Source organism: Lissotriton helveticus, chromosome 10 (assembly GCF_964261635.1).
Source record: "Lissotriton helveticus chromosome 10, aLisHel1.1, whole genome shotgun sequence".
Taxonomy (NCBI): domain Eukaryota; kingdom Metazoa; phylum Chordata; class Amphibia; order Caudata; family Salamandridae; genus Lissotriton; species Lissotriton helveticus.
The window spans coordinates 1,204,482,575-1,204,554,663 of record NC_136071.1 but is presented as its reverse complement, the minus strand read 5'-3'; the positions used below and the strand labels follow the sequence as shown (position 1 = coordinate 1,204,554,663).

General features: G+C 48.8%; 1 protein-coding gene across 1 annotated transcript; it reads right to left on the bottom strand.

Annotated features, from left to right (window-relative positions):
* Positions 1-13,327: 13,327 nt before the first annotated feature.
* Positions 13,328-52,538, bottom strand: LOC144784956 (FUN14 domain-containing protein 2-like). The gene is made up of 5 exons (XM_078664073.1): positions 52,452-52,538; positions 44,330-44,480; positions 32,520-32,595; positions 32,250-32,384; positions 13,328-15,380 (listed from the first exon to the last, which is right to left on the bottom strand). The coding sequence occupies exons 1-5, from the start codon at positions 52,468-52,470 to the stop codon at positions 15,303-15,305; spliced, it is 459 nt and encodes a 152-aa protein (XP_078520199.1). The 5' UTR covers positions 52,471-52,538; the 3' UTR covers positions 13,328-15,302.
* Between the last annotated feature and the right edge of the window lie 19,551 nt (positions 52,539-72,089).

The window sequence follows — 72,089 nt, the reverse complement described above, 5'->3', positions numbered from 1 at the left end:
CGCGGCGCCACGGACAAGCCCCGCCCCTCCACACTGCAGCGAAATTCACGCCGCAGCGAAGGGGTTAAAAAACAAGCAATGGCAAAGCCAATAGGTCGCTACCATCAGAGGGAACAAACGAGCAGAACCCCCGTCTTGGAACGCTTTATCCAGGGAACGAAGGTTGCCTGACTTACATGATCATCTATCCGGCGTATTTATTCATAGAACCACGCCAAGACTACTTATACAATAAGGAAATAGATGCCGGCACCCCGCGGTTCCTTCCTAATTCGTCTAGAAAAATATCAAATGAATTGAAAATTATAAACAACATTCAGCAGATTTCCGAGAGTCAGGTAACTCCAAAGAAGTTTCCATGAAAACATTTTAATATAATTGGATTTAAACCCTTGAGCTACATACGAAACCAATTGCTCTGAAGGGCATCTGCATAAATTGATCAGCATAATTTGACGCCATTAAAATAAAGCAGCCCCCATAGGGACCAGATATTCCGTGTTTTCACACAGCCACTTTCTTCATGTCTTTATCACATTTTTGTATATATGTAATGTACGAATGACGGTCACCTGACGAAGGCCTTTTGGCCGAAACGCGCGTAGTTCCATTCAACCGTATTGCCTTCATCCAAGTTTCCAACGACTGGTTATATCGTATATCACTTTTTTCTTCATGATATTGTGTTTATGTAGTTTTTTTGTTCACACTAATTGTTTTTGCACTGTTCTATTTGTAACATTTTCGATTTACAGAACTTGAATGTCACTTATAAAATTCACAAACGTTTTTAATTGAAGATATAAAATCAATAAGAAAAAAGAAAAAAATAAGAAAATATACTATAATTGAAATAAAAAGATCCAAGAATTTTTGATATATCACTGTTTCAGTATATATTTATTTTGATGCTGTATAGTATGTAACATTATTTGTTGGTCTAGGGTCTAGATATATTCTCAGAGTTTGCTACACTCCTTCTCTACATAGATTACATTCCCTATGAGTAGCTAACTCAGTACATTGTAGGGGCCCCCCATTTTTCCATTGAAAGCCAATAGGTCTTGCCTTTGTATTTTTTGCATATTTATATATCGCGAACTCGACCCAAAGGTATTGGAGCGCTTTACATGAGCACCGTATTTACATTACACATTCAGGCACGGGGAGATTAAGTGATTTGCCCAGAATCACAGGATGTGGACGCGACCTCGAGGCTCGAACCCTGGTTTCCAGCACCAAAGTCAGCAGTCTAGCCGACGACCACATCTTCTCTTTGTTACCAGACTGTTTGGTTTTGGCATTGCTTGGTCTTGATGCACTCGCCTCTGCCTCTGCCACTGCCTTGCTACCACCCACCCCCCCCTCCCAGGGGTTTAAGTGGGCCGGGTCTCACCGGGTCTGAGCACCTGCAGTTTTTTAAAGGAGGCCTCCAAATGGGTCTCTATCGGGCTCTGATTTGTGCCCTGGCACAGGCGGTCCGTTTATTTCCGGACTGCAGTGACAGCAGGCACATGGATGTACGCTGCTCACACTTCTCATTAGTGTGCGTGTGCTCACACTGCTCACTTCTCACTAGTGGCAAAGTTACGGCATGACATCATGCCAGGTAAGCGTTGTAAAGGAGAGTCATTTTTTCTCTGGATTTCCCTTCTCTTTTTAAAGCTCAGGAGCAGCAACATTGTCTTGGTGTCACCAGGGTTTTAAGTAGAAGCTTTTTTAATATTATGTACAAGCCATAGTTGCTGCTTATTTCTTATGCAACTAACAATCATTGACAAAGCCAATAGCCCTTACCTGTTGTAGGGATGATGTTACTTATTGTATTATATATTTAGATGCAATGACAGAAATAGCTAAATACAAGTCGGGCGGCACACTATGCTAAGAACAGATTTTTAACTTGTGTTTTAGCCATGCCTTATACAGCGGTCACGCCCCAATGAGAGACCCCCAGTTTTTTTATTCCACTTATAGTGTTTTCTTGGTGAAAGGGTGAGGGTGAAGTCTCTCGGAAAAGGATGGATAGGGAGAGGCTATCTGGAAACTGGCCAGACACACCTCCTGTTTCCTGCTACTTTGCATGCACCACTTCTCACATTGTTCTCATTCATGAAGACTACACATAACTTTGGCAACTAAAAAGTACAGTCTCCCTACACACCTTCATGGTGATGGGGGCAGGAGTCTGATCATGACCTAGTTTGGCCAGATGACTGCTCGCCTGCTCTGTGATTTTTTTCCACTTATCTGCCCTGATATTGTGTCATACCCTCCCTTTTGTGAGGACTGCCTTATCCTGTATCTTTCTCGACTATGGAATTAATGTTTTTATTGGTTTATTTGCCTCCGCTCCTTCAACAAATATAAAGCGTACTCTCCCTTTCCGGGGTACTACCTTATCCTGTAATTTTCTTGAATATGATATTATTAATATTGATTTATTGTCTCTGACACCAGGCAGGCATCAGACACATGAGCCGAGGGGGAGGCTCTTTAAGACGGGAAAGCAATGGTTGTGGATGGATGACCCCCTCCAATATCTGACCAGGTGGAATTGAGACGTGCTGTAGTGGAGGCAACAAGGACACCAACAACCCTTCAGGCTAGATCTCTTGATAAGTGGGAGGCCAAGCCGGGCAAAACTCGCGCATCTGCTATCGACCTGGCCATGGTCTCTGAGCTCCAAGTTCTGCTTGACTTATTTTCCACTGAACACTTATCACAACATTATTATTTTGAATCTCTCTAAGCACAGGAGGATCTCACCATGAGGAGGAGGGGGACCTTGGAGGGGGTGGGGTCTCGTGCCAAGAGGCACTTTTGCCCGTACCTTGCACCCAAAAAAATCGCTTTTTACAGTGGCTTTCAGATCGTTAGGTCGAGCTTTCCAGACCTGTTGTATATACTTTAATATATACTTCATTGTGGGCTTAAAGCCGGCCCACTACTTTCCGTTTATTTCTTTCAGTGTCCTTCAAGAATCCTTGCTTGCTAGTGGTCAGTTCTTCCTCTTTGTCCCTCCTTTTTGTTTTTCATTTCCTTCCACTGAGCAGGGACCAAGTACTGAACCTTTATGCTTTGATTGTTTATCTGTTGGTTTGGGGGAACCACTTTTTATTTCTTTCCTGCTCATGTTACACTGTGGGTGCGTGTTCCGCTTCCACCAGCCACCACAGTAGCCTGCCCCTTCCACCCAAATGTTTTCACGAAACCTTTGACAGCAGCGTGAGCAGTTGCGGAGGCAGATGCACGTCGAGGGCACAGGGCAGTGTGGGGAGACATTTCCCAGCAGCAGCAAAACTCCTCACACAGGAAATCAACAGAAAGAAGGCGACATCTGTCATATCATGGGCAAAGTAAAGTTCTGAATAGCGAAACCGTCAGGGAGGAGAGCAGCCTGGCAGCAGCCCCTACGTCTTGAAGGTTCGGATCGTTGGCACCAGCCGGACTGCTGCCGCTACCCCTTTGGCAGCCACCGAAGCCTCAGTCTCTGCTGAAACCTTGGAAGCCCCGGCAGGAGGAGGAGAGATGCAAAGTAGAGGGATCACCTGCAGCGGTGCCGGAGTCGGAGGGCCTGTGCCCCTGTACTCCTCCTGCTCTGCTCTTGAGGTAAGACTCAACCCTCCCTGCTGGTTTCCAGACTTAGGAATGCGTGTGTGTAAATGGTCTTGGTATCTTTCCCTGTGTTTACAGAAATGTCTACAGGTGAAGACAGTTGTGTTTGTTTCTGGCGCTGGTGCATATTGTACTTTCACTGGGTAGCTAGCTGCTTTCCTGATAAGCTTTTAATCACGTGTTTCTGGGGGAAGAAGGGATTCTCCCCGAACTACATTTTTTGCCACACTAACCCCAACTGTGAGGTGTAAACCTAGCTGATCTGAGTTCTTGGGCCAAAATCGATACAGAGCTGGTAATTTAATCTATAAACAGTGTCAAGTATTAATATCAAATAATGGCACAACATTATTGCTGCTTTGTCCGCTGACAGATCTGTGACAGACAAAACAGGATTTCCTGGCAGGATGTATTACAGAAGAAGTTTGCATCGGATGTACTGGAGCAATTTGATTTGAAGCATAATACCAGTAGAACAAAGTCTGATTGCTCCTCGCGTATTCAATGAACTGGGAAAAATAGTGCTAAATCTAGACAAACCTATCAGAAGTTGAACTTGTGGCATGTAAGTAGCAAAAAGATCTCTCCAGCAAATGCACAACACATCGAACTACCTTAACTATACGTCTAAGATTCTGAAATCTCTAAGAATGAGGCCTCATGTCTTCACTTTACACTCAGAGCATGTCCCTACTAAATTATCCTCAAAGAAAAGTGGCATTGTGTACTCTAGCAGCAAAAGGTATGTTTACTGTAAGTTCTTTACGTACCTCACAAGATTATGCAGATTGGGGGGAACAACCAGAATACACTAACATTATACTGCCCCAGGGTTATCGGGGAGAACCACCATCAGTTAAAGGACCACATCTTGACGTCTTCATTACAACCTAGTCTGCCCGTAGGCTTATCCATTTGTTAGCTTCATGGTAGTTCACATTTTCTTCTTTAGATCAAGCTTTTGAGACCGGTTCTATATACTTTAGTATACACTTCTTTGTGGGCTTACAACCCACCCACTGCTTCTCATTTAATTGTTTCAGTGTCCTTTAAAAATCCTTGATTGTTAGTGGTCAATCCTTCCGCTTTGTCCCTCCTTTTTTGTGTTTTGTTTCCTCCCATGGAGCCGGGACCAAGTACTATATCTTTACACTTGGGTAGTTTATCTGTTAGTTTGGGGGGACTATTTTTTCTTTTCTGCTCGTGTTACACTGTGGGTGCGTTTTCAGCTTCGGCACCTGTATTTTACTGTATCTTTATACTCACGCAATTCTTTGTTTTTAGATCTCAGCTCTTGAAGCACTCCCTTTTCTGTAAAGAGGCCTGTAAATTTTGAATTTATCGCATCAATTTCGACCTCACATCCGAATAAGAAGAACAACTCTGTATAGAAGGTTCATGATTAGAAAAGTAATAACATTATGTTGAGAAGTAAACAGTCATCTGATCACTATGCATGGGTTGACATTGCAGACAAAAAATGTATTATAACAAGTAATAGTATAGTTAAACTATAAAGTTACAAAATGTCCGTTGTTTTTAGCTATGCCTACATCCCAAAATGCTCCTTGGCTAAATGACAAGAGCTGTGCTTGCCCTCATTGGAGGATTCATCTACCCCTTTTCACCAGCCTTTTCCTTTGTCATCCTCAATTGGCTTTAATCAGAACAATGAAAAAGGACTCTACAGAAGCTACCTTCTTGGAAGATTGCAACCCCAATTGACCCCTTCACTGTTAGGCCTCCCTGTGCTAAGCCTTTTTTGACTATTTGGGATAGATTGTGCTTAGGCCCCTGTAACTTTTTGACCACATAAGGTATCCACGCCAAATTTGCGTCCTTTTCTTCCAACATTATGGGAATTTTAAAGGTACCCAGGGTTTGCTTATTCCCCTGGAGGAGTCCCAGAAATTAGCCAAAATACAGCAAAATGTTTTTGGGGGGAAAAAAGTGCTGCAGAAGAAAGCGTCTGTTTTTTTTTCCCTGCAAATGGTATCAACAAAGGGTTTGTGGTCCTGAAATCCTCTTCCCAGCTTTTAGGGTCTGACAGACTTTTGTAAGAAAACCAAAATGTTTTACAGTTTTGGCATTTTACTGGAACATAGCCTATTTTTGCTATTGTTTGTGCTTGCACCCACTTACCAGGCCCCAACCTTCCATTTTCTTACATGTAAGGCACCCCTATGGTAGGCCTAAGGTAGCCCCCTGGGCAGGGTGCAGTGTATGTGAAAGGTTGGACATGTACTGGTGTGTCTGACATGTCCGGATAGTGAAATACTGTCAATTTCATTTTTCACTATTGAAAGCTTATCTTGCCCCTTAGGATAGAATGGGAGTTTATTTATAATTTCTTATAAATATTATTTCACAATTAGGACAAGATAGAGAAATAAAGTTGAGGCTCTCTGAACTCAGAATTTAATATCTTTTAGTAAAGATGGTTTTAAATTTTGCGTTTGAAAATGCCACTTTTAGAAAGTAGGCATTTTCTTGTTTAACCATTCTGTGTGCCAATGCCTGTTTGTGTATTGACGGTCTGGTTTTGAAGTGACAGGGGCTGAGGAGGTGCATTCTCTCAGACAGCCACGGGGGAGGAGGGGGATGTGATGTGTGTTCTGCCTTTCCTGAATGAGTCATGGATGGGCTGCACAGACCTGGGCTGCATTCAGAGTAGGGGGAGGAGTTCTCACTAGCACCTGAATAGGCCTGGTCTGCATTTAGAGTGGTGGGAGGAGATTTCCCTTGCATCTTATTAGGGCCTGCCTGCCTTACACAATCCTGTCTCCACCTCCTGCTGGGCAGCTGCGCAGAGTGGACAGAACTGGTTTGGACTGGGCTCAGAGACACTTGCACAAAGAGAACAAAAGAACAAAGACATTTTGGGGTAGAAGTATTAGACCTAAACCCCTGAACTTTAGACTACTTCTGGAATCAATAGGAACCTTTGCCAAGGAGAATAGCGGGAGAAACTGAGAAGTACTGCCCCTTTGATGTGTGCTGTCTGGGGTTGGCCTGTAGTAGCTGCTTCTGCCAAGGAAAGGAGAAGGACTTTGTTTTGTGCTGTGTCCCCCTGCTTGAGGAAGATCTTCAAGGGCTTGAGTAGAGCTTGCCTCCTGTTCTGAAGTCTCAAGGACACAAAGACGTCAGCCCCAGCTACCCTGAACTTTCTTGCTGGGAGTTCTGACCTGCCAAAAGGTGCCCGTGACTGTGTTGGGCCTCTGGAGGTTGTTCCTGCTGTTGGGAGCTAGAAAAGCAACACAACTACAAGAAAATCGACGCATCGTTTTATTGCGGCCTTTTTTTCGCAGCTAAAAGACCAGCTTTTAATTTAATCATAACATTGTACTTACTTTTATTGTGAGCTGGAAGGCCTCTAAATTATTCAGACCACCCATAGCTCCATCTCAAGCCCAGAGTTTTCATGTGCCCCAGACCCACCCAAACCCCGCTGATCTTAGTTCTACTCTACTTCGGTTACACTTCACCTCTGGATATAAAGATGACACCGGTAGTACTGCTGTGCACGTCAAGTGTACAGTTCATAGCACACGATTCTGCTTCAATTATCCACTGAAATTCTCAGGCTGCATGCTTTTTACAGATGCAATCTCATAGAAGGAAACGCACTCCGGTATGGCCGCCGCACTCTTATAAAAAGTGAGGAAACTGATCTGTACATTCCACCGTAAGAGTTAGAGGTGCAGCATTTCCTAATGGACGTATGGGCCCCTGTGGGAGTGAAAAATATAATAGTCCGTTCTTACTTCAGACCTAAGGGGTGCAAGCCCACTCAGGACGTTTCGCTTCTTCCCCATCTCTCGTTATCTATATTTTCTCTTGTTTTCCCACACCGTTTTTGTCCTTCCCTACTCTTCCCTGGAATGCCTCTTTAGCCACCTCAACCTGATATACTGCCCATCCCTGCTTGTGGTATCTTGCTCGTTCTCTCCGCTGCGGTCTGTATATCCCACCATCTATTTGGTGAGGTGTTAGTCTCCTCTGTCTTAGTCTGCCAGATATCCATCTCTCTCTTGCCTTCTCCCCCATCTCTGGAGCCCACCCACTCCTACGTAGGGCGTTTTTCTCTTGGCAGGTAGCCCATCTCTCTCACCTTCTTCCCCTGAAGACTGCCTCTGTACCCTGCTCTCTCTTCCGTGAGGTGCCTTTCTCTTCTTTGCCAGGTGTCCCATCTCTCGCTTCTCCCCCTGTAGACCGTCTCTATATCCCACCCTCTCCTGTTAAAGGTCTTTCTTTACCGTCTCAGCCTGCCAACGGTCTGCAGCCTCTCACACTTTCTTCTCCGCACTGTCTCAGTTCCACGCTCTCTCCTGTCTCAGCCTGCTGTTTCACTTGTCCCCCTGCATCTTGTCTGTCTCCATAACCTCTCAATATCTTCTCTGCGGTGTCTTTCTCTCTAGTCTAAATTTGCCAAGCACCACCCCCGTGCATGGCTCACTCTTGCACAGCGCCACACTGGTCCAGTCTCATATCCCCTCCCTTCCTTGAAGTGCCTTTCTCTCTTACCTCAACTTGCCAGATATCTCTCACTCATCTCTGCAGCTCTTCCCTGCCTTTCTGTACCTATCCCTGTCAGAGGACTCGAATGCATCTGTTGTCCCTGTCTCAGCCTCTCATCTCACTTCACTCCCTGTGGTGTCTCTCCTTCTCCCCTGCATTCTATCACTATCTCTGCATACACCCACTTCCTCTGTCCTTGCTTGCCTGTCCCGCTCACCTCATCCCACTTTAAATAAATATATTTTAAAAACAGAAAGCTCTGTGACACTGCACAAGCGCTGGCGGGTTCATAGCATTTAAAAAAAAAAAAAAAAAACCTTTAGGCATAGTTATTTGCCATTGGGATTCGTGCTTGATTTCACAATAATGAACTACAGACCTGCCAGGCTAAATTACTTTTTATTTACCTCAAAATCAACTATTTCATGCCAGTCCTTTTCTGGGCACCAGTTGTAGCTTCTTTTTCATCAAACACACATTAGCTCATTGTTTGGTATTCATGACCATCCAGTTGCTCGAGCTATCTTCGCTTCGCTCCAGACTGGTTCGTGACAGCATTATATTGCTATTTAATCCCTGGCGGCACCGCACCCAGGAAAACGTGCTGCATGGCTAGACACTTATAAGGTCCCAAAAGTGCGACCGATTGGCTATGCCAATGCTGGTTTCCCTTCCCCCAATGGATATTGGTTCCTCCCCGTGTGATGGGAGCTGATATCGTGCATCACTGTGTGAGTTGGCAGATCTGTGAAAGCAACTGCCTCACCTCACCCATTCCAGTGGACTAAAGAAAGTTTAGCCGGGTAGAAGGACCAACCCCGCCAACTGGTGGTGTGGAATAGCAATGGCAGTACCTGCTTCAGAACTGAGACACATGCAATCCAATGCCTGTAGGCCACTTGATCAAATGGTGCGATCCTAGGCATGTATGTTTATAGCTTTGATAGGCTTAGAAACAGGCAGGCAACATTACTAAGACCATCTGATACCCAAGGCCCGGATTACGAGTTTGGCAGTCCATTGGACCGCCAAACTAGTGGTGTGGTGGCGGCCGGGGACTGCCGCACCAGTGGTCTGACTGCCATATTACAAGTACGTCGGTCGGACCGTTTTGGGACCAACGAAAATGCCAGGGATCTGCAATCCCTGGTGGTGGCACAGCGGTGAGGCTGGAATATGCTTGGTGGGGCCGCTGCGGCCCCGTCAAGCATATTACGAGATTCCTTACTGCCACCAGTCTCATGGCGGTGTTCACACCATGAAACTGCTGAGGGTGAGGAAGCCAAGGGGTCCCTACAGGGCCACCTGTTGCCTCTGGCCATGGAGATGCATGCAGGGGGGCACTGCATGCATGCCCAGTCCAGGCCAGGCCATGCCATGCTGGAACTTGCTTTGGCGTTCCCATTGCTGTGCCTCTTTCAAAGGCAGCGCCGCGGGAACGCTTAAGAACTGCCTGCCAGACAACAAGACAACTCTTAACCAGGCGGGCTGCCGAGTGTGGCGGTGCAGGAGCGGGTGGTGGCGTGCCGCCCCACTCCTGCACTGCCAACCTCATAATCAGGCCCCAAGTGCTTACATTAACTTCCTTCCAGGCGGCTCCTGTTGATCCCACCCGCTCAGAGGGTCACTGCATGAATCATTGAATTTAAAAACCTACTGAACCCATAAGGGAGGACTGGTGCCCCAACCAGGAACTTTCAATGTAGCACTCATCTGAGGGAGTGGTGGTAATTGCCAACGGTTTACTTGTCTTAAATATCCCTTCAAGAGCCGGGCTAGCGGTATTAAAAGACAGGCCCAATAAGGAAGCGGACAGGAAGAGGACAAGGGTGGCCATCTCTAATTATACTTATTTACAAGAACTACTTTGTACCTGAAGATCACCTCAAAGACATCCGGTCGCTGAAGGGTGCGTGTATTTGTGTGAAAGACGGCTGGTCCTTGGAAAAGGAAGGATGTAAGTGGGTGTCGTGCTTAGACACATCAAGCCCTAAAACTGGAATATTTAGGATTGGACGATAACTAGTCACATGATGAGTATCAAACCCTCACTTCCGAGGATTGATAAGTGTTTCAAGTGACACATGAGCTGATCATGGAGCAAAATTCAGTCCAAACACGACCTCCAGGCGAGGTCTGAGGTGGACGATGGGAGCTGTTATTGCCGTTGCCCAAGTGATTGATTTCTTAAGTGACAAATCTCACCAACAAGAAAACCAATGAATGAAAATCTCACACAAGGAGGTCTGCTGGGAAGGGAGGTTCAAGTCGCTGCATAACTAAAGAGCTAGATGAGCAGATCTGAGCATGAAAACTGGCACGGTGGCTACATAACCTACCCATTAATATTCATAAATATAAAAAAATACATAGAGTACCCATCTGTACTTTACTAATATTTACACTGAATTTGTGCTTGAAAACAAATGGTTTATGTTGCATTTCAATACACATTTAATACATTTATCTTTTCAGATGCGATATTTCCGACTTCACTTGTCCTAGATGTCTCACCCAGGTTGCCAACCATCGGCACATGCGTTGGTCTTGCCCCAGCATAGCTCGTTACTGGCACCCAATACATACTTCATTAACCACGGTCATAGAACTTAACATGTTCAATTCTTAGAAAGCTACAGGCTTTAGTATTTTCTACAGAAAAAAAAATCACAATTCGGGTGCATTTCGCCAACCACCCCCTCCTGATGGCCAAGAGTTTACTATGCCTGCACTGGATCCACAATCCCCTTGGCTATCGCCCAATGGTGCAAGGCACTACTTAGATGGGAAGAGGAAGAAAGCTCTGCACTGCATAGGGAGGAGGCTCGTCTTATATGTTGGCGCCTATAGCTGCTGCCTGGGATACTATGCTTGTTCAGTACAAGGAACTGGCTGGAGAGGACACCTCTCCCTCACCGGGCCAAAGGCCACAGATCTCCGGCTAGCGGCCTCACTCCATCATAACATGCTAAGCATTATACCATTATTGCTCGCGCTTCCCCTGGTTTCTTTTTCTAAGTTCTGCAACCCATCCCTGTTTTCATTGGCCCCCCCCTCATGTTTCTAGGACACATAGGGAGACCAGTTTTACACAGCAGCGCGTTGCTGAAGGACTGACATTTTACATCATTGTGAGCCCGTGCAATTTACTACTAGCCTATTGTTTGTGCAGGTACTGAACATGGATTTCTTTCATGCACTGAAATTGAACTGGACCTGTAAATGGCTACCCGTTTTTGTTGTTATCCTGCTGCAATTGTTAATGTCTGGAAAAAAAGGCCAAAAGTTGGTCGATCTTATCCTGCTGTCTAAAGTTGATAAAACCCAATAAAAATGGTTTAATCATCAACAAGATATTCTAGTGCCAAGGGACAACCAAAGAGAGGTGGAGAATGCACTGATGTGGGAAATGCCAAGTTTTATTTTCTATTCAGGACAGAAGACTGGAGATAAGAGCCAAGGAGAGAAATGGCTCTGGTGCTTCTCAGACAGAACGGAGGAGCCTCCAAAATGTGTGCTCCTAAGTTTAGAAAAGAAGTATACAGCACAGGGATAGATGGAACGCTTGAAGCTATCTCAGCGACTGCTAATCACTCGGGCCGCATCCCACTCCATTGTGTGGACCCACTCATATGATAATCAGCCTTGACCCAGCTCCAATGGGAACAGTCCAGCCCGACCTGCCAGGCCAGGCTCTCCACCCTGATCCGGAACACAGACAAGACAGGGCCGGGTTCGCCCTAGTTAGGGCTCATCAGCCGGGTAGCTTGGTTCCAATGGCACAGTGTGCACAGGACCCATGTCTGGGCATGGCCAAGAAGGGGATTACTTTAGCTGAGGAAGGACATTTGGCAGTTCACGTCTTCATCAGGTATTTTAGAGGGAAAAAGCAACCAAGAGATCGGTGTATGAGGTGGTCAATATCCGGAGGGTCTGCTGAATGCTTTTTTCAACAGAGGAATGATATTGGCTTTAATCACTCTGTAGGAAGTGATGCTGATGCAAGGGAGATCAGGCAGGAGTACAATGTCTGGAAGCCTGGTCAGGACACAAGCGGGATCGGGGTCCACGGGAGCCATATTTAACCTAAAGGGCATGAGGAGCAATAGACCATGTAGAGTTGGCTATCTTTGCTCAAAGCCCCAAGGGTGGGTTCAGGATCACCATCGTGCATGAAGGATGTTACAGCGCCTCGAAACCCTCATGGGGGACCTGCTGTGCTTTACAAATGTTTGATTGACTGACTAGTGTCTACGGAAAGCCAAATGTTTGACATTTTTTTCACAGAAAAAAGTCAGAGGGGGAATTGTGCAGTGAAGGTCCAAGCAACAGATGCTATTCATGGGTCAGGCTGCTCTCTAGGATGTGGTATCTAGGAAGGCGGGGGTACAAGCCTGGGATTTCCTCTATCCTTTACTACTGATCACCACATTTTATTCTGCAGCTTTAAAGCTGAAGTCGATTTAGTAATCTGTGATCTTGAAGATCCATGAATAGGTGCTGACATCTCATTGGCTGACCCCGGGACTTGACATTCAAAGCATTTAGCTCTCATTACAGAAGCGCTGACTGAGTGGCGGGAGAGGGGGCTTCAAGCATAGGAAGGTGTTCCATCAGACCACCAGAGGCATGAACCAGCTTAGACTGATGCGAGCGTACAAGGACTAGGATGTCACAGAGGCGGTTCGAGGTTGTGCTCGTGGTTTCGGACCACTCAAGCCCTTCTACCATCAGCTATTGCAAGACCTTCTACAACCCTGAAGGAAGAGCCGACAACACAAACGTGTCCATCAAAGGGGATGACAGAGGACCACCAATCCACCAGACACGCAGAATAGTAAAGTGGATCTTGCGGAATTGTTGCGGGTGGTATCTGGGAGTGCGACAAAGGATTCTGCGGGATGGCGGTCCATGGCAAAAAGAGCTGCTCTACTCAGCCGATGCACAGTAACCAGAATTCAGCTAAGACTATTTATATTCTCTCAGGCCGAACAGTATGTAAGAGCATTTCAAACTATTTTACAATTTTTAAACAATTAAAGGCAATTCAAAATATAAATCTTTCTAAAAAATAATGCAATCAGAGCAAGCTAACCTTTGAGAATTAGTTCACACGCATTGTCTGTATCCGAACAAAGCCTGGTGCAGAGCTAGGATGTCTGAGCACTTCTCTCAATCATAACACATATGGCACAATCAGACCAACAAAGTTTATTAAAATACTCAACACAAGCATTTGCATAAAATAAACAAGTCATTCAGTGGTTCCTGAGGTTTCTTATCCATTATTGAGCTTGGATGGTAGAAACCATACAGGTCACCTTTTGGCACTAGTGTCAGGGTGGGGGGTTACATGTGTCCTGTCCAAGCACTGAGCCCACTTGGGGAGCTCCTTCATTTAAAGGAACAGCTGAGCAGCTGTGCTGAAACTTCAATAAAACTTCAATAAAACTCCCACAAATCTGACCTATGCGTGTCAGCTAGTCCTGGAGTCCTGGATTGTCCCTTACATGAAGATCTGATGCAAGAAGACGCCTTCCTATCATCACAGATTCGCCACAGATACAGGCGAAGCATCCCAGGGTCTCACGCTCCCAGTGCTGAGGCACCTCGAGTGTCACATTTCTAATCCTAGCAGAACCACAGGCGCTCTTTACTTCCCCAGTGCTGGTGGGATTACCCTGGGGTCTCCGAGTACCAGTGCTGGTGGTTACCTCCCACCTCTGGCTGATGAGGCACAGTTTCAGTAAAGGTTACACCTGTAAAGTGCACCTCTGGACTAAAGGCAGTGCTTGGCTCTGTACCAGCTTACTGACAACTGTGCCAAAGAAAAATCTGTCTGGGATCGGTACACAGCCACACGTGCACTGCGACCACATCCCAGGATGGTGGTGTACCGTCACTGGCTGCCTGGTGGACGATGACGCTGGTTTTGAAGGGGATGAGGATAGAAGAAGCCAGCTGAGATCTTTAAAGCAAAGGTTTTATTTTGTCACTTCAGTAACCGCATTAAAGTTTTAGGTGTCGGTGCAGTGGGTTCAGGACCAGTGTAGGAAGGGGTCACTCATCTGGCAGCAGTGAGATCAGTGACTGAGCTATCTGGGTGAGAAAGCACATCGACCATATGAAGAGCTCACAGGTGGAGTGTTAAGGGGCCCTGGACCACAAGTAAGTACCTTCAGGGCTTAGTGTAGGGTGGAAGGAGTGCGCTATAAGGGGTCTGTTGCTGCACCCAGAAACCCTTAGTGGTGCAGTGTACACTACGTGTCTTCACTTACTCGCAGTGGCATCAAAAGAGACATACATGTGCAAACTGCCACCTCCCAAATGTGTACAAGTGCACAGGTACACTTTTGGAGGTGCTGGAAAAATACAACACCCTCCCTTTGTCTGCGAGTCTCAAACCTTCTGTGGTGGCCACAGACAACACGAAGAGTGATTAATGTGCCATACAGTCAACTGGCACCTGGAGTGCTCCGTTACACGGATAGGTAATACAGAAACGCCAAATAAACAAACAGTAAAATAAATAACTAACTGAGCGAGATGCACAGCAATTTCATTGCAGACTAACATTATATGGCAGTGCATAGAACCCAATGCAGAGGTCATGGCGCAAGGCAGACAGGAACCACTACAGCACAAATGTCCAGGAGTCTCCTCAATTCTGATCAACATCCTTGTATAGTCAAGTTTGCAATAGTAACATCTTGGCAGGGGGTAGCAGAACGTGGCAAATGGGGGTCCATGGCAAGCTGCCAATCTCTGGGGTTATTACAGAGTAAGAATCATAAGGGACTGGAGAGGGCCTGGAGCCTGGCCGGAGCTGGGCTTACATGTCCAGAACTCATCACAAATAAGGAGGAAAAAACTAAAGGACACAGAGAGGGTCAGGACGTCCCCTAGGGTTTAAGCCCCAAAGCTAGTGAGGCAAAAGCAAATTCCACTCAAGTAATCCAAACAAATCAGAAGGCCATCATCATTGCTTCCAAGTCAGCATGGGAAGAGATCAGCTAGGGAACCAGGCCAGCTGCAAAGGGGTTTACGAGTAACTGTCCCCAAAGGAAGAGCAGCAACAAGACTGAGAAGCAACGCCAGAGGGTCCTAAAATGTGCAAACGCCATCATCGCTGGGAGACTGAAGAGGTGACCTAGGCGGCCGCCATCCTATGACGCCATCCCAATCAAAAATCCTCCGACGAAGCCACCACTCAGGACAATGTTTTTGTTCACAAACCTCTTTACCTGAAACAGAAAAAACATTTTTAGTAGAAGCACAGAATCATCACCTCACTGCTACATTGGTACACACTGGAGGGGGTCTTGGCATTACCCTGTTAGCACACCTCACATACATCAACCGATGAAGTCTTCAGGACCACAGCGATTCCTCACCATCACCAGGTGATGTGTTACTGTATGTCCAACTTCCACTGAACTGCTCCAGCACACAGCAGCTACCATTCAGCAACCAAAGCTCTCAAACCAGCCCACAAGAGCTACCATTCAGAAACCAAAGCTCTCACACCAGCCCACAAGAGCTACCATTCATAAACCAAAGCTCTCCCACCAGCCCACAAGAGCTACCATTCAGCAACCAAAGCTCTCACACCAGCCCACAAGAGCTACCATTCAGAAACCAAAGCTCTCACACCAGCCCACAAGAGCTACCATTCAGAAACCAAAGCTCTCCCACCAGCCCACAAGAGCTACCATTCAGAAACCAAAGCTCTCCCACCAGCCCACAAGAGCTACCATTCAGAAACCAAAGCTCTCCCACCAGCCCACAAGAGCTACCATTCAGAAACCAAAGCTCTCCCACCAGCCCACAAGAGCTACCATTCAGCAACCAAAGCTCTCCCACCAGCCCACAAGAGCTACCATTCAGAAACCCAAGCTCTCCCACCAGCCCACAACAGCTACCATTCAGCAACCAAAGCTCTCCCACCAGCCCACAAGAGCTACCATTCAGAAACCAAAGCTCTCCCACCAGCCCACAAGAGCTACCATTCAGAAACCAAAGCTCTCCCACCAGCCCACAAGAGCTACCATTCAGAAACCAAAGCTCTCCCACCAGCCCACAAGAGCTACCATTCAGCAACCAAAGCTCTCCCACCAGCCCACAAGAGCTACCATTCAGAAACCCAAGCTCTCCCACCAGCCCACAACAGCTACCATTCAGCAACCAAAGCTCTCCCACCAGCCCACAAGAGCTACCATTCAGAAACCAAAGCTCTCCCACCAGCCCACAAGAGCTACCATTCAGAAACCAAAGCTCTCCCACCAGCCCACAAGAGCTACCATTCAGAAACCAAAGCTCTCCCACCAGCCCACAAGAGCTACCATTCAGCAACCAAAGCTCTCCCACCAGCCCACAAGAGCTACCATTCAGAAACCAAAGCTCTCACACCAGCCCACAACAGCTACCATTCAGAAACCAAAGCTCTCCCACCAGCCCACAAGAGCTACCATTCAGCAACCAAAGCTCTCCCACCAGCCCACAAGAGCTACCATTCAGAAACCAAAGCTCTCACACCAGCCCACAACAGCTACCATTTAATTTAATTTAATTTAATTTAATTGCGGGTTTATATAGCGCTAGGAATCGACTCCCGGAGGAGTATCTCCACGCTTCGACCGCTGGGGAACCCGTCCTGGCTCACTCTGAGAGGTGGTCCCTGATGGGTATCTCTAAGGTGCGACCAAGCATCCCCGGCGGTCTGGGGGGCCGTTGTGAAGATGAGGCAAGCTGATGCCCAGAGTTGCCGAGTGTGGTTTCTGACTAGAGTAGGCACCAAGGCGAGAATTATCGAGTCCGCTGACCCTGGTCCACGACCCTGCCGCGTCGGGAATCGAACCCTGGTCCCGGGCCGTTCTCTGCTTACGGGTCTGCCGCCTCTAACCAGTGAGCCACACTTCTCCACTATTCAGCAACCAAAGCTCACCAGCCCACAAGAGCTACCATTCAGAAACCAAAGCTCCCCCACCAGCCCACAAGAGCTACCATTCAGAAACCCAAGCTCTCACACTAGACCCCACCCAACAGGGGACATTTGTTAACTTTATTGTTTTGCGGTTCCCTGTCGCAGAATGTGTAGGTATGTCTAGTGTGAAAATAACGTGTTAGTATCACCACGCTCTATGGCATTCACTTCTAAAGGCTGAGATGGACTTGTGGGATTTAAATGTGATCAAGAGGTTACATCAGTGATGACAGAAGAGAGGGCATTAACTGCATATGAACTTGCTAGCTTGGTAAGGAGCAGGTTACTTACCAGTAACAATAGGTTTGCAACGCAAGACAGATTCACATGCTTTTCCGCAATCTTGTGTTTGGGCTCAGAAAAGCATTGTGAATAGTGTTTTTCTGGTCTTGAGTAATCTGTGTCCTGCACCAGCTGGCAGCACCACCAGGGAGAAATCATGAAACACCCACTTTTAAGTCTGACGTGAGCACCCTCACACTGTCAACCTTTGAAACCAGAAATGACACAAATGTGACACCACCACCTAGAAATAGTGGGGACAATTGTGTTAGTCTGTTGTAAACTCTGTTGTAATCCAATAATGGCTAAATGCAACTGCAGAGAGGTGTTTAAAACATCACAAGGGCAACAAACTTATCAGCTAAACATGAAGAGTAAGATGGAAGAGGTTTGTTGCTACTTGCAGTGTTCATCATCCTCCTAACAATGAATGCGCACATCCTATGCTTCTCTACTTCCTCATAGAGGTCACTGAGCTCGCAGTGCACATCATCGCCCTAACATGGCATGCGCACATCCTATGCTTCTCTACTTCCTCATCGAGGTCACTGAGCTTGCAGTGCGCATCGTCCTCCTAACATGGCATGCGCACATCCTATGCTTCTCTACTTCCTCATCAAGGTCACTGAGCTCACAGTGCACATCATCGTCCTAACATGGCGTGCGCACATCCTATGCTTCTCTACTTCCTTATCGAGGTCACTGAGCTCGAAGGACACATCATCGCCCTAACATGGCGTGCGCACATCCTATGCTTCTCTACTTCCTTATCGAGGTCACTGAGCTCGCAGTGCACATCATCGCCCTAACATGGCGTGCGCACATCCTATGCTTCTCTACTTCCTTATCGAGGTCACTGAGCTCGAAGGACACATCATCGTCCTAACATGAGGTCACGGAGCTCACAGTGAGTGGACTGTACTAGTAATCTCACATCATCAATAAAAGTTATGGACTGTTCCCCTCATTCCCAAACATCCATTAACAGCTGGTTGGCTTGACTCCTTCCTCTTCTTCTGGGGTAGATCACAGGAGCTGATCCAAGGAGTTGATCCAAGGAGTTGATCCTAGCCTTACTCCCATCTTGGCGGACGGATGAGCAACCTCAAGGTCCTGCTGCCAGCAAGACGCACAACTCAGCTGATGCTGCAGAGCTGCTCTGTAAGTGCAGACAGAGGCAATGTACAGGCAAGTCAGGATGGATCAGGAACGTGGACCAATGAGGCGAAGCCTTGGCCAACAACCTCAGGCGTGAAGGTAGATCATAACTCTAGACAAAGCTTTTAGAAACCCTACAAAACGGCTTTCACGAAGGAGTAGAAGGGCATGCACCAAACGGCTTCGGAATGTACATTAGAAGACAGAGTGGTCTGACTCTGCAAATAGGATCAGTTTCTGGACGGCTCCCAGAGCTGGAAAAACTTGAATGACCACAAAGAGTAGATTGTACAAAAGGTAGGTCACATGTGAAAAGCCGAGAAATAATAAAAGGCAATTTGCAGTCCAGTTGTGCACTATCTTGTGGTCTAACGCAGATGACCGCAGTGAGTTTTCCAAGTGAATTAGTGGAGTTAGCGCACACCTGTTATGAACTCAAGAAACACTGAAATCAAAAATGAAGCTCGTGAGCGTGCAAACCAGACAGGGGTTGTCAACCTCTCAAAGACAACTTGGTAAAAAATATATACTTGGTATATATTTTGTTTCACAGTGAGTTTTCACCAGGAACAAGCCATTTAAAGGACATTCACTATGATACTAGTAGGCCTGAATTAAGTGTTATTCATCATTATCAGAATCAGCTTTTTGCCTGGATCTAATCGAGACACTTTGATAATGTTCTTGATTCTGAACAGAGCAGTCTCAATTACAGGCAATGTATAAAGCTATTATTAGCAAGGGCTATCTACGCAGATGTGCCAGGAGAGTGCGTCTTTGCATCAACAAGAAAAGGAATACTTTGGAACAAGCACAAATCTAAGATACCTATGAGGCACATATTTACCATAGGGTCGGTGATTACAGGCGAGTGATCGTATCCTTTACGGCACTGCATCCCAAACTTTTTAGAACCATGATCCAATCTTTGGAACGAAGAACGTTTGTGACCCACCTCGCTTTAATGGACAGAAGAGGGGGGGGGGGGGGGGGTGGGGGTTATTTACATAAAGTATCGTGTGGTAGCGCACTGTCATGTACAGACAATGCATTTTACGTTGAAATGGGCACTAAATTTCCATAGAGACAGTTTTACTGATAAAACTATATTGCACACAAAAGATAATGTGTGGAAATCGGGTTTCATTGAATATTTATCATGCACACATCACCTAAAAATGTCTTGATTTGTTTTGATTCTATTAACATCTTTGTTTTGATCACACTTCAGAACTACAAAGAAAATGCTTCACCTAACTGCTGAATGTGCACAGTACATTTACAGGTATTTAAATTCTGTTGTGTTACAAAAAAATGACATCCTACACTCTTTCCTTTCACACTCCTCGTACTCCAGCAAGATTGTTGCATCATTTACTTTCCTTTCCCTGACTGCAAAGTGAGGAGTTTGTAAACACCAGTCTCCATGTTTAAAACATAAGCAGCAATTTGTCAGAAAGCCTAGCATGACATTTGACCTCTGTCTTTGAAGCACAGCAAATGTGACAAGATGAATACAGAATTTAAAAGGCATCTTTTTTTTTTTCTTGCTTGGACTTTAGCGACCCACCAAAAATCGTCTCACTTTCGACCCACAGTTTGGGAAACACTGCTTTACAGTCTTTTCACTAATGCAGTCTGAAGAGATAGGTGGGTTGTTTTAGGATTGCGAGAGAATACCCACAACTAAGAACTAGGATTTCACGCAAGTAACTGTTCCTCCTCGGTCAGGGGAATCTCTGATATTCATAAACAGTGGAATAGAATAGCAGTTCAGAAATGCACAACCTCAGGTAAGGTGCGCAAGAGACAAATGCATTTTTTAGGCAAATAGATTGCACAAAAAGTTAATTTACGCAGAGATGGTAAACAAGAGTAGGTGGTTGTTTCCTGAGCTAAGCACCTAAGCTCTAAGGATGCCATACCTACAGGGTATCAGTCTTGGAGTCACATCAAATGCTTTCATTTCTGCCCAAAGTTTGCACAGACTTTGAGGTTGCTGCTTTGCAAATTTCTGGAATTAGCAGCTATATCTTGCATCAAGGCAGCCGTAGACACTTTTCCCCAGATAGAATTTGCTTTGGCTTCTTGGGAAAGATTTCATTTGATTATTTATAGAGCACGACTATCACTCTGAACGGAGCATCCTGGCGCTATGCGGGAAAGGGAAAGGGAGGACAGGTCCCTCACTCATGACAGATGAGCACAAGGTATCTGATGATCCAAAGATCCAAGTCTTGAAGTTTCTGCTTCTATCAGCCATCGGTGTGTTGGCATGAGTTTCCAAGCTCTGCTTCCTCGAGCTGCTAAAGATTTACCTCCTTTGGTTTTGCACCTAAAGGCAGGGGGTTTAAGAAAATTTGCTGATGAGGATCCGAGTATCCCAGCAGTGGTGTAGGGGGTAAACCTATCCAATAGATATTTGGGTCCTGGGTTTCTAAAGGCCCTGAAAGTGATCAGAAGAACCTTAAATAGGATTATCTGATGCATCGGCAGACAGTGCAGGGTTTTGAGGACTGCTGAGGAAGATGATCAGCGGAGCAGTTTTAGCACTAAGCTGGCTGCTGCATGCTGTACCACCGGTAATCTCTTTAGTACTTGTTTGTTTACTCCTGCGAGTAGACTGTTGCAGTAGCCTAGGCTAGACAGAATCAGTGCCACCGCAACTGTCTTCCTTGCAGAGAGCGGAATGTAGTAAAAAAACTTTTAAAGTGTTTTGATTATGTTGAAGCACGTCCCTGCCACCGTCAGGGCCTGAGGTCGGAATGAGTGAGGCATCAAATTTCACTCTGATTCTTAGCTACTTCTACTGTGTTTGGCGGGCTGTGCGTTTTCAAGCCACCATTGGCTTGGCTCAAAGGGATTGTCCTTCGTATCAACAGGATCTCGGGTAGCATTTGAGGTGGTTGAGCTGCATCCAACTGCTGACCTCTGTGAGGTAGAGTTTAAAATCGTGTTCTGTGTTATTCGAGTCATTGATTTAATGGGGCGTTGTGTTGAAAAGAAAGTTCCTGGGGCCACTGCTTGTTTGTGGTTGGCGAGAAAGGATTTTATCCAGGCTAGTGCTGTGTTGGAGATGTCGCTATTTTTTATCCGGGTGAGGATAACGTCATGTGAAATGGTGTCAAATGCGGCTGACAGGTCTAATAGATTCACCACAGCCTTCTTACCTTTATCTAGGGTTAATTTCAATGTGTCCACTGTCTCTAGTAGTGCGGATTCAGTTGAATGTTTGGGGCGGAAGCCGGACTGGCAGGGGTGTAGTATGTCGGCGTTCTGAAAGAAGTCGGTTAGTTGTTTATTAACCAGTCTTTCTGTAATTTTGCCAAGAATAAGTAGTAACAATATCGGTCAGAGGTTTGAAAGTATGGATGGATCATGTCTGTTTTTTTATTTTTTTAGTGGTTTGACTATTGCCAGTTTCCATTCCGCAGGGACTATACCTGCGGCCGGTGAGGAGTTAACTATATTGTTAATTACTGGATTGACAATATCAATGATCTTATGAAGGACAACCGGTGGACATGCATCCAAGGGAGAGCCAGATTTGCAGCCGGTTATTGCTTCTCGTGGCTGCTCAGGTGAGCTTTTTTCAAAAACAGGTAGGAAAGGCCCTGTGTGGGTGGGGGTCAGGGTCGAAGTCTAAAGGATGAGTGTGAGTGATCTTAAAATTTTGTATATTGAGAATGGTTTCCTCAACGAAGACAGAAATCTGATCACATAATGTCTGTGATGGGGGTATTTCCCTACCTGACATTTTAGGGTCGGTGAAGGATTTTACAATTGTGAAAATTGTTTCCTGGCCATGGCGGGCATCTAGTATTTCTTTTTAGAAGTACATTTTTTTGTTAGTTTAATGTGCATGTGATATTTTTGTTCTTATTGATTTGAAGAGGTCTAAGTCTCCTGGGGTGTATGCTTCCTCCATTTCCGTTCGATTTGTTTGCACTGGAGGTGGAGCGCCGCTAGTGTGGGCGTATACCAGGGCATTGGGATTCTAGATTTTAACTTATTTGTTGGCAGTTCTAACGTGGCTGGCTCATTCCTAATCGAAGTCATCCATGTGTGGAAGAGTTGAGCGTCTTCGTGTGTGTCTCCTGATAGAATTGTAGTGGATGCGCTTGCCAGGTGTGGCAGCTTTGTATTTTTTTTTTTTTTTTTTTGCAGAGTTTTATATAGCGCGAACAAGAACCGAACCGAACCAGTTATCAGAGCGCTTTACATAGCACCAGTTACGTTACATGAGGACACACTTTCATTTTAGGCACGGGGAGATTAAGTGATTTGCCCAGAATCACAGGGGGTTTTTGGCGTCGTTACCGAGACTCGAACCAAGTTCCCCAGGTCCGAGGTCGAGCGCCTTAGCCGTTAGGCCAACCCCTCTCCTACCAGTTTGGCCCATTTGCGACTTGGCAGTGTCTCTTAGTGGAAGGAGTCGCTAAGTCATTTGGTAACCGCTAGTTAAGCAGGACACTATCCTTCAGGCTATGATTTGATAACACAGCACCGAGACCACTATGTAATTTACAAACAGTTGTTTTATTAATATATTTTTTTTTACTTCCTTTATTTAGTCCACATATTTTCCTCTTCTCATCTAGGAAAGGGAGAGATCTTTCTGCCGGAGAGATATGCCCCAAGAGGAAAGTTGTGAGTCTAAGTGATACAAAAATCAGATATCACTTTAGATAGGAAAGAAGGAAGAGTTCTTAAGGAGACCTTGTTATAGTAGAAAACCAGACACAGATCCTCTGAACAGAAATTGAAGCTCACTTACCCTTCTGGCCACTACTTAAGCTATATCTGGAAATGTGCTTTAAGATTGCCTTGTGCATGGCTCAAATGGAGAGCCCAACTGAGGCTAAGCTCTCATGGAGGGGAGGGTTTGTGACAGAGAAATGCTCTTTAGAGTTTCAAGGAAATCCTCCACACTAGGATGCTTAATAAAGAGGCAATAAGGGGACTTCTTAACAGCAACAATGACATTCAAATGTTCGTTGTGAGAAGAGAATTGAAGGGCACCTTTTACCAAACAAAGAAGATACAGTAAAACCAATTCCTTGTGTCATGTTCTGGGATCCATCTGCTTCTGAAGACACCAAGCGCACAGAAGCATTCCAGCGAGTTGCTATTATATGAACAACCCAATAAGGCTGTATAGCAAGCCAGCCTTAAAGGAGTAGCCGAGGATGTGCCGACTCTTCTCCTACCACATCCATCCATTAGCTTTACTTTTCAGGAGGAGAGTACAATGGGAGTCAGGAACGTTAATGCGCTTCCTAGAAGCAGATACAACAAGAGAAACAGCCTGATCAGCCTCTTAAGAAGAGTGTTTCTAATCAGGAGGTCTGCACTTCTCCTGTTTATCAATGGGTTTGATGGAGGTCAGAGGTTGTGCTCTATAGACTCCAAGGTCCTGGCACCAGGACTTCCATGGGTGCACCCCATGATTCTAGAAACAAAAACATAAAAATAATGGCATTTTAGGACACTTGTGGAGCCAATATTAGATTTCCTTGCAGTTCTATTAGTTACCTCATGGAAGGAAATGTCATCCACCAGGGAAATGTTATGAGTCGCCTTCTCTGGGTATTTGGCAGAAAGCAGACTCGCGTGTGAAAAAGAGGAGGAACGCCTAAAAGGAGTACGAGACCTGATCTTTGTGAGGACAGATTGCCTCTCCCTTGAAAGAAGAGAAAGAGGATCCTTTTCATCACCGGCTCATCATTCGAAGACTGGCAGAGTTGAAGGGATGTTGAAGGAGAATGTCTCGATTTTGAGCACCTCAAAGTCAATCACCAGCAGCAGAAGAAGGGGGAGACCGTTCCTTTGGAACTAGTAGACCGCAAGGCTGAAAGGATGACTTCTTTCCAGGACTAACTCTCTCACTGTCCCGAGACACCCGTCAAAGAGAGCAGGCATGGTGGCTCTAGAGACAGAGGTCAGGAGAAACACCGCAGGAAAATAAGGACCTTACAAAGTAGATGCTTAATAATGTTGAATGACCCCCCCCCCCCAAAGAAATGAAGATTTTCAGCCAAAATAAGACATAAAATACCACAGTTCATTGAACCTTCTCAGTGAGCAGGAAAAACGAACGGTATCCCCGAACCTTGTGTGAAGGAAGGGCTGGCAGTCCTATAATTCCTTAAAGGGGCAGTTGCAAGTTAGCACCATGTTTGTGCAGCTTTTTAGAAGCTACATTGCCTTTCATCTGTGTTTAAAAAAAGGCTGTAATTCAGCGGTGTTTCAAGGCAAATACATAATATTGTTAATCGGGTTAACTGGAGTTTTCAACACACAAAAAAGCAAATGAACATGATATTTATTTAAGGTACATTTTTGTACCTATAACATTATTTTGAAAAAATGTTGTTCCGGGGATCTTGCACGTGTCCAGACATTGTCTACTGTTTGTGCATTCAGAGAGAATCCCATGACAGAAGGTAGGCACTGCACTTGGGTCCAGATCGGTCTTTGCTCTCAGGCTCCCATTTCTCCATTTTGCACCTGAAGGACTTCTTGAAATTAGACACTAATCTGTTTGTTTGCTCCATTTCTGCTTCAAGTGGGCCAGACTCCAATCATGGAGTGGGGTCTTCGGCCGGATGTGCCGATGTAACTCCTCCCATCTAAGCTTGGAAAGAGAGCTGGTAGGTTTAGTTATTGGAAGAAGGGCTCTGTCTGCGAGCATCAGCAGAACAAATAGATCAGCCTGCCCAAGAAGCGGACAGCAGTAGACAACATACTGTAATAATGGAAATCCTGCAACTTCACTCTGCTGAATGTACTTGTGGAAGACAGAAGTGTGATCAAGATGCACGCAAGTTTTGCAGCGTGAATCTTTCTGGATTCACTATGCTGTGCATTATTCCGCGGTCTTGTGGTTGGGTCCGGATTCGTAGTCTTTTCTTTGTTTTTTGTTTTTTTTTTTCTTTGCCCAGGTGGGCGTCGGCGTCACACCCCCTTTTGGGTGTATTTCCGGTGACGTCGGCATGCTTCCTGCGGAAGCTCCCACTCTTGGGCGCCATCTTCAGATTCTTTTTTTCCGCGGTCGGGTCTGGATCGTTCCCGTTTGGGCTCCAGACATTTTTGGAGAAAGAAGAAAGAAAATACAGAAAAGACGAGGAGAAGTCATCTGAAGACTCCAGGGGACTTCACCGACGAAAGACAAGCAAAGATAAGGCGTTTTCCATCCAGATCTTCGACGACCGTCGACGAACACGCGACCAGAGAGCCCCTGGACGCTCGAGGATGGACAACACGCCGTTCAAGTTCTGCCGGAACTGCCACCACAAGTACGCGCAGAAAGACCAGCACCCCGGTATGCAACCTTTGCCTACCGGTGGACCACGAAAGCGGAGACTGCAACGCCTGTTCCGCCTTCACCCCGAAGACCCTTCGTGTGAGAGAGAGGCAGAGGGTAGCACACGCCACCCTGCAGGGGAAGGCCCCGACCCCGTCGCTCTACGAGCTGGGGATGTCCTCCGAGGAAGAAGACAACGCTGCCGCCGAAGACGACTGCTACACGGTCGTAGAGACCGATTACACGAAGACTTCTGACAAGGTAGGAGACTCTTCGGCCCACAAGAACCCGAGAGACTCTGAGTCTCGAAAAATCGAGGGCAAGACCCCGAAAGCGCCGACGCCAAAAAAGGCGGCGTCCGCGACTACTCCCAGGCCCAGCGGATCCTCAGAGAAGGAGTCCCCGGCGCCGAGAGCTGCTGATCAGCAGAAGACGTCGAAAATCGTCCCCGAAAAGGATCGATCGACGAGGGAGAAAGACCCGAAACTGTTGACGACGACCAGAGACCCGATATCCGGTTCGACGTCGAAAACTTCGACTCCGAGAGGCACGGCGACGAGCCATCCGAAGAGACCGGCGGAACCATCCGACGCGGAACACGCGGCCGAGATGGAAAAGAAAAGAAGGCGCCTCGAGGCAGAGATGGAGAACTTCATGCAGCGGAAAAAAGATTTCGACGCAAGGATGAAGGCCTTCACGATCCCTCACAAGACCAAGCCACCAGTGCTGGAGGCGGTCGAGGAGGAAGAAGAGGAGGTCGCCGAAGTCACCGAGCAAGACCGGGACGTCGAGGTGTTCGACGACCAGGAGGAGTACGAGAATCCCCACGAGAGCTACGGCTATGGGGAGGAAGATGAGGGCAGGACAGACACAGAGTCGGCGCCCTATGACCTTCAGGATGTGGATTACATCGATGTCGAGACCGACAGCCCGGAGGAGGTGGTCGACACCTACCCCTCGAGGCCCTCGCCGCCGGACGACATCGGGGCCTACAACGCGGTGATACAATCTGCCGCAGCAGCTTTCAAGCTCAAGCTCGACGAAGAGAAGCAGAAAGCAGACTTTCTTCTGGAAACATTGCTCCCAACACAAACGAGGAGCCAGTTCCTCCCGATGCTCGAGAGCGTCTTGGCTCAGGGGAAGGAAGCTTTCAGGGAGCCCGCAACATGCAAGGCAGTGACTCCCAGAACTGAGAAGAAGTACAAGCATGCCGCGAAGGACCCGGCCTACATTCAGGGCACGGTCTCCGCAGACTCCATTATCACGGCCACAGCAAGGAGGAGGGCTAACGTACCCACTACCTCGGGCCCGCCACCGGATAAAGAGAGCAAAAGGATGGATCTGGTGGGCAGAAGGATCGAACGGAATGCCGCGACCCACTGGCGCATGGCTAATTCCAACGCCCTGGTGAACAGACACATGTACCAAATCATGGAGGGACTGGGACAGTTGGTGAAGGACTTGCCCCAGGATGCCAAGCAGAAAGCCGAAAAGCTAATTGAAGAGGGGAAGAATGCTGCAAATTCTTGCCTTAAGACGGCTCTGGATGGGGCAGACACGGCCAGCAGGCTCATGATGATGGGCGTCACGGAAAGGAGACACGCCTGGCTCAGGATATCCGGTTTCAAACCGGAGGTGCAACACAGCATCCTGAACACCCCGTTCAACGGCAGTACGCTTTTCGGACAAACAGTTGATGAGCAACTCAGCCAACTTAAGAAGGATAACGAAACAGCAAGATCCATGGGAGCATTGCAGTTCAGAGGGAACAAGAGGGGCACCCCGTCACGGAGGCCCGGCGGAAGAGGCGGAAACCAGCCAGGTACTTCACACCAGGCTTTCCAGCAAACGCACCAGGCAGACTCGCAGGGTCAGCAGGGCCATCAGAAACAGCCCTGGCAGTACCAACAAAGAGGCCAGTCCTTTCGAGGGAGAAATGGACGAGGACAAAATAGAAGAGGGGGCCAGCAGCCCACCTCCAAGTGACTTCGAAAAAATCCGTGTGCCCACCCACAAAAAAGATCCCAGGGGGCAGCACGTACAGATGGGTCAAGACAAACTAGACACCCACGACCACAGGACACCAGTGGGAGGGAGATTAAGATTCCACCTCCAGGAGTGGAGAGGAATCACATCAGACAAATGGATCCTCAACATTATCCAATTCGGATACTGCATAGAGTTGGAGGCGAGACCAACAAGCAGAAAACCAAGAAGAAAGCCGCTAGCAAGCAAGCAGCTGCAGTGCCTTCAGGAAGAAGCAAAAGAACTCCTGCGGAAGCAGGCCATAGAAAGGGTACCATTCAAGGAAAGAAACACAGGAGTATACTCAACATACTTCCTGGTACCAAAAGTAGACGAGACAATGAGGCCCATTCTCGATTTACGGTTCGTGAACCGATTCATAAGAACGCAAAAATTCAAAATGACCTCCCTGCAAGAGGTGCTCCCACAGTTGCAGACCGGGGACTTCATGGTCACGATAGACCTCAAAGACGCATACCTGCACATCCCAATGAACAGGAAGCACAAGCACATGCTCAGGTTCACCGTGGGAGAAAGCCACTACCAGTTCACGACACTGGCCTTCGGTCTAAAATCGGCACCAAGAGTTTTCACAAAGTGCCTCGCAGCAGTCGCGGCGCACCTAAGAAGGCAGGGGATACATGTATACCCTTACCTGGACGACTGGCTGGTGAAAGCAAACTCATACCAGAAATGCAAGCTGCACGCACATACAGTGACCAGCACGCTCATAAACCTGGGGTTCTCCATCCATTGGAAGAAATCATCAATGGAGCCGGAACAAGTGAAGATCTTCCTGGGAGCACAGATCAACACCTTACAGGGCAAGGTGTTCCCCAGCGAGAAGAGGGCGAGGGCGCTGGTGAAGGAAACTCGCCTCTACCGGAAGGGACAAGCTCGGACAGTGAGGACGGCGAGCAAGATCATGGGGATGATGGCATCATGCATCCACCTGGTACCGAATGTACGACTCCACATGAGACCCATTCAAGAATGGCTACAGGAGCAATGGTCACAAGCTACAGGCAGTTGGGAGGATCTAGTGGTTGTAACGCACGCAGTGCAGAAGGAGATGACATGGTGGACCATGGAGAACATAGCAAGGGGAAAGCCTCTAACGCCCCCAACGCCAACAGTGACCATCACCACAGACGCATCCCTGAAGGGATGGGGCGCTCACATGGAGGAGCTCAAGGTGAGGGGACTGTGGACACCGACGGATGCCACAAAGCACATCAATTACTTAGAATTGAAGACAATTTTCCTTGCACTGAAGGCCTTTCAAACAAGACTGTACGAGCACAAGGTATTGATACAAACAGACAACACCACTGCGATGTTCTACATCAACAAGCAGGGGGGCACACAGTCCGCACCGCTTTCAACGCTGGCGCAGGAGATATGGAGATGGGCCATCCCTCTCAAGATAGACCTGCTAGCCATACACCTACCAGGGAAGGACAACATACAAGCCGATTGGCTCAGCAGGCAGACATCGGCATCCCACGAGTGGGAGCTCAATGCTCAGGAGACAAGATACCTGTTCGACAGGTGGGGGACACCATCGGTGGACCTGTTTGCCACACGCCAGAATGCAAAATGCCAAAACTTCGCATCCAGGCAGCCCGAGGAGGGGACACTGGGGAATGCCCTATGGATAGATTGGTCAAGGACATTTGCCTACGCCTTTCCCCCGATACCACTGATGCACAGAGTACTGAGCAAGTGCAGAGCGAGCAACATGACACTGATACTGGTCGCACCGCAGTGGGCGAGACAGACCTGGTACTCGCAGATCATGGAGATGACACAGTGTGCACCCCACAGATTCAGCAGGAGGAAAGATCTACTGTCCATGCAGAACGGAGAGGTACTGCATCCAGAGCCAGAGAGCATGAGCCTAGTAGCGTGGCTCCTGAGGACATAGAGTTCGCACATTTGAGACTACCAGAAAGCACCCTGAGGGTACTTCGGGAGGCACGAAGGCCCAGCACTCGAAAGTGCTACGTTGCGAAATGGAAACGATTCACAATATGGTGCAGACAGGAAAGACTCCACAATAAGATGAAGAGGGACTCCACAGGCTAAGGTACCTGACGCACTTACTGGAGAAGAACCTTAGCTCATCCTCGTTAAGAGTTCACTTGGCAGCGATAGTAGCCTACACAAGGGGAGAAACGTGCAGGAGCTTCTTCACATCACAGGTGGTGAAGAGATTCCTAGAAGGAGCGAAAAGGATCGCACCACCCAAGCGGGTGCCGCCACCTGCATGGAACTTGAACACAGTCCTAACGGAACTCATGAAAGAGCCCTTTGAACCACTTCACAAGGCCTCCCTAAAGATGCTAACTATGAAAACAGCCTTCCTGGTTGCGATAACGTCCTTACGCAGAGTAAGCGAGCTACAAGCGCTGACGCTACAAGAACCATACATACAAATACACAACGATAGAGTTGTGATGAGGACTGACCCACACTTCATGCCGAAGGTAGTATCCAATTTTCACATGAACCAGTCGATACAGATACCGAGCTTTTTCCAAAAACCCACAACCAGCGCAGAGAGAGCTCTGCACACCCTGGACGCCAGAAGGGCAGTCATGCACTACATTGAAAGGACAAAGGGGCACAGGAAAACGAAACAGTTTTTTGTGTCCTTCGCAAACAGCTTCATGGGCAAAGCAGTAACCAAAAGGACCATTGCACGATGGATCGCACAAACAATCCAACTCTGCCACAAACGGGCAGGACAGGAACTGGCTGAGGGGACGCGTGCCCACTCCACCAGGAAGAAGGGCGCTACAATAGCCTTCCTGGCTAACACACCCATAGAGGACATATGCCTGGCGGCAACATGGGCTTCGGTGCACACGTTCACGAAGCACTACTGTGTGGACATACAAATGAACAAGGAAGCTCAAGTGGGACAGAAGGTGCTACAGCACATATTCAACACCCAACGCTCATCTTCCACCCAGCCGCCACAGAGATGAGAAACCGCTACAAAATCTATGCACAGCATAGTGAATCCAGAAAGATTCACGCTGCAAAACGAATAGTTTTCTTACCTGTCGGTGTAGTTTTGCAGCTTGAAGATCTTTCTGGATTCACTAGCGAACCCACCCACCTCCGCCAGAAAGATGAGGCTGGAGAGAGAAGAGGTGGTTAACTAAAGAATAGACTTTGAAAGTACAAAGCGGTAAATACAAACTAAGATGAACATTGCCATTACTTCGGAAACGAAAGAAACACGGAAAAAAAGAACCCGAAGATGGCGCCCAAGAGTGGGAGCTTCCGCAGGAAGCATGCCGACGTCACCGGAAATACACCCAAAAGGGGGTGTGACGCCGACGCCCACCTGGGCAAAGAAAAAAAAAAAAAAAAAAACAAAGAAAAGACTACGAATCCGGACCCAACCACAAGACCGCGGAATAATGCACAGCATAGTGAATCCAGAAAGATCTTCAAGCTGCAAAACTACACCGACAGGTAAGAAAACTATTCGTTCCTGTTCATGACGACTGGTCGAGTACTACTGCTGATAACCGAAATGGTCAATGAGCATAGGTATATCAAGTGCAAAATAATCCATGAAGAGGTGACACTTTTCCCTGTAGCATATACAACCCAAAAAAGGATAAAAGGAACAAGCAGGTACTAGGCGCCTTCCTCCCTTTGGGACAGGCCCCCCTCGTCGAGCCTCTACCTGAAGTGTGCATGGGTGCTCAGGGTTCCAGGATAGTTACAAAGGGTTGCTTTGACATGAGTCTCCCAGAACTCCTTACTCGCCTGTAGCATCACCACCACTGCAGCTGACCAGCTCTCTGGCACACCAGCCACACACACTCGTCTAACAGAAGAGAAGAGGCGCACCACCTCCCTTGCAGACGTGTATCAGAAAAGGAATCAGGGCTCAAAAAGGCTGAAGCCATAAACAGGCTTTACCACAGCATGGGGAGGCAAGGGCCATAGTAGAGGGTGATGGTAGCTTTCTGGTTTGAGTTCTGGAAACAACCTATCACAGTGAACCAGCTCACCACGACTTTATGAACGATCAAAGGATTATCACCTTCAGACTACCATCAAACAAGTACCGCGCCATCACAGAGCATGCGTAGAAGTGAATGTACGTCTGTGAACGAGCTCCTCAACCAGGGCTCCTCTGGCAAAACCCCTGCTTAGACTTCAACCCTCCCTTAGGCAGACCCTCTACTTCCCTCAGTTGTATGAGCACTCTTCCACGCCAACCCAAACACTTCCAGCTGCTGGCGGATTCCTTTCTTACGGACAGTGCCATTTCCATACCCAACGGTCCGACCACACAGTTCCCCCCCACGAGAGCACTAGCCCCGGTCTCACCTCCTGGATCTTGGTTTTCACTTCAGGAGACGGGTTTGTTCCGCCTTTTTGTATCTTCAGTTGTTGCTTGGCCTTGTTCACATCTTTTTCCACTCGTTTCCAGTCCACTTTGATGTAGCCAGTGTGGTTCGCAATCTACAAATGAGCAAAATCGGTATTTAGGACAAAACACAAAGGGCACTAAGCAAAGCAGTGAAAAAAACAAAAGCCACAACATGTTCTAATGTTGAACCAACGCAGAAAAAACACTTGAATGAAAGAATGACAGACCTGCAGAAGGAAAAAGCCACCTCCGACAGCGGTTGCAGCTAACTTCCCCACCTTCTTGAATAAGAAGCCAGCACACCTGCAAGCAGAGCAGGTGGTTAGGAAGCAAACCAACAAACAGTGCAAGGCACCAGGGGTGGCCTATTGGCCAAGCTGCTGACTTTAAAACCTGCAGAACTGGGTTCGAACCCTAGCTCTGGCTTTTTACTGGAAAATACTGATCTGGATGAAACACTATCTGCACATGCTTAATATTTCAAAGATACGTAAAAAGTCACGCAACTGAGAAATGTAATGATGTTAAGCAATTCAAATGAGTGAATAGCCAATTGATATGAACAGCCTTGTATCATCCACCACCCAAATACTATTCACAGCAATGCATTGGAAAACAATTAGGTGCCCAAAATATATAAACACACACACACACACACACACACACACACCACAAAACTTCCCTTCAATAAGAAAAGACCGGGACCGCGTAGATGCGAGCAATTATCTTTTGATTGTGCCAAAAACTCGGGACTGATGCAGGACGCGTTTCGGCTGCAAACAGCCTTTATCAAACTGCATAGCGCCATTTCGTTAGTGATTAAATGCACCTGGTGAGCAAACAAACATAGTAAAAATACTACAATTTTGTTCTCTCAATAATAGAAAATAAATGAATGTCAAACAAATATAATATTACAGTTCCAGAAGGGGATAAAACATTTTGGCACACAGCTCCAGAGTCCTTAAATCTGATGTATATTGGAATGATACACATATATATATATATATATATATATATATATATATATATATATATATATACACACACACACACATTGTATATAGATCGATCTGGCGATGGTTGGTCTCCTGTGAAAGAAGACCCTTATGTTTGACGCTGATTTGACAGTGACTGGTCCTTTGATGGGGCTGTGGCTAACCGAGTAGTGGAGATATATACGTATATATCTTCACTACTCGGTCAGCCACAGCCCAATCTACCACCACAAAAAAGTATCTCCCGTGAGCCAAACACAAACAGGTCACCAGCACCAACCGTGCATGTTCAAAACCTGAACACATTCACCATCAGACCCAAGCCCCTTGCCACTAGGGCATCCAGTTGTAACTGGCAGACTTCAAGACATTTACACTGTCGACTACTGAGCTTGCTTAAAGGCTCTACTTCCAAAAACGGGCTACATGAGGGGGAACGATGGCAGAGTGTCGAAAGGGTAACCAGAATTTGGGACTGGACACCTGTAGGAAGATGGACTCGAAATCATGCCCTACTCCACTCATTTATTTGCATGTCTGTTTTATTACCATCAGGATCTAACAATGCGTCTGCTGTGTCGCTGGTTGACAAAAGGCTATATGTTTTTTAGAACTGTGTCTTTATCCATAGACCCCAAAACTCGCCACTTGTCAATCGCCTAGGACTGGCTGAAGAGATTGCAAAGCAGCAATCAAAGACAATTCCATTCTTTTAGAAGCTCCAATGTGTGGTTTAGAGGCACCCACCAGTCAAGTATTACTTATTGTAAGTGACCTGGGCGTCCACAACATAAAGCTGCTCAGTGCCAAACCTACCCATGAAGCCGACCCCATTCTTGTGCACATCTTCTCAGCCAGCAATAGAATTTTGTTTGAAAAGCATAATCCTTATGCAGGGACCAACCATTTCCCATTCAACATTCGGATTTTAAAAAGTCCAAAAATCAGAATCCTTATCACGCAGCTGGAAATATTTCAGATATGACCCTTACCCAGCCACTGCCACTCTCATGGGGAAGGAAAGCTGGGCAGCCTCTTGAACTCGCTCTAGGGTGTGTTACCACTGGCTCTTGAGGACACGTAGATCATTAAAAAATAGAAACCGGTCACTAAAATTAAAAGAGAAACCACCTTTGGTTCTCCGCTAAACTAAAACATCTCAAGCTCACGCAGGAGCCAAAAGAACATAGCAGAAAGATTAAGTGACCCAAGTAAAAAAAAGCCAGGCATCTTTGTCCATTACATAACAAGTACAAATCAAGGAGGCAAAAGCTTGCTGTTCCTTGGGTCCCAGTCTTTCTAAGGAGGGCTTCCACATAACAGTAGAGCTGTAGTCAGCAACAGCCTCCCAATCCAATATTCTGCCTGCTCAAAGGCTGCGTTACGACACCGCAAGATGTTGTTTACAAGATGGCCTTTATTTGTATCATCATTCCCTATAAAAACTTTCTACCTCCTGCTAAGGTGCCCACCCCAATCGGGTTTAGAAGCTTTCTCCTCATCACAGAAGAGCATCTGTAGCTAGCCCTCAAGGAGAGACTTCTCACAGTCTCCCCTATAGAGCTCATTCCTGCTAACTTCCTGAAACCACTGTTCCCCGTTTTTCAAAATGAGCTTTTGTCACTCTTTAATAGTTCTTCAGCCGAGGTTGTTCTCCTTGAATGTTGGACACTTGTGGTAGTTAAACCACTGTAAAAAAAAGCCTTGTTGAGTCCAACAGACCTGAATAACTTTCGGCCCATCCCACTTTTATCTTTCATGGGGTAAGCTATGGAGAGAAATAACTAGCCCTAAGTCAGCTGCAACCATTTGTAGAAGAGGCCTACGTAATGCTTAACATGTAGCTTAGTTAAAACGCTGAAGGGGTCATGATCTCAACCCTAAATGATATTGCGCGCCCAGTTGATGGCAGAGATATTGGTAGGTTTCAACAACATCGACCAGAATGGATTGCTTACATATTGGTCTGCACTTGGAATCTCAGGTACAGTCCACAGTTGGACCAAATGGTTCCCCTCAGGAAGACCCTACACAGTGGCATTTCTCCATTTCTTCTCGTATGAGAAACGTCCAAGCTGTGTTGTGTGACATGTTGTTCCCTTAGTGTTTAATAACCTATGTAAGCAGCCCCATGCCACACAGCACAGAAAGAAGGGGCACAGCTTTCTGTATAAGCTGATGACACCCACTCTCTCACGGAGGGCTTCTTGGGCCAGCTCTGTAACCCTGTGGCCCTCTGCTCCACTGCATACCAACTGTTCACTGGTAACGTCTGCCAACTTCCTCAAACGAACCCAGCCAAAAGTAGATTTTGATCACTTCTTTCAGCGACTTGTGTTGGAACACATCTCCTGGCTGATAGTAACAGAACTACACTCTGCCCGTTCAAATGTCATCTGTAACCTGGGGGTACTGACTGACTCCCACTCTTCATTGAATGCCCATGTGGCAAGGGAAGCAAATTTCTGTTTTGCTCAACTTCACATTCTTAGGAAAATCTACCATTTATTTGTCCAGCTCTTCGTGTAACAGTAATCAATGATCATACTGAATCTAGATTTGATTACACCAATTCCATTTACCTTGCAATGCTGGCCAAAAGTCTTCCTCAACGCAGAACATGGTGGGCAGACTGTTCAGTGACATCAGATGGGACCACCTCATCTCTATAGCTTTGTGCTTATGCCCCTCATTTTCTACATATACATTCCAGAATCATCTTTGTTTCTATATTCTTTATTTATAATGCAAACATATATAAAAAACACCCTCCACTGGTTTTTTCCGCTGTCCTCTAAACCCACAGCCTCCCCGTTCATCAGAAATGGCATCCTAGTCCCACGTTAGTGGTCTTAGGCCTTATACCTTCTTGCCAACATCCTGTCTTTTTGTCGGCCACAGCTCTCTGTCATTTACGGTCTGCCAAAGTTGACTTCATTCGCATGTGCCTTAGGGGAGAGCTCGTCATTGCAGGACCCACCATTCCATTTGAAGTCACATGCCTCATGTGAGTATGAACTGTGTCAGGGTGATGGTAGAACCAGCTTTGCTGCCAGAAATAGGTGGGATATGATCCTAGTGTAGTGGGTACGGTGATTCTGCTAGAGTGTCTGGAAATATCCCCTAGTCAAGTTGATTGTGTATAATTTTTCACAAGCGTAGAACTCTCCATACAGGATTTTACATGTGTCACAAAGATGGTTGCTCTCAACTCATCTCGGGGATTATCTTTAAATCTTTACCATTGTACACAAGGTCATTTATGCCAAGTCCCCAGCTTTTCTGTGCTGCTAAATTCACTCCAAGTGCTCCGTTTACTTGTCATGTTTCCTTCAGTCATCTTCTCCTCCTAAAGACGGTGACTTGCGAGACCGGACCCTCTCCATAGGGGCGAGCAAACCTTTGGACACCATGGCATACAGCCTGCAAGCAGAATCAATCTATGCTTCTTCAGCACACGCATGACAACTTGGCTTTTTACTTCCTGCTCTACGCAGCTCCGCTGGTTTTTAGTTTACTTTCTCAGCTCTACCACTCTTTGACAGGCAGACTAGATAATGGTTATGGCTTTAACTAATGTGCAATGAAGCCCTGCGTACATGGATTTAGGAAACAACATTAACCGCCTCTGCTTCGCTGCATCGCCCTCAGTACTGTCCCATGCCCCAGCAGGGTTACAGTCATTCCTTCACTGTGAACCAGTGTCCTTGTCAGTGCTGTGCTATGCCAATGGCAAGTTGCTGTCACAGCCTTATCCCCCCCCATCCTTTTCACTAAGCACCTCATTATTTCTACATGTGCGCCTTGCTGTGCTTCTGCGGCCTCAGACTGTGCCCCTTATGCACCAGTGAAAGCGCTTGGGGAGTTTGTTACTACACTATTAGCACCTCATTATTGCCACAGTTACATCACACTTCCAGTTCAGGGCTTTACACTGAGAGGGAACTGGAAGCCTCATATGCCTATCAGTTCCCCACAATTCCTGCCTGTACACCTAAGGGTACAGACAGAGGGCGGCTATTGGACAGGTTCACCTGGTGGAAGAGATTCCTGGAACAAGAGTTACAGCATGAGAAACCTATACTTACTGGTATGTCTATTCACCTTCCTCTAACCTCATCAACATACTTGGAGTGGGGAGAGGGGATCAAACCCACATTTTCTTTTGAAAACTGGGCCTCCGCTCGCTCGCATACATAGCAAAGTATATTCTGAAGGCATGCAGCATGGCCTACATGGCCACCTCGCAGATGTCTCATGGAGAACGGCTAGGACTAAAACTGTTGGACAATGAATGCTAACTAGCTATTGGTTATGCCAATTTTGCACTCGAGAGGCTTTCCAGATGTGACTTCCACTCAATACCACCAGGGCCTGCAGTAATTTCTGTACATTTGTCCAGGATGCAGCTCAGCCAGATGTCTCTCTAGTCAGTGAGAGTGACCTTCCACAAGTAAACAAACATTTAAAGTACCTTTCAAATATGTGGTTTACACGCTGCTTTCATCTTTGGACTAGTCCTCCTAATGTAGTCTGGTATATGGAGTTCTACGAAGTCTCAACATTCATTGTTAAGGTGTTCACTGTCCTGTACAGACACAGGCCGCAATGAACCTTTCCCGACACGTTTCGTGCTATGTGAGAATTAGAGAACTATCCTTATGCTGGACAGCCTACATGCAGAAACCTCACTCTTCTACTATCCCCAGGTGCTACACTGGATCCAGAAACGTTTGCAACAGTTTTCCTTCATTGGCTCCACTCCAGTGTCGATTACAGTGGAGCTGTGTCATAAATGGAGTCATATAGTGCCACCCAAGCTCCTGGACGGCAGTTCCTCATCCATTGGTTTCTGAGTCCATATACCATCAGATCAAACATGGATGTGCTGTGAAGGACTACACTGGGATCCTATAACTTGTGGAGCCTGCAACCATCCCCCAGGACAGGGATGTGGGTGGATTGGTACTGAATCTGCAGGCACCATATCCAACGGAGCGATCGTTACCAAAGGTTAGAAAATGTTTCTTCTGATGGAAACTTCTACCTGCAGATTCCTCACCATAGCCGTAGCCCCTACGTGGTGGGTCTGAAGAATGGCAAAACCAGGAGACATGTAGTACAAAACAAGCAAAATGGTCACCCACTCCTGATTTTAGAGTCCAAGCAATAATGCTCTGTGAATGTGAAAAGGAAGCCCATGTCGCTGCGTGACCGATCTCTGCCATGGGAACTCCCCTGTTTAGTGAGGAGATTGACATTTCCGCTCTGGTGGAATAAGCATGGATTCCCTCAGGTGGTTACGTTTTAGCAAGGCCATAACATTTTTATGCAGAGGGCGACCCACAGCGCCAGCAGCCTCTCCTGGAATGCCTTGCCCACATATCAAACAAAGACCTGCTCGTTAGACCTGAACTCGGTCGAATTAGAAGCAGACTGCCCGAGGAGGGTCCAGCACATGCACCCTCACCTCTTTGCTGTGATGGAGTGAAGGGAAAAAAGTGTGGAATGTAAATAGACTGCCTCATATGAAGTGGGGTAACCACCTTGGACAGGAAAGTCGCTTTAAGGTCCCAGGGAGGCACAACAAAGGGAGAAGGTGGGAACATGTATGTTCTCATTCAAAAATTTTAGAACAGCCAGGGGCTTAGAGAGAGAGCTGATCCAGAAGACAACTTGGAACTGAGACGTCATCAATGTAACCTTTAACTGTGCCCACTGCACATGCTTGCTGAAATTAAGAGAGAAAACCTCAAAGTATTTGAAAGGCGTGCTTTCAAGGGATCCACACACTGGTTTTAAAGCCAGTTAAGGTGGTTCCAGGTATTCCAGGTGGCTGGTGACCAGCCAGATTCTGTGCACCTGTGCACAGGCAGAGTGCCTTAGATCTTTCCGGCAGAGAATATGAGACATCTCACCTCCCTATTTAATCATGCACCACACTGTAGTTGTGTTGGCTGTTAAGATCTGGACAAATAAGGTTGTGAAGGGAAGGCAGGAAAGCCTTCAGTACCAGGTGAATCGACCTCAACTCGAGCAAATTGACGCACCACGCACATCTAGAGATCAGAGACCTCTGGTCTCCAGCTCCTCCCAATGCACACACCATCCCACAGTGGAGGCGCATATCACCACAGCGGCCACTACTGACGGTGGCCAAAAGGGCTTCTGTGGAGTATGTTTTTCCTCTACTGACTACCAGACCAGTACAATGCATGAATTCCAAAGATGTGCACATATGCATCCTGACATTCGAGAGACACCATCCTGTTTTCTGCTTCCAGGGATCCTCACGGCATGCGGGCACTGCACTGGATCGGCATTTTAGCTTTCGAGTCAAGTTTTTTTTCAGTGACCCACCAAGGCCGCAAAATGGTCTATCATTGAAATAAACTATTTTTGGTAAAGTGTGGTTAACCCCATCAGAAGAGGCAAATAGTCTATTAAAAGGCGCATTTGCCAGCTCATTGGTAAAAGAGCAAACTGAGATAACTGACCACAAGATCTATGTTACAAAATGGCTCGAGCACAAACAGTTTCTCGCAGTGTCTAGAAAGTACAAGGAACACAGTATGGAGGTGGGCCAACATCCCTTGACAGTACAAGTGCTGATATCTAGAACCTACTTTTAGTTGCTGCTACACAAACCTCTATTTAACTTTTGTATGGCACTGAAAAGTGGCAGATGCAACTTTCAACCTCGCTGCTTGTGCTCAAGGCCCTCGTATGAGACTTACAACCTTGCATCACTCAAGACATACAAGAGTACCCTGCACGCCACAAAAGCCTTAGCGAAGTCTATACAGATAGGCCATCTATCACCTATTTACTCTGTTTTAAAGTGCAATCGTTGACCCTGAGAATGATCTCCTGGCAGGGCAGAGAACCTAGTACGCACACCAGGAAACCTACCAACAGAGAGACATCAAGGTGTGTTGAAGAAGCAGATTTTGAGAAGTCTCCTGAAGCAGAGATGGCAGAGTTCGGTCTTCAAATGAGAATTCCACACTCAAACACCTTGAGAATGGAAGGCAAGCTAAGAAAGTGTTGGCTTTAAAGTGCTTAAAAGATTTTGCTTCTCCCCACGTCTGTTATAAACTAATGAGGTCACCCAAGAAGGCAATAGGACCTGGGTAGCATATAGTAAAAACAACAGTATGATTCTATAGCACATAGCAATACTCAATTTGCAATAGAGGCAAGCAGGAAAAGAACATTTTAACAGATCACACTTATTGCGGTTTCAAATAATTTAAACCAAATTTTATATTTTAAATTTCAAGGTCATGTATAACATCGACATTTTTCTACATTCTGGTTGCTCTGAAGTAGGTGGAAAAAGAGGTGTTTATATAAACCATGGTGTTTTGTACCACTATCGCCCCTCCCTTATCGGCTGATTTAATCACAATTCTATTATTATTCTTTAGTGATTCCAGGGCTTCACTTTCCATTTTGGATATATTGTATATGACATATTCCTTCTTGGAGACCACATTTAATGTGTCTCTCAGAACCACCTACTCAAAAGCGAGTACTTTGTGAGACATGAGGTGAGATGAGGGGTGGGGGTGAAATTCAAAGGTGGTCCAAGTCCTGTATTGGAAAATTGGGATTAGGTAGGGATTTTGTTAAAGTAATGCCTTAGGCACCCTTTCCGAAAGAATGAATTCAACTCCACTTTCAGATTAAACGCACAGACTTTTTGGAATTTATTTCCCCTGGTCACATATGGATTCCAACATTGTGAATAATACAAAGGCATGCTCTTTGCAGCCTTGATAATTTTTTTTAAATATTTTTTATTAAAACAAGGCATCAATAAACACATCGCTGCATAGTACAGAAGAGGGTCGCTCACAGTATCAACATACAATACGATAAATATTGGCTGGGGGATGGGGGAGAATGAAACATCAATACCATAAATATTCACCTATACGGGTCATGGGGAAAATGGGACATCAACGACTACATTTGCAGGTGGCACACAAATATTCCCTTTGTAATTATTCCATGGGCCCCCGACACTGTTCCACCTCCGAGGACGACCCCTTGCCAGGTAAACATTTTTTTCACGGAACATACACCAATCCATACTTTCTCTCCACCCCTCCATCGTTGGCGGCCCTTCAGAGCCCAACTGCTGTGCTATGTTTCGCTTAACAATCATGGCCCCCAACGTGACCCATTGGGTCTGTGCAGTGTTTAGGTCCGTAGGCTCCCAAATATTCAGCAAGCATCTCCTAACTTCCGGCAAGAGAGCCACACCTGTCACTTCCTGCGTAACATCATGGACAGAGCCCCAGTAGTTTACCATATACCGACATTCCCATATGATATGGAGGAATGTCCCCAATTGACCATATCCCCTCTCACACAGACCTTCCTCCGTTAAACCCATTCTCAGCCTTAATTATTTATGGATATTTGAAGGGGACATTGTTTAGCTGAACCCATGAGACCGGCACAATGTGAGGACGTAGGCTTCCTCATAAGCTTTTTTTGAATATACATGTTTTGTAGATGGCATTTTTACCTAATGTAATTATTTTACACCCCCAGATTCTATTAGTGAAAATTGTCGACACTTAACTAAGAGAGAAGGGTGTATCAGGATTGAACACCTTCCCCCCCCCGCATATGTTGTGGCTCCACCGTTTTAGGTCAGTGGTTATACCTATATTATTGACGATGCAAGTGTTTCTAATAGGACCCACTCTTTATTTATTGTGTCTGTCTTTTTTTTTTAGGTTGCCCTATATACATCACCCCCTATCACCGTCCTGATGAAGACCCGAATGACTTCGCTTAACCTCAACAGTCGGGTCGAAATGCCGACAGCAATAAAAGCCTGGATTGAGTATAATTATCTCTATGAGTGGTGGGCTTTGATTAAGTCATTACCTCTACAAACAAGGAAGATAACAGTTGGTTAAGAAACTCTCAGACAGACGGTTTTGAGTTTGGCTAATGTGAATGTCACTTTCATAGCCATGGATGTTATTTAAAAAGAATTATTTTTCTTTCTCTAATCACAACGCGCATGACCATCTCAATAAACACCTCATTTTCCACCTATTTCGGAGCAACCAGAATGTTGAAAAATGTATATGTTATACATGCCCTTGAAATATAAACTAGAAAATTCTGTATAAATTTGAAACTGCGTTAAGTTTTATCTGTTCAAATTTTCTTTCAACCCCCATCAGGGCATCTAGCTGGGTCCAACTTAAGGAGGCATGGTGTGCAAAATAACGATGGTCTGGGAACTGTGTCTACTAATTACCAGTGGCTGAAACTAATGTAAGCATTCCACCCAACACTTTTTTGTTTACTAGAGTGTGTTGCCTTAAGTGGGATGGGTATACCCTGGCGTGGGTCCCGTGCACTCTGTGTCACTGGAACCAAGCTACACCTGGCTGATGATCCCCAACTGAGGCGAAACAGGTCCTAGGTTGCTTGTCTTCCTGTTTAGGGAGGACATGGCGCGGCAGTTTGGGCTGGACTGTTCCCATTGGTGCTGGGTCAAGACGATTTGCATTTGGGGGAGTTCAAACTGAGGTGGCATGATGTGCAAAATAAAAATGGATTGGGATGCGGCCCGAGTAATTACCAGTGGCTGAGATTACTTCAAGCATTCACCCATCACTTTTTTGTATACTCTGGGCTATCCACTCCATATTTACAAATTTAAAAAGTAGAAGATTTGAGGCAAGGAGACTCAGCAGCTTCATGGATTCCCATGAACTGCCTCCCTAGCAACCCCCCAGGGCTGAATGAAACCCATTCCCCCCAGAGTCTAGTCTCTTACTCAAAGGCACATTCCCCAAGAAACACACAGACCATAGCTCATCCTGCATCCAACAAGCACATACACAACCCTTGTGGTTCAGGCCTTGTCTTGCACACGCAATCCCAGCATGGGCAGTGCACACAAACATGCCCGCCTTCACCCACCCACGTGCCCTAACAAGCCCCAGGTCCCTAATAATTGAACACCAATGACAGTCAAGGGGGGATACTAGTAACTTGCCTGCATTACCTCTTCTGACCATTACCATACCATCCCCATTGTCTCATTCACCATTACATTGCAGGCCATTACCTTGGGCTAGAGGAAAAATTATTTATAATATTTTTTTTAATGTAAATAAATAGAACATAAAATAAAAAAGTAGCTATTAATATAAATATACAATGAACCACTGGGATGGGCTGAGACAACGGCTACTACCAGAGTTAGACTAACGGCCCCATGTCCTTTTTATAAAAATAAAAAAAATGATGTTCATTAAATGAACTCAAATTAATGTAATATATTTACCAATGGCTGAGGTAAGGGTTTACTGTGAACATTAGTGTTATTTTTGTTAGTTTAATTTAATTTAAATAATATTTTAGTAAGGCAGAGTATTAGAAATCTCTAAATTGAATTAACTTTCATGTCAATTTCATTTTTTTAACATTGTATTGAAGTTTTTATAGAGCCCTCCATCGTACCTCAAAGCGGTTTGAGTCGATTAAGTAATTTGCTTCTCCGCTTGTAGTGTACATGTTGGAGGAAGATGTTGGTGGCGGTACTAGCTAAAAGTGAAGAGTTGTTATGTGTTTGAAGCACAGAGATTTCCTCCTGATTTGATGCAGTGAATGTCGCTGCATCTTGCACATGGAGCGGTATGTCACAGAAGTGTACTGTAGTTTCACAAGCTGCATAAACAAACAAAGGGACTAGCATTCCTTGAGGTTGTTAAGTCATCATTTAGGCAATAAACATATAATTAAATATATATAACAGATTAGGGGTAGGAACAGCACTGGGGTAGGTTTTTATTAACTGCAGTATACACTAATGTATTGCTACAAAACACACTGTTGGTGTGAGAAAGGGTTAGGAATTTGTGACGAGGTAAAGAACCCAAGGAGATGGCATCAAGTGACGCTAATTTCAATGAGACCTCTGGGCGGAGGGGGTGATGAAACGAGGTAATGGTAGGAGAGTGGCACGCTTCGCTCAGTCAATACATGCTCCTTCTTACCATCCTGTGGCGCCTCCTATTGCCAGCTGTGTGCCCACAGAGTACTTTTCTGCAAGGGGTCCAGAGTTTTGCCCAAAGATCTTGTTCCACCAGCGCTGCCTCTTTGCGTATTCAGCCAGGTCCAACGCCTCTAAGGCCTCTTCTGCAGCCTCTGCAAAAAAGGAGGGAGGAATTTAACAATACAAATGCAATCTTTAGAAAAGATATTAACCAGGAACCCAAAAATATGGAACCAAAAGACTAGTTCTTGAGGACCCTTACAAGTGGAGGAGCTTCCGTCCCATCCTTACATCTGAATCCCCTTTCCACAATGTGCTCAATGAGTAAACCAAAGCAGGTGGGCAGGCTTGTGGTCAAACCTTCATAAGCAGGTGATACGGCTGCCTACAGTGTCTCCCTAAACATGCAAGCACTGTCTCCCTCCTCCACTCTGACAGAACTAATACATATTAATAACGTTAAAAGTAAAAGCTTTGGGGGCACAGAGAAGAAAAGGGAAAGGGAGTGACCCTGGGGGGAGGCGGGGTATATTTCAAACAACAGCATTTAGTGCAGGTAGGTTCTGTGAAAAACAACTCAGAACAATGCTTATTGTTGCATTCAGACAACAAGGTGAACCCGCACTGGGGACATCAGATACCCAGGTTCCAAATCCCACCACTAGAAGAGAACAGAGCCGCAAAGGACACATTCTAATCTTGTTGGGATGGGGGAAGCTCTGTCCCACAGGACAAGACCCACCACCAAAGGAGAATTGGACACAATCTGGAGGAACAGGGTAAAGTAGAGTGGCCCACAGGACAAAATCTAATGCCACTGGAGGGCAGCTGTGTCCCAAAGGACAAGGCCCACCACCCGAGGAGCACAGGACAAAGTATAATGCAGCTAGAGGAAAACTGTGCCAACAAGACCCATCACTGAAGGAACGTAGTGTTGCAAAGGAGACAATCCAACTCAGCTGGGGAAAGCTGTGCTCCACACAAGACTTCCCAATGGATGAGCACAGGACAATCTAATGCTGCTGGAGGAAAGCTGTGCCGGACTGAAAAAAAGACCGAACACTGGAGGAGTACAGCGTCCCACAAAACAAAATCTAATGCAGCTGGAGGAGGGGGGGGTGCCCCCACAGAACAAGAACCACTACCTGTGGAACACAGTTCACAGTATAATGATGCTAGGGGAAAATTGCGCCTCACAGGAAAGCCCAACACTGGAGAAGCACAGGAGACCATCTAAAACAACTGGATGAAAACAGTGCCACTCGGGAAAGTGCCACCTCTGGAAGAGCACAGGACGCAAACAAATGCTGCTAGAGGACTCCTGTGCCCAGCCATTAGAGGAGCCCAATGTTGCACAGGACACCATCTAATGCCACTGGGGGCGGGTGGGTGTACTTGTGTCCCGCAGGATAGGGCTATCTGGGGATTTCAGTGCGCCACCGGACTAAAGCCACCACTTTTAGGATACTCTGTGTCTAAAGGGAGAACAGGATTCTACTAGAAAAATCCTCTGCTGCCTCGTTGTCTTCAACGTAGCTCCCAGCAGGGGTATATCTCTCCGTACTGGCCCTCTGCCGCTGCATGGTCTTCAACGGAGCGCCCAGCAGGGGTATATCTCTCCGTACTGGCCCTCTGCCGCTGCATGGTCTTCAACGGAGCGCCCAGCAGGGTTATTTCTCCGTACTGGCCCTCTGCTGGTGCATGGTCTTCAACGGAGCTCCAAGTAGGGCTCTCTCTCAGTACCGGCCCTCTGCCGCTGCATGGTCTTCAACTGAGCTCCCAGCAGGGCTATATCTCTCAGTACCGGCCCTCTGCCGCTGCATGGTCTTCAACTGAGCTCCCAGCAGGGCTATATCTCTCAGTACCGGCCCTCTGCCACTGCATGGTCTTCAACGGAGCTCCCAGCAGGGTTATTTCTCCGTACTGGCCCTCTGCAGGTGCATGGTCTTCAACAGAGTTCCAAGCAGGGGTATCTCTCTCAGTACCGGCCCTCCGCTGCCTTATTGTGTTCAAAGGAGCTCCCGGCCCTCTGACGCTGCATGGTCTTCAACGGAGCTCCCAGCAGGGCTATATCTCCCAGTACTGGCCATCTGCTGGTGCATGGTCTTCAACGGAGCTCCAAGAAGGGCTATATCTCTCAGTACCGGCCCTCTGCCGCTGCATGGTCTTCAACGGAGCTCCCAGCAGGGCTTGATCTCTCTGTACTGGCCCTCTGCCGCTGCATGGTCTTCTGCAGAGCTGTCAGCAGGGCTATATTTCTCAGAACCGGCACTCTACCGCTGCATGGTTTCAAATGAGCTCCCAGCAGGGCCATATCTCTCAGTACCGGCCCTCTGCTGCCTTATTGTGTTCAAAGGAGCTCCCAGCAGGGCTATATCTCTCAGTACCGGCCCTCTGCCGCTGCATGGTCTTCAACGGAGCTCCCAGCAGGGCTATATCTCTCAGTACCGGCCCTCTGCCGCTGCATGGTCTTCAACGGAGCTCCCAGCAGGGTTATTTCTCCGTACTGGCCCTCTGCTGGTGCATGGTCTTCAACGGAGCTCCCAGCAAGGCTATATCTCTCAGTACCGGCCCTCTGCCGCTGCATGGTCTTCAACGGAGCTCCAAGCAGGGCTCTCTCTCTCAGTACTGGCCCTCTGCCGCTGCATGGTCTTCAACGGAGCTCCAAGCAAGGGTATCTCTCTCAGTACCGGCCCTCTGCTGCCTTATTGTGTTCAAAGGAGCTCCCAGAAGGGCTATATCTCTCTGTACTGGCCCTCTGAAGCTGCATGGTCTTCAACGGAGTTCCCAGCAGGGCTATATCTCTCAGTACCGGCCCTCTGCTGCCTTATTGTGTTCAACGCAGCTCCCAGCAGGGCTATATCTCTCAGTACCGGCCCTCTGAAGCTGCACGGTCTTAAACGGAGCTCCCAGCAGGGCTAGATCTCTCTGTACTGGCACTCTGAAGCTGCATGGTCTTCAACGGTGCTCTAAGAAGGGCTATATCTCTCAGTACCGGACCTCTGCCGCTGCATGGTCTTCAACTGAGCTCCCAGTAGGCCTATATCTCTCAGTACCGGCCCTCTGCTGCCTTATTGTGTTCAAAGGAGCTCCCAGCAGGGCCATATCTCTCAGTACCGGCCCTCTGCTGCTGCATGGTCATCAACGGTGCTCTAAGAAGGGCTATATCTCTCAGTACCGGCCCTCTGCCGCTGCATGGTCTTCAACGGAGCTCCCAGCAGGGTTATTTCTCCGTACTGGCCCTCTGCTGGTGCATGGTCTTCAACAGAGCTCCAAGAAGGGCTATATCTCTCCGTACTATCCTTCTGCCGCTACATGGTCTTCAACAGAGCTCCCAGCAGGGCTATATCTCTGTACTATCCCTCTGCCACTGCTTGGTCTTCAACGGAGCTCCCAGCAGGGCTAGATCTCTCTGTACTGGCCCTCTGCCGCTGCATGGTCTTTAACTTACCTCCCAGTAGGGCTATCTCTCTGTACCGGCCCTCTGCCGCTGCATGGTCTTCAAAAGAGCTCCCAGCAGGGCTATATCTCGCAGTACCGGCCCTCTGCTGCCTTATTGTGTTCAACGCAGCTCCCAGCAGGGCTAGATCTCTCAGTACCGGCCCTCTGCTGGTGCATGGTCTTCAACAGAGCTCCCAGCAGGGCTATATCTCCGTACTATCCCTCTGCCACTGCTTGGTCTTCAACGGAGCTCCCAGCAGGGCTAGATCTCTCTGTACTGGCCCTCTGCCGCTGCATGGTCTTCTGCAGAGCTGCCAGCAGGGCTATATTTCTCAGAACCGGCACTCTACCGCGGCATGGTTTCAAATGAGCTCCCAGCAGGGCCATATCTCTCAGTACCGGCCCTCTGCTGCTGCATGGTCATTAACGGAGCTCCAAGAAGGGCTATATCTCTCAGTACCGGCCCTCTGCCGCTGCATGGTCTTCAACGGAGCTCCCAGCAAGGCTATATCTCTCAGTACCGGCCCTCTGCCGCTGCATGGTCTTCAACGGAGCTCCAAGCAGGGCTCTCTCTCTCAGTACTGGCCCTCTGCTGGTGCATGGTCTTCAACGGAGCTCCAAGCAGGGGTATATCTCTCCGTACTGGCCCTCTGCCGCTGCATGGTCTTCAACGGAGCTCCAAGCAGGGGTATCTCTCTCAGTACCGGCCCTCTGCTGCCTTATTGTGTTCAAAGGAGCTCCCAGAAGGGCTATATCTCTCAGTACCGGCCCTCTGCCGCTGCATGGTCTTCAACGGAGCTCCCAGCAGGGCTTTATCTCTCAGTACCGGCCCTCTGCCGCTGCATGGTCTTCAACGGAGCTCCCAGCAAGGCTATATCTCTCAGTACCGGCCCTCTGCCGCTGCATGGTCTTCAACGGAGCTCCAAGCAGGGCTCTCTCTCTCAGTACTGGCCCTCTGCTGGTGCATGGTCTTCAACGGAGCTCCAAGCAGGGGTATATCTCTCCGTACTGGCCCTCTGCCGCTGCATAGTCTTCAACGGAGCTCCAAGCAGGGCTCTCTCTCTCAGTACTGGCCCTCTGCTGGTGCATGGTCTTCAACGGAGCTCCAAGCAGGGGTATATCTCTCCGTACTGGCCCTCTGCCGCTGCATAGTCTTCAACGGAGCTCCAAGCAGGGGTATCTCTCTCAGTACCGGCCCTCTGCTGCCTTATTGTGTTCAAAGGAGCTCCCAGAAGGGCTATATCTCTCTGTACTGGGCCTCTGAAGCTGCATAGTCTTCAACGGAGTTCCCAGCAGGGCTATATCTCTCAGTACCGGCCCTCTGCTGCCTTATTGTGGTCAACGCAGCTCCCAGCAGGGCTATATCTCTCAGTACCGGCCCGGCCCTCTGCCGCTGCATGGTCTTCAACGGAGCTCCCAGCAGGGCTAGATCTCTCTGTACTGGCCCTCTGAAGCTGCATGGTCTTCTGCAGAGCTGCCAGCAGGGTTATATTTCGCAGAACCAGCACTCTACCGCTGCATGGTTTCAAATGAGCTCCCAGCAAGGCTATATCTCTCAGTACCGGCCCTCTGCTGCCTTATTGTGTTCAAAGGAGCTCCCAGCAGGGCCATATCTCTCAGTACCGGCCCTCTGCTGCCTTATTGTGTTCAACGCAGCTCCCAGCAGGGCTATATCTCTCAGTACCGGCCCTCTGCCGCTGCACGGTCTTCAACGGAGCTCCCAGCAGGGCTAGATCTCTCTGTACTGGCCCTCTGAAGCTGCATGGTCTTCTGCAGAGCTGCCAGCAGGGTTATATTTCTCAGAACCAGCACTCTACCGCTGCATGGTTTCAAACGAGCTCCCAGCAAGGCTATATCTCTCAGTACCGGCCCTCTGCTGCCCTATTGTCTTCAAAAGAGCTCCTAGCAGGGCTATCTCTCTCAGAACCGGCCCTCTGCCACTGCTTGGTTTCAACTGAGCTACAGCAAGGCAATATCTCTCAGTACCGGCCCTCTGCCGCCGCATGGTCTTCAACGGAGCTCCCAGCAGGGCTATATCTCTCAGTACTGACCCTCTGCTGCTGCGTGGTCTTCAACAGAGCTCCCAGAAGGGCTCTCTCTCTCAGTACTGGTCCTCTGCTGCTGCATGGTCTTCAACGGAGCTCCCAGCAGGGCTAGATCTCTCAGTACCGGACGTCTGCCGCTGCATGGTCTTCAACCATACTCCCAGCAGGCCTATATCACTCAATACCGGCCCGCTGCCACCTCATTGTCTTCAACAGAGCTCCCAAAATTCCACTTTTAATAGAATAAAAGTGCTGTAGTGGAAAGAGTGAGTGGCTGCACGAGGTTCCAGGTAGCACTCTGAATCAAGTGCAATGAAGCTGTGCCTGTGTGTGTGTAGCTGTTTGGATGACTGTAAAGGAAGATTAGAGCATTGACACATGGCGTACACTAATGCCTTCTTATAGGCCCTTGTGGCCCTAGCAGGTTCCAGTACGGATGCTGGTCTTTGTACAAGCTATCCTAGAACCCCAGACCACTGTGAAGTATCGGGACACAAACTGAACACATTTCTCGAAGGAACTCAAGGGGAAACTTAAAAACGAGTCCCTGGAAGTATGAGTGAAAGAACTATAATTCCAAGGGGTCCCGAGACCAAGGGTGTTATCATCAATCAAAATCATGTGCATTACGGTCTGCATCGTCATTTATTTCCAACCACTTTGTATAAAAGTTATAAACCCTATCTCAAAGCAGAAGCACTAAGGGAATTTTATTTTTAAAAACTGTACACGCTGTATATCAGAAGAAAACAATTATGCACACACCCATTCGCTGTGCTGAATGCACAAGTACATACGGAGAACCAAACCCTCACAAGGGCAAAGGTCGTACCAAACTCCTCATCAGAAAAAACAGCTACAGCATGTACACAAGAGGATCCCTCGTGTCCTACAAGCTTGGTCATTAAGGAACCAAAAATGACCAATTTGTAGTCTTGATTGGCCTGCGCTGAGACCAGCCTCCTCAGTTAGGGAGAGTGGCACGTTTGCGGTAGTCCTCTGCAAGCCAGGCTTCCATAAGAGATTTGCAGGAGCGCCTCAGGACACCTACTGTGCAAGCCTGAGATGACCTGGGGTACCTCAAGTTCCCAGTCCCATTGCCGACTTTGAAGAACGATACGAAAGTTGTACTGCATGCTGCTCATACAAGAATGTCACTGCAAGCTGAAACATGAAGATGCGAAAAGGATAGAGTTGCAATGGAAAAACTGGTCCAAAAGCCATTCTAATCACAATGATTTCTAAGAAAAAGGCCTTGTGTTACTTCTGAGCATTTGAATTAGTCCACACAGTATAACGCATAGCTGTCTGAATCTACTGCAGAGTCGAGCATCAATCTTGGACAAACTATTAGCCAACGAGTGAGGAGCACGCTTTGAAGTTTCTCCATGAATGGCCCTGTTCCGGGAGCCTGGATCCACCAACCTCTGACTGCCATCTGCACCCAGGCCGGTGAGGTCTGAACCTCTGCCCTCGTGGTTCTTCCCACAAACTAACGAAGATCATGCGAAGCGTAGCCTGCCTAAAGCTTCACAATATGCAGCCCCCCCTGGGGCCTCAGTGGGGACGAAGGCACTGCTCATTCTCTGATCACTCTACACTGCAGGCATCGGCAAACCCCACAGTCCTCTGGCTTCAGAGGCAGCAGCCAGCCAGCCCTCCCTACATCGGTGCCAACTCTTCCCGCCACCCACGCCATGACATGCGCGGCCTCGAACACTCCAGTCGTGCCCAGCAACTGGGCGCAGCAGCGCTATCTTTAGCTGCACTGTCACTGCAGAGGGGGGTAGAAAGCAACGTACCCCCCCCACACCCATGTGCGCTCTTGACAGTGACCCATGACCCCGACACCCCATGTGTGCCTCTCACCACAACCCTTCACGAGGTCAGTGACCCCCCCATCACTGTGACCCCACGCCTCGTTAATGACATGTGACACCCTCTGAACCCCCCACACCCATGTGTGACAGTGACCCATGCACTGGTGACAGATGACTCCGACACCCCATGAGTGCCTCTCACCACAACCCTTCACGAGGTCAGTGACCCCCCCAATCACTCAGACCCCATGCCTCGTAGGTGGTATGTGACATCCCGTTCCCCCCCCCCCTCTGTGACAGTGACCCATGCACTGCTGACAGGTGATCCTTGACAGCCCTCTGAGAGAGAGAGAGGGCCCCATGCACTGGTGACCCCTTGCCAAGGGGTCTGTGATACCCTCACCCACTGACCCCACGGCTCGTCAATGGCGTTTGACGCCCCCGTACCCCCACCCCCCACACCCATGTGTGCTCGTGACAGTGACCCCATGACCCCGACACCCCATGTGTCCCTCATCCCCATCACTGTGACCCCACGCCTCGTTAATGACATGTGACACCCTCTGAACCCCCCACACCCCCTGTGACAGAGACCCATGCACTGCTGACAGGTGGCCCCCGACACCCCACGTGCCCATCATGATGACCCCAGGCCTTGTCAATGAACTGTACCCCCACTCCCCTCAGTGACAGTCACTGTGTCCCCTCCCCCTGACAGGTCACCTCGCGAAGTGCCTGTCAGCTCTCGCCCCGCTCTGTGCCCGCCCCCGTGACCCCCTGAGCGCCCGCTCCCCGCCCGGGACCCCCTCGCACCCACCTCTCGCCTTCGCCGCCATCTTCAGCCTGTCCCGAGGGTCTGCGCCTGCGCGAAGCAGCCGCTCGCACTATCACGTGACGCGGAAGTGTGGGCAGAGACGACGGACCACTGCCTGCCAGCCCCGTGTCCGTCCCCATGGGGGCCGCCATCTCGGAGTCAGGCAGCGAAGGCCCGACATGGCCGGCTGAGCAGCCATCTTGGAGTCAGGCAGCGAGGATGTCTATTCTAAAGTGGCTAAACCCCTTAAAAACAACACCCAATCTGGGGAGCCGAGACCTGCCCCCGAGCTTTAACCAGGCAGTACTTTAACAAGCAATGGCAAAGCCAATCTGCAATCTGATAAATATTGACATTGTAAATAACTTTTAGCTAAGTGTTATGGAGCGGAGTGGATGTGTGTGGTGGCATTATGTGGGTTGGATTGTACTGTTTATTGTGGAATTCTATGGCATGGAATTGTGAGGTGTTGAGTGGAGTTATGCATAGTGGAAGGAAACATTTCCTAGTTAACATTTTTTATTTAATGCGATTTTATATAGCGCAAACTTTACCCGAAGGTGTCAGAGCGCTTTACATAAGAGCCAGTTACAAAACATAAGGACTTACAGTTACATGCGTTACATAACAGATACAAACAAAAAAATTGCAAATGTACAACATGCAAAGTTACATAAGGAAGAGATAGAAACAGTAAGAGAAATTGCAGATGTACAAATAGTAGAGTCACTCAAGGAAGAGATACAAATGGATATACTCTAAGAGTCACACAGGAATGGTAGAAAGAACAAAGGTCTACTGCATATACTAGTGATTAGAGTTATCTCTATATACATAGGGAAGGGATACGAATGGATATACTCTAACAGTCACAAAGGAATGGTAGAGAGTACAAAGGTCTACTGCATATACTAATGATTAGAGTTATCTCTATATACAGAAAAGCAGCGTTCTATTAAGTGGGGTCGGACGGGGGTTGCAGTCACAGCACCAAGGGAGGGTGGGAGGGATACAAGGGTATGGAGAAAAGGCAAATCAGAAAAGGGGAAGTTTCAATTCTAGTAAGGATTATTATTATTATTATGCATGTCTTTCTTCACCTTTATTAACATAGCAGGTTCAAAGGTAAAATAAAACAACACCTTCACAAACCACATCTCCCATGAACCTTGGGAGTACTCATAGTAACCATTAGTCCAATCACTCACAATCCAACAGTCTATAAATACCACAATCAAACGTAGTCCTTCCTCTTCTTCACTGACGGAAGTTAAGAGTGTTATCCTTCATTCCATCTTTGAATTTGAGCCTAAGAGGAAATGTGGAGAAACGTTAGAGATTCTCGAACATAACTCCAAATTAGGTATGAGCAACATGTTATAATGGCACCACGCCTGTACAATCCTATTTACAGTAGTCATTGTAGTAACTAATCAACTTCTATTATTGAAGTACAACAGCCAAAACATTTATATATAGTGAAAAACATTGCATTCAGAATCACGATAGCAATTAGTGCATTTGCAATTAATTAATATCCAAAATGCTTCTCTGAATGACAGGTCTCCAGTTCGTTAGAGTGCAGCATAGTGTACAGTTAAGAAAAAACCCTTATTTGTATCCCAGGGTGGGAAGCATGGATCTACATGCCAGGGGGGGATAATCCCCGCCTCCGCATCCATAATAGAATTTAAACTTTCCTTCATGTTAACTAGGACATTTTTAATTTTGTGTAAGGACCGGGGGCAAGGATTATGCTTGTTTAAAGTTTACTGACCACCAGCATGTCTGCCTCTTGGATTGGTTTAAAATAAAATCTCTTTAAGGTCGAATCCAAGCACCAATCTGCCACATTCATGATATCCTCCAGTCTGCCCCTACCTGAACAGCCTTGGAGGCCATATCTCCCCTGATGGAATGAGCTCCGAAGTCGCTGATATCAATACCAGCTTCTGCAATAACCCATCTTACCCCTCTGGAAATGGTCGGAGATGACATGGCCTTGTAAGGCTTTTCGATGGCAATCAGGAGTTGCCGATCTCCTGGAGGGCGAACCTCCAATTTCATGCCTTCATATGTCTTAAGGCATCTAACCACACACAGTTTAGAGTTATCAGGAAAAGCTGGATAAGATACCAACCTGGTATAGTTTTCCTGGAGATATTGAAGGTAACCCCTTTCAGGGTAAAAATCGTAGCTGAGGGGTCTAGAGGTCTAACGTCCGAAGCTCTCTTGCAAGAGATGAGACAGAGCAAAATAGCCAGCTTCGCTGAGATCTCCTCCCTGGAAAGGTATTGATCGTCCTGCCAGGAGATCAGCAAACGTAGGACCAGAATAAACTCCAACAAGCCCGCATACCAGGGCTCCGAGGGACGGGACATCCTGATGCTGTTGAGGAGCTTACTTACCCATGGGTGTTCACCCACTGGAACATTGTTCACTAGAGAATAGCCGGCTGAGATAGCCGACCTGAAGGAATTGATGGTACAATATGCCAGGCACAGCAATCTTAAGAATACATGTGTTATTCCTGCTGACCGTCAGAAAACTCCTCAAGACCTGGCTTTTCGAGCAGTAGCAGCATTCCCCACCCCAGCACCTTGAGACCCTCATGGGTGAGTAGTGCGCTTTACAAATGATATGATTGATTGATTGTATTTTAGCTTCACACTTCCGTGCAAGATTGTTTCTGGTCCCGGGTCAAGCAGTTGACGAGCTGGACGACTGGGAGCCTAACTGAGCCAGCGGAGCTCCTTCTCTCATTTATCTCACCCAGAGGAGGATAATAGTATCGGCGCCTTGACCGGTTTGCTTTGGCTCCCCTGGGCACCCTGCAGGGTTCTGCTCCTCCAACACCACAGGAGGCAGAGTTGCGATAGCGAGGGGTCCTGAGATCAGCTGCATAGCAGCCGCTGCAGAGTGAGAGCCGAAGCGGCCCAGCCAGGTCTGGGTGCGGCTTGCGGTGGCCAGAAGCCCCTGCTAGGGTAACCCTTCTCTCTTCCTTCATTCCCTCCACCTTCAGGCATGGCCGCAGGCAGACGCAGGAGTACAGGAGCGGTACTGACCGAGCCTCTCCCACCACCAGCAGCAGGGTGGGGGATAGCGGGAGAACTGCGGCTGAGGTGGCGCAAATTCTTCGAGAGATCTCCCCGCTCCTCCTGCCTCCGGCCTCCGGATTCAACTGCTCCCTGTCTCCCTCCCTCATAACAACCACGACGCCCGGCATTTACCTGCATTCACCTGCATTCGCCTGCATTCACCTGCATTCACATGCATTCACTTGCATTCACCTGCATTCACCTGCATTCACCTGCATTCACCTGCATCACATGCATTCACCTGCATTCACTTGCATTCACCTGCATTCACCTGCTTTCACCTGCATTCACCTGCATTCACCTGCATTCACCTGCATTCACATGCATTCACCTGCATTCACCTGCATTCACCTGCATCACATGCATTCACCTGCATTCACCTGCATTCACCTGCATTCACCTGCATTCACCTGCATTCACATGCATTCACCTGCATTCACGTGCATTCACCTGCATTTACCTGCATTCACGTGCATTCACCTGCATTCACGTGCATTCACCTGCATTCACCTGCATTCACCTGCATTCACCTGCATTCACCTGCATTCACCTGCATTCACGTGCATTTACCTGCATTCACCTGCATTCACCTGCATTCACCTGCATTTACCTGCATTCACCTGCATTCACCTGCATTTACCTGCATTCACCTGCATTCACCTGCATTCACCTGCATTCACCTGCATTCACCTGCATTCACTTGCATTCACGTGCATTTACCTGCATTCACCTGCATTTACCTGCCTTCACCTGCATTCACCTGCATTCACCTGCATTCACCTGCATTCACCTGCATTCACTTGCATTCACCTGCATTCACTTGCATTCACCTGCATTCACCTGCATTCACTTGCATTCACGTGCATTTACCTGCATTCACCTGCATTCACCTGCATTCACCTGCATTCACCTGCATTCACCTGCATTCACCTGCATTCACACGCATTCACCTGCATTCACCTGCATTCACCTGCATCACATGCATTCACCTGCATTCACCTGCATTCACCTGCATTCACCTGCATTCACCTGCATTCACCTGCATTCACATGCATTCACCTGCATTCACGTGCATTCACCTGCATTTACCTGCATTCACCTGCATTCACCTGCATTCACCTGCATTCACCTGCATTCACCTGCATTCACCTGCATTCACCTGCATTCACTTGCATTCACGTGCATTTACCTGCATTTACCTGCATTCACCTGCATTTACCTGCATTCACCTGCATTCACCTGCATTCACCTGCATTCACCTGCATTCACCTGCATTCACTTGCATTCACCTGCATTCACCTGCATTCACCTGCATTCACATGCATTCACCTGCATTTACCGGCCTAACTGACCAATTGGCGAAGAGAGGCGAGAGGCAAGGAGTGAAGGGAGCAGCCTCCACAGGGCAGCAGGTAAGGCCCCTCGGGAGGGCCTGAGGCTGCCAGCTCAGGCTGGCACGCTTGCCCCCTCCTGGAGTCTCGCCCCCGCAAGCATGACAAGCATAGCCTGCCTCACTCTTACGCCACTCTCACGCCACTCACCCTACCCACCTAAGCTCCTACACCCGCCTCTGCTCAACAACGCCCCCCCCCCGAGCCTTGCTCCTAAAAAGGCAGGGGCGCGAAGAGTCGAGGCGGGGGTGGCGGTGACGAGGATAGTGAAGCAAACGCCAAACAAGAATAGCGGGAGGAAGAAGGAAAGGAAAGAAAAGCAGCAAAGGCGCTGCGAAGGCAGAAGGCCGGGGTAAGAAAAGGGCAAAGCCTACGGTTTGTCAACTGACCCGGAGTGCCCCACTTGGCAATTCAGGAGGGAGGGCAGGAGTGAAAGTGGACTGAGTCCCGCCTCCCGCAAATACCAAGAGGACCCGTGCACCAGCAAAAGGCAAAGGCACGAGTCAACCAGGAGGAGGGAAGGTATCAACCAGAACTTTCCAGACGTCGGTGCACGAACATGACGCTTAAAAAGAAGCAGTTAAGCATCAAGGGTCTAGACCCTGTGGAGGACGAGCCCTTTAGGCCTGCACAAAAAAGGAAAACAGGAAGCGCAGCCATCTCACAATCTCAGGAGCAAACCAGCTTCAACGCTCCCCATCAAGGGCTCATCACTCAGTTCTTTCAGGCCTCAGGCAGCCCAACAAATACACCGGACAATCCCCCAGGAGAGAAAGGCGAGGCAGTGACCACATTCAAACCAATAGGATCCCCAGGAGACAACAAGGGTCAGCGTGGACACCACCCTAGAGTGGGTGCCCGAGAGTCTGCCGCCATACAAGAAACAGGGAGCCCTGAGAACACTCCAAAGTCTGCAACTAAGGCCAAGAGCCCCCTGCGGACTATGGCAGAAATCCACCAGTAGCCCAAAGAGGCGCTTGCGGCCAACCCTCCTTTAAGAGACCAGCCTTAATCGCGACACCCGGGAAAGACAGTCAGACCAACTCCCCAGGGATAGACGATCCAAACACCTCTTTCCTACAAAAACTAGAGCTGACTATTGAAAGAACCTTGGACTCAACTCCAATAAACTTTGGAAGGAGTTTAGACGTGAGGAAGCCCCACACAGAGGGTTGGAGCCCGATGGGCCAAGAAGCGCAGCAAGACGCCACGCAAGAAGTACCCCAAGAAGCCTTAAACCTGTTAGCATTGAGAGAAGCCTTCAGGTAGGACTACGCACTCCTTTATAACACAATGTTGAGTCCTTCCAAGTGGGCGGTATGGGATGGTAAATCCTTCTGAGTATGAGGTAACTTTAGATCCTTAAAGTAGGGAGAGGGGGAGACGTTCCCACTAAAACAAAAAACCTCCAAGACATCAGCTGGTAAGAATGTGGAAGCAGACAACACTGGAAACTACCTCCCTGCAAATAGCCGAGCAATCAAGGAACCTCAGGCAGGACCATGTAACATGAACATCGCAGAAGCCCAAGGAAAAGGGACCCTGAGGCATTATCAATCGGCACAATAAACAATGACCCACACGAAGAAGCAGCTCCAGTGGAAAAGGCAGAAGGAGCAGCAGTAGGGGCGGATTCCAGGAAAAACCTGAAGAAAAACTGAAGAAATCGAAAATCAAAAGAAGGTAATTTTTTACCAGCAATGTTGAACTCTGGCAGCACAGCGAACATATTATAAAAAACACAAGAGGGACCCTGAAGTGCAAATCTCAGGGGGCAAAATCAGGGAAACAGCAACACAATAAACATTAGAGGAAGCCCCCTCAGTACTGATAACATTAAACTAGTCCCACACAGACAGCATCACAACTAAATCACTTTTTTTGGTATTTTATTATCAGAAAAAATATATATATCATTATTTCCTATACTCGATAGTCAATAGTTTTTCAATAAATATTTCATACATAACATTCATACAATTACAAAGAACTCACATCCAGATCCAATTTGTGAGAGTCAAAACACAGACGAAGCAGTAATAAATTGAGGTACATGTCTCAACAACAGAAAGTACAAAAAAAATACAAAAAAATTTACTATATACATCGGCGCAATTTGTTGTGACTTTGTATGTTCATGATGTTTGTTATGTTTTTGTGAATAGTTTTTGTATGTATATAGTATAATTTATTGTATATTTTTTTGTACTTTCTGTTGTTGAGAATTTTATGTATGAAATATTTATTGAAAACTTTTGACTATCGAGTATATGAAATAATAATATATATATATTTTCAGATAATAAAATACCAAAAAAAAGTGACTTAGTTGTGATGCTGTCTGTGTGGGACTAGTTTAATGTTATCAGTACTGAGGGGGCTTCCTCTAATGTTTATTGTGTGAGCACAGCGAACATAAACCACCCAAAAAAACACTTTCCCCCATCTTCAACTTCAAAAAGCCAAATAATGCCCAGGTGACAAGGGAAGAAAACACCGAGGTAAACGAGGATCGAAGTCGACTGAACACATATTGGGAGGGTCCACAAATAGCAGGGCAAACAACAGAGAAGACTCAGGAAGAGGCAGTCGGGCAGCCCCCATCACAGGAGGCTGCCAGCACACAGGGCTGCCGCCTCCCTGGGTTCGGAGCTCTTATATAGTGCGGTGAAGCGCCAAAAAATCAACCAGGAGGGCGGCACGAAGAGGAAAGAAGGGCTGGACTGCCAAGGGATGTATGATGTTACAACGCATACTTTTACAACGCATGCCTTTACAACGCATTTTTTACAACGCAACATCCTTTACAACGCATTCCATTACAACGCATGCCATTACAACAAATTTCCTAAAACTACCAGTACAACGCCTTCCATTACAACGCATACTACCTTTACAACGCATACAGTTACAACGCATACCATTACATTGCATGTATGGTAAGTATTAGATAGTATAGGGGTAAAAATTACTATTCTAACTTCAGGGGGTGCCACAGTAGGGTAAGTGTTGGATAGTGTAGGGGTAAAAAGTACTATTCTAACTCCAGGGGGTGCAACAGTAGGGTAAGTGTTGGATAGTGTAGGGGTAAAAATTACTATTCTAACTCCAGGGTGTGCAACAGTAGGGTAAGTTTTGGATAGTGTAAGGGTACTATGCGTTGTGATGGTATCGTTGTAATGGTATGCGCTGTATGACTGTGTTGTAATGACATGCGTTGTGATGGTATGCGTTGTAATAGTATGCGTTGTAATGACTGCGTTGTAATGACATGCGTTGTAATGGATCTTGCGTTGTAAAAGTTTCGTTGTAATGGTAGTGCGTTGTAAAAGTTGCGTTGTAAAGGTTGTTTCCCCTGCCAAGTTGGTTACAAGGCAGACACCAGGTAAGAGCCTCCTCCAATAACACTAAATCAGAAGTACCAGAGGCTCTCCATGGGGGAGGATAGATCAACACTGCTCACGTCCACGCACAAAAACCATCCAGCACTTCACAAGGTGTTGTTCACCCCCGGATACACAGCCAAAGGCTCCTACGACATTCTGAACAGGTCCAACATCTTATGTCTATTCGGACACATTGACACCTTGGCACAGATAACCTCTGATAACAGAGTGGGTAAAGTTCAGAAGGTTAGACAGCGACACCCACGGTGACTCCACCTTAGTCGTCTTCACCCAACAGCAAGTACAACAGGCGGTTCTTGGCGAGGCACCACATCTCGCACACTGGGGCATAGAAGTCACCGCACTTAGCATGCTGAAATACCCACACATGCTCAAACCCAAACACGATGAGCGGGGCATACATCAATCCTCAGAGGCGCAATGAAAAAAAGCCCAAGAGGGAGAGATAAAGCCGAACGACCAACAACTCCGATAAAAAACAGTATCTCGTACAGTGACGCGCAGCGCAGAGCGCAGACGCCCAGGCAAGACCAGGTCTACCGGGAGCATCCATGGCAACAGCGTCCCTAACCAAAGATGTAGCAATGCCAGCAGAGGATGCTTAACATCAAGATGTGTTCAGCAACGCGAACTAACCCTCATCTCATGGAACATCGCAGGGTTCAGTAACATCTTTAGGGGCGAGGAAACGCAAGACTACCTCGCAAAGGGGGATATATTGTGCTTCCAGGAGACATGGGCTAAGTCAAAAACCCTATTTGCGGCTTCTAAGAACATCACATACTAGCGACCAAAAAGACCATCTTTGGCCGCCCGTCAGGGGTTTTATCCATTTTCATCTGTCAGGGGCTGTAGACCCAGGAGTCTGTCAGGGGGCTGTAGACCCAGGAGTCTGTCAGGGGGCTGCAGACCCAGGAGTCTGTCAGGGGGCTGCAGACCCAGGAGTCTGTCAGGGGGCTGCAGACCCAGGAGTCTGTCAGGGGGCTGCAGGACCAGGAGTCTGTCTGGGGGCTGCAGGAGTCTGTCAGGGGGCTGCAGGACCAGGAGTCTGTCAGGGGGCTGCAGACCCAGGAGTCTGTCAGGGGGCTGCAGGACCAGGAGTCTGTCTGGGGGCTGCAGGAGTCTGTCAGGGGGCTGCAGGACCAGGAGTCTGTCAGGGGGCTGCAGACCCAGGAGTCTGTCAGGGGGCTGCAGACCCAGGAGTCTGTCAGGGGGCTTCAGACCCAGGAGTCTGTCAGGGGGCTGCAGGCCCAGGAGTCTGTCAGGGGCTGAAGGCTCAGGAGTCTGTCAGGGGCTGCAGGCCCAGGAGTCTGTCAGGGGGCTGCAGGCCCAGGAGTCTGTCAGGGGCTGAAGGCTCAGGAGTCTGTCGGGGGGCTGCAGGCCCAGGAGTCTGTCAGGGGGCTGCAGGACCAGGAGTCTGTCTGGGGGCTGCAGGAGTCTGTCAGGGGGCTGCAGGACCAGGAGTCTGTCAGGGGGCTGCAGACCCAGGAGTCTGTCAGGGGGCTGCAGACCCAGGAGTCTGTCAGGGGGCTGCAGACCCAGGAGTCTGTCAGGGGGCTGCAGGACCAGGAGTCTGTCTGGGGGCTGCAGGAGTCTGTCAGGGGGCTGCAGGACCAGGAGTCTGTCAGGGGGCTGCAGACCCAGGAGTCTGTCAGGGGCCTGCAGACCCAGGAGTCTGTCAGGGGGCTGCAGGCCCAGGAGTCTGTCAGGGGCTGAAGGCTCAGGAGTCTGTCAGGGGCTGAAGGCTCAGGAGTCTGTCGGGGGGCTGCGGCCCAGGAGTCTGTCAGGGGGCTGCAGGCCCAGGAGTCTGTCAGGGGGCTGCAGGCCCAGGAGTCTATCAGGGGCCTGCAGGACCAGGAGTCTGTCAGGGGCTGCAGGCCCAGGAGTCTGTCAGGGGGCTGCAGACCCAGGAGTCTGTCAGGGGGCTGCAGACCCAGGAGTCTGTCAGGGGGCTGCAGGACCAGGAGTCTGTCTGGGGGCTGCAGGAGTCTGTCAGGGGGCTGCAGGACCAGGAGTCTGTCAGGGGGCTGCAGACCCAGGAGTCTGTCAGGGGGCTGCAGACCCAGGAGTCTGTCAGGGGGCTGCAGGCCCAGGAGTCTGTCAGGGGCTGAAGGCTCAGGAGTCTGTCAGGGGCTGAAGGCTCAGGAGTCTGTCGGGGGGCTGCGGCCCAGGAGTCTGTCAGGGGGCTGCAGGCCCAGGAGTCTATCAGGGGGCTGCAGGCCCAGGAGTCTGTCAGGGGGCTGCAGACCCAGGAGTCTGTCAGGGGGCTGCAGGACCAGGAGTCTGTCTGGGGGCTGCAGGAGTCTGTCAGGGGGCTGCAGGACCAGGAGTCTGTCAGGGGGCTGCAGACCCAGGAGTCTGTCAGCGGGCTGCAGACCCAGGAGTCTGTCAGGGGGCTGCAGACCCAGGAGTCTGTCAGGGGGCTGCAGACCCAGGAGTCTGTCAGGGGGCTGCAGACCCAGGAGTCTGTCAGGGGGCTGCAGGACCAGGAGTCTGTCTGGGGGCTGCAGGAGTCTGTCAGGGGCTGTGTTGGAAATGGGATCTCCGGCTGGCCAAGGCTTTCGCCAAAGTCAGTCAGAGACCACCACACCCAAGTCAGGGCAAGGGAGTTACACGCCAAGATAACCCCTACTCACCCTCTAGGTAACGTGGCGCGAGCAGCAAGGCTAAACTTGGAGGCGATGTAGGCTAAGTATTTGCGCACGCACCCCAGCAACAACAACCAAAGGCCCACCACAAAGGAAACTCCACACAAGGTTATATAAAAATAGCCTTTGTATTACACCAAAACACATTAGATAAAACACACACTTTACAATGTGCCAGAGGCACGGGCAGAATTTACAAGGGGATATTTACAAGACAGGGCCACCTGGACCACTGTCAGGAATCAGCACTTTTAGAAATAACAATACAATACTTGTAGGCCTAGAACTTAGAACATAGCCTATCAGACAGTACCTTCCGTCCTGGTTGCACGGGATAATGCGAGTGACCTCCTTAGTAAGCTTGAGCGGGCGACCCAGCGAAGCGGCGCGGCTCAGGGGAGAGCGGCGCTGCTCGAGGCTTGGACGGGCTGCCGGCACGGTACAAGCGTTTCTCTGGGGCGACCAATGTGTGCGGCTCAGAAGAGGAGGGGGAGGCAGGATGCGGGCGACCCAGCGAAGCGACGCGGCTCAGGGGAGAGCGGCGCTGCTCGAGGCTTGGACGGGCTGCCGGCACGAGCTGCCGAGGGGAACGAGCGAGGCACACTTCAGCGAGGCCCCAGGGGCCCAGGGAGATCAGACAAGTCCCAGCAATTTGGCAGGGAAGGCACCATAGAGTCCACTGGTCCTGGGACTCTGGTCAGGGGGCAAGCTTAGTATCAAGCCCTTGGAATATCACTTATAACAGAAGATCACTGTAACACAAAATAGGACATAAAGCACAAAACCAGTACCCACTGGTAACTGGTAAGTCCCCCCTACGCAATCCTAACCACCCTAGGAACAGGTCACGCAGGGAACCAGGACCTTACTAGCACCACCTGCACTAGCAAGAACAACCACCTCAGTATCACAATACACATAGGGGCATAGACCTGGGGACAAAACACATGATGCAGAACCTACATTCAGCGGTGTAAGGAACACATGACGCATCAACACACGTTCAGCGGTGTAAGGAACAGGGCACATAATGTATCAACAACACATTCAGAGGTGCAGAACACAGGGTGCGCAAAATATACTACACATTGTACATTTCCTAACACCCAAAAGCAATAGGACATAGATCATAACAGCATCTAAACCTTTAGCGTAGAACTCACAAAGTCCAGGTTGCGCCACTTGCGCCAAGACCTAAACGTAGCAGCTGCCCACTACTTGCTGGGCAGCTGAGGGACAGAACAGGGGGCCTAAACGCTGCAGCTGGCACTAAGTGCTGCGCAGCTGGGGAAAGGCCAGGGATGAAGGAGTGCGCCTCACTCCTAAAGTCCAGAACATGTCCCTAGGGAGGAAGAAAGACCTACACGGTGCAGCTGCCCACTACTTGCTGGGCAGCTGGAGTCAGAACTCGCCAGGGGCTCTCACTAGCCCCTCCGGAACACTGCGCCACACAGAGCCATCTGGCTCTCGGAATACTGGGCACCTGAACCTCTCTGGGCTCGAAAAACAAGAATGCCCCTTGAGCCTCTCTGGGCTCGTGAATAGGGTGGGGGGCCTTCGCTGGAGTCCCCCCTCTGGGGACTCGAGATGGCCATCTGGGCAGTGGGGTCCCCCCACGGGGGACCTAGGAACACCTGGAGAGCCACTCTGGGCTCGAGAACACGGAACTGGCTTCGAGCCTCTCAGGGCTCACGAAACGACATATGGCCCAAGAGCCTCTCGGGCCCAGAACACAGGCGGAGTCCCTCTGGGGGACTCGGCATTAGGGGAGGCCCCACGGGCCTCGGCACACAACGAGCCTCGCTCTGGAGGGGAGGGGCAGGCACTTACCGGTCTCTGGTGCTGCAGCTCTTCTCTGCCCGGCGGCTCTTCACGGGAGCTCCCGCTCCTCGGGGGCTCCCTTCCCACACTTCTCCCCCTCTCTCCGGGGCTCTCCTCAGGCTGGGGAGCCCTGGGGACAGACACAACTTCCTTGGCCGGGCAGGAGCGCGGGGTGGCCTCCCGTCCGCTCCCTGCCGGGCTCTCTGTACTTCCGGGTGCGCGCGGGGAAGCCCTCGAGGTCGGGCCAATCCCTGCGCGGCCCCAAGATGACGCGTCGGGAGTCCCTGCAGACGAGGGCCAATCACAGCGCGGCGGCGGGACTTCCTCCGGCAAACCGGAAGTCCCGCCCCGCATCAGGCACCGTAGTGCCTGACTTCCTGTTTTGCGGCGCTCGGGCCGCGGCGGTGAATCTCGGGGGTATTTACGAGGGGTGGCACCCTCGAGGTCTCAAATAAATATAAAAGCGAGGTGGCACTCGCAACCTAAATAAATAAATGAGAGAATACCCGCAATTATGAAGATAAAGCCAATACCGGCATAAAGCAGGGTGGGCTCCTGTGAGGGACACGCAAAGGGCAGGAGCGCTTCCCTCCTCGGGAAAACGACAGCGCTCTGCCCAGAAAGGAGAAATAAAGCGCTCCCAGGGCGCTAGGGGCACAGAGAGCACCAAGGGCCCTATGAAATGACCCCCACAGCCAGGAGGGTCCAGCAAAGTCCTTCAGGAGTCCAGGGGCTGGGCAGGGCCCAGGGGAGGCAAGCCTTCCCCCTGGGCCCAAGCAGCAGCACGCCCCTGGTAGGATTCAAGTTGGGAACAAGAACCTTTTCATGGGGTCACAGCCCCTCTTTTATACACCTTTTCCCTTTGTCTTTAGGTGCAGGGTGGGGGCAGAACCAGTCGCAGCTGGTTCTGGAGCACTCTTGATGGCCCAACCACCCATTTCATTCACTGGGGAGGCTAGGGTCATCAGTCACACCACAGGGGGGCGGAGCCAGCATTGTGTGGGGAAAACCCAGCCCATCCAGGACACAGGTACACTCCTCCCACACATCACTCATGCTAATCTCCCACTCACCACCGGGGCAGACCCACACAGACTTCCTGGAGCCTGGCATCCCAGCCAGCTCCAGCCAATCACACGCCAGCACCCTCACAGCACACGTACAGCCATGTCTAGAAATGGCGCTTCCCTTCTAGACACATACATGCTGCATACACCATCTCGCAGCATTCACTCCCCCGAGTTCACACATACCAAACTTGACCATGCACACCTCACGCATCAGGAACTACCAGGGACACAGACATTCCCCATGCATTCCTATGGGAGGGCAGGCCAATCTCACACACGCACTCAGGGAGAGCACGCACTTTACACTGCGCCACAGTGTCAAAGTGCGCAAAGGACAGAAATCACTATAATTTAAGGCAAAAAGTTCAGGGGTGAACCTGCCACAAGGCCCAAGTCCAACAGGCTGCAGGACCAGGAGTCTGTCAGGGGGCTGCAGGCCCAGGAGTCTGTCAGGGGGCTGCAGGCCCAGGAGTCTATCAGGGGCCTGCAGGACCAGGAGTCTGTCAGGGGCTGCAAGCCCAGGAGTCTGTCAGGGGGCTGCAGACCCAGGAGTCTGTCAGGGGGCTGCAGACCCAGGAGTCTGTCAGGGGGCTGCAGGACCAGGAGTCTGTCTGGGGGCTGCAGGAGTCTGTCAGGGGGCTGCAGGACCAGGAGTCTGTCAGGGGGCTGCAGACCCAGGAGTCTGTCAGGGGGCTGCAGACCCAGGAGTCTGTCAGGGGGCTGCAGGCCCAGGAGTCTGTCAGGGGCTGAAGGCTCAGGAGTCTGTCAGGGGCTGAAGGCTCAGGAGTCTGTCGGGGGGCTGCGGCCCAGGAGTCTGTCAGGGGGCTGCAGGCCCAGGAGTCTGTCAGGGGGCTGCAGGCCCAGGAGTCTGTCAGGGGGCTGCAGGACCAGGAGTCTGTCAGGGGGCTGCAGGCCCAGGAGTCTGTCAGGGGCTGCAGGCCCAGGAGTCTATCAGGGGCCTGCAGGCCCAGGAGTCTGTCAGGGGGCTGCAGGACCAGGAGTCTGTCAGGGGGCTGCATGCCCAGGAGTCTATCAGGGGCCTGCAGGCCCAGGAGTCTGTCAGGGGGCTGCAGGCCCAGGAGTCTGTCAGGGGCTGCAGGCCCAGGTGTCTGTCAGGGGGCTGCAGGCCCAGGAGTCTGTCAGGGGGCTGCAGTCCCAGGAGTCTATCAGGGGCCTGCAGGCCCAGGAGTCTGTCAGGGGGCTGCAGGCCCAGGAGTCTGTCAGGGGGCTGCATGCCCAGGGGTCTATCAGGGGCCTGCAGGCCCAGGAGTCTGTCAGGGGGCTGCAGGCCCAGGAGTCTGTCAGGGGGCTGCAGGAGTCTGTCAGGGGGCTGCAGGCCCAGGAGTCTGTCAGGGGGCTGCAGGAGTCTGTCAGGGGGCTGCAGGCCCAGGAGTCTGTCAGGGGCTGCAGGCTCAGGAGTCTGTCAGGGGCTGCAGGCCCAGGAGTCTGTCAGGGGGCTGCAGTCCCAGGAGTCTGTCAGGGGGCTGCAGGAGTCTGTCAGGGGGCTGCAGGACCAGGAGTCTGTCAGGGGGCTGCAGGAGTCTGTCAGGGGGCTGCAGTCCCAGGAGTCTGTCAGGGGGCTGCAGGAGTCTGTCAGGGGGCTGCAGGAGTCTGTCAGGGGGCTGCAGGACCAGGAGTCTATCAGGGGCCTGCAGGCCCAGGAGTCTGTCAGGGGGCTGCAGGCCCAGGAGTCCATCAGGGGCCTGCAGGCCCAGGAGTCTGTCAGGGGCTGCAGGACCAGGAGTCTGTCAGGGGGCTGCATGCCCAGGAGTCTATCAGGGGCCTGCAGGCCCAGGAGTCTGTCAGGGGGCTGCAGGAGTCTGTCAGGGGCTGCAGGCCCAGGAGTCTATCAGGGGCCTGCAGGCCCAGGAGTCTGTCAGGGACCTGCAGGCTCAGGAGTCTGTCAGGGGCCTGCAGGCCCAGGAGTCTGTCAGGGGCCTGCAGGCCCAGGAGTCTGTCAGAGGACTGCAGGAGTCTGTCAGGGGGCTGCAGGCCCAGGAGTCTGTCAGGGGGCTGCAGGCCCAGGAGTCTGTCAGGGGCTGCAGGCCCAGGAGTCTGTCAGGGGGCTGCAGGCCCAGGAGTCTGTCAGGGGGCTGCAGTCCCAGGAGTCTATCAGGGGCCTGCAGGCCCAGGAGTCTATCAGGGGCCTGCAGGCCCAGGAGTCTGTCAGGGGGCTGCAGGAGTCTGTCAGGGGGCTGCAGGACCAGGAGTCTGTCAGGGGGCTGCATGCCCAGGAGTCTATCAGGGGTCTACAGGCCCAGGAGTCTGTCAGGGGCCTGCAGGCCCAGGAGTCTGTCAGAGGACTGCAGGAGTCTGTCAGGGGGCTGCAGGCCCAGGAGTCTGTCAGGGGGCTGCAGGCCCAGGAGTCTGTCAGGGGCTGCAGGCCCAGGAGTCTGTCAAGGGTGGAGTTCTGGACTTTTTGGTTCCGTCCAGAGGTGTCAGGGATAACACCCGAAGACCCCGGAGTTCTACCTGTCTCGGTGCACAAACAAACAGAAACACGGGCTTCTCGATGGTGGCGTCAAAGACCAAAGGTTTATTACTGCAGGGACACAGAAGTCACAGAAACTGCACACGGGCAGTGTCTAGGAGCCTGTTCAATTTGTACAAAGAGGGTTACTCCTTAAATACTAAATATTCTGCTCGGGGCAAATTCTTTACATGTTACCACAATTCTAAACATTCGTGTCTTGAACAATAAATATTTGGCGTTGCACAGGAATTGTCAACAGTATCTGATGTCGAAACATTACGAATGAGGGGTTCCCACTATTCCATCATAATCCCATGTCAAATTCTCATTCAAGACCCGGACCGCCTCATCGTAAATTTCGTTACCTCCCCCTAATAAAAGCCCAGAAGGAAAGGAGCAGAGCCAGGTGCAGAAGATAGAAAGACAGGATAAGAGATGTTTGTGGGTCGTAAATGGGCATGGTTACCAGCTTCGGCCGCCTAATCATGATCAGGCCAACGAACACAAGAACCAGTATAGCAGGACTGGCCTCAGGCTGGGGAGGCAGTTCTTGCCGAGTCATGCTGCCACAGCGTTGCTGGCCTAAGGTGCACGTGTCCCTCGCAAGGTGAATCGCCGGCTAAAGCCTACGTGTCCTTAAATGAAAAGAGGTCATTGCGTGTCCATTGACTATGTGAGGGCAAGGAATACAAAATGGCTTCCGTGTTCTAAGATGGATGCCACGGGTAGATCAGAAATGTGTTCATAACAGGAGTGCTCTTGCTCGTAGCATAGCGAAAACACCAGGATATACTAAATGGATCATTTGCGGTTCACTGATACCAAAATCATGTGTTTACGACAATGATGAAAACACGGGTTAAAATCGTCACGGAACCTCAGACCCTCCTTTTGCCCTTACATAGGCAATTACTCAGTCTATGTCAGAGTCTAACTCTATGCTCATTAGGTCAGTGACATGTTGTTGCACCATCATCCTGTCCCGTGCCTTTTCTCCTAATGCAGGTGGTTTTCTGAAACAGGTTGCAGCACAGAGACTACACAGAGCGGGACCACATTGGATAATAAGGCAGCACGAGAACAGAAATACTAGGATGGCGCCAATGACCATCAGGACCTTCCATCCCCACGCTGATACCAGAGTCCAAAACCACTCCATGAAGGACCAGTTTCCCTTGTCTACGTGTATAGAGTCGGAAATCTTGTGTAGCTTAGAGATCGCTTCATAGACAGTCGGTGCATTATTGGGAATAAAAACACAGCAGCTCGATTGGATCATTCTGCATACCCCACCTCGATCTGCAAGTATTACGTCTAGAACCATTCGGTTCTGCAACGTCATGAGACGATCCGCCTGAAGCTCAGCTGTTAAGTTACTAAGGGCACCAGCCGTTTCTGTGATAGTAGATTCAACTACCCGTGTTAGTTGACGTAGATTTCTACTATTGGCCATAGGCCCCCAAAACGGAAGGAAACCTTTGAAGAAGTCTCCAGCTTCCTGACCAGCGGTATCTTCCTTGCTGAAGACACCTCTTGCTACTCTGGTCTTGTGATAATCTGAAGAAGCAGTGTATGTCGGAGGTAACAATCGAGCAATATAACATGAACCTGAAAAGTCAGCAGGCAGCCATGTATATGCTCTGTCCTGACAGATGAAGTAGGTACCCCTAGCAGTCAGAAAGGCAGGGGAGGAGTTAGATGGAAATACGTAAGTCTCAACGCACTCACTCCTCCCTAGCTGAGCTCTCAGATTTCTCCCATTTCCTTGCAAACAGACCTGACCTCGGTGAGGCACGACCCAAACTGAAGTGGAGCTTTTACGCTTGCTTTCTCCCAAACTAAGGCGATACTCTGTAGAGTTCCAACTTAAATACACCCGTAATTCATCTCTAGGGTAAGATGGAGTATTATTGACGTCTTTAATCATGTCAATAATTCCCTGGACTAAAGCTTTGTTGGCTGAGTTGTATTTAGTGGACCGTGGTGGATGCGGAGGATAGGTCTCAAGGGCATATGAAAAAATGGTCTGAAAGGCCTGAAATGATCCATTATAGCTAAAAGGCAAGACTAGATAGGGAATGCCTTTATCCATAGTGTGAGGTATCAAGCCACACACCCAGCAGTCTGTAGTATTAACTACCAGTTGGTGTTGATGCAAGAGCTGTACAAATGTATTGTTAATAAATTCTGAGCGTCGAGCTTGTTCGTGTTCAGGAAATGAGTGAAAAGAATGCATAGAAGAAACCGTAGAAGTAGTAGGATCAAGGGGAGGTACTGTAGTTACTGGCATAAAAATCAAATGTACACAAAAGACGATTCCACCCACCAACGTTATCAAAACAATTAAAAATGTAACTGCACATTGCATTAGAAAGCATTTGCTGTGAAGTATTCTGTACAGTCTATTTCTGCGAACATAAATTACATTCTTTCTTTGCAGCTCAGGAAGCTCCATCTTCTACGACCGTTCGCGACCACTGATGATGTGTACGTAGATGAAAATGCCTCTATCAGCCCTGGGAGTTCCCAGAACTAACAGAAAGATCGACCTTGTGTCTGACCCCCGCAGATTCAACTAGGCACACAGCCACGACCCTACGGCTACCCAGACGGCAAGGCAATTTTAAAACAAAAAGAAACAATACAAAGTATTAGCAAACTTCCTGGCTGGAGGCAATGTATAGAAAATTCAGATCTGAAAATAGGCAGTTTCCTGCTTTATTTGTCCATATTGCGAGGTCGCAAGTTGTATCTCAGTTTTGCAGGAGCTGTCTGATCTGGAAACAGTGTATTTTCAGCCGACGTTGCAATGTTCACGTTTTCAGATGACAAATGTTCAGGGTTCAAAAGAGCAGTTTCAGGAGGAGAGTCAGTGTTTGATGTATCCGTGATCAGTTCTGCATCGCTGAAAGGTATGAACCTGGGGACTTGTCCCGTTTCAGAGGCACCAATTCCTTTCTTTACCCAGTTGTCGTGAGGAAGTGGCAGAGGCACACGTTTGACGTGTGTCGTATGGATCCAGTTCTTCCTTCCGGCCACACGAATAGCAGTTCTCGTTGCTAGTAAGACTTGAAAAGGGCCAATGAATCTGGGCTGAAGATTTTTCGTTCTTGCAAAATTTCTAATGACCACCTGGTCACCCGGTTTCAGCTGATGGCCTGGACTCTCCGGTGGCTTTGGCAATGCATCGAAAACCTGTTGGTGAATAAGACTCAATTTAGCAGTCAAGTCGAAAAGGTAATCAATTAACATTGGGTATTCCAGCTGCTTGAATTCTTTTGGTCTAGGTACCCCCCAAACATTTGCAGGACGACCAAAAACTATTTCATATGGACTAAGCCCTACTCTAGAATGTACAGTTGCTCTTGTTGATAACAAAGCCAAAGGCAGTGCATCTGGCCAGGGCAAACCCGTGGATGCTTGTATCTTAGCAAGTTTCAGTTTAAGGGTGCCATTGTAACCCTCGACTAAACCCGCGGACTGGGGATGATTCGCACTATGAAACTTCTGTCTAATCCCTAGGCCGGCACACACACTCTGCATAACTTTCCCTACGAACTCACTTCCGTTATCTGACCATACAATCCGTGGCATTCCGTATCTGGGGAAGTATTCTTTAAGAAGAATTTTGGCAGTGGATAAGGCAGTATTGTCCTTTAGCGGGTATGCTTCGATCCATCTGGAGAAAGCACAAACTACCACTAGGACGTACTTTAGGTTATTACAACGATCC

Coding starts and splice junctions, on each gene's coding strand:
- LOC144784956 (XM_078664073.1), bottom strand. Junction 32,596..44,329: donor ATAGGAGGCGCCACAGGATG/GTAAGAAGGAGC, acceptor CTCTGCTTGCAG/GTGTGCTGGCTTCTTATTCA. Junction 15,381..32,249: donor TGAAAACCAAGATCCAGGAG/GTGAGACCGGGG, acceptor TTTCTGTTTCAG/GTAAAGAGGTTTGTGAACAA.